Raw genomic sequence first — 72,089 nt, forward strand, 5'->3', positions numbered from 1 at the left:
TCATGGATAGAGAGATAACATGACTTGTATTGCTTCTACTAAAACTTGCTGAATCTGCTCCAAAATGCTTGAAAATAATAGTCTTCACGTCTTCAAAAACTCATTGGCACAATTCCTACTATGTGAAAAGATGTTCTGATGTCGAACATAGTAGGAAATTGTTGGCTTAGTGGCCATTAATGGATGCCACTAGTCAACACGAGAACTCTCACCATTGATGACAATGAGAGTCAAGATGCCCAAACACATCTTGCTAGGTACGAATGAATTTGCTGATGTCGAGTCACCTAGAAGATCTAACGAACAAGGGACATTAATGTATTCCCATTTTTTGTCAGCATGAGGACTTGCCATTAAGGCATGCAAGCCTCAAGGTGTTTTTACAAAGAAAATAGACTCAAAGGACTATGGACTCAATAATTTGCATTGAAGCAGGGCTTATTTGCGGAATGAAAATGACAAGGAATGGAAAATGAAAATGGAAAATGGCAATGGAGAGCAGAAATGACAATGGGCAATAAGCATGTGAATGAGCTTCTTGCTTTTATTTGTGGGTTATGAATGGACAAAAAGAGATGGAAAGTGTATGTGAATGTAAGTGGAAAGTATGGAGTGGAATAAGGTGAATGGTTTATTATGAAGTATGGATGTGATGGAGACAATAGTATCTGAAAGTTTTTCAAGTGTTTAGATCTGATTTTGCATCAGCATATTTCCTCTTTGTTGTTGATCATCCTCTTATGAAACAAATTGGTCTCTTAGAGAGACACCATTCTCTTTAGTCATTTGTCCTTCCTCCTGGAACCTGCAAAAAAAAACTAATACTTCTTCTGCAATGGAATGTAATATTATCAAAGGAGAGAGGTGATCAATCTCTCTACTTATGATATTTACACACAAAACTAAGAATTTGTATTAATGAAACAAGTTCTCAAAGAAAAAATCAAAATAATATATACCTGCTTTGAAATTGGTGCCCAAGTTGAATGTTTCTTTTTTTCAGCAATTTATTTCATTATTTTCCATTTCAAACTCTAATGATGGATTTCTCATTGTGTAGATCTTGTTGAGATCTTTCCAACGATACTTAAATCATCAAAATCTGATTTTGTATGAGAAAGATAGGCTAATTTGAATAATGAGGTTTTTCTGGCTGCGGAATTGGACTTTAGCTGCGGAATGTGCACAGTTCTGTAGCTAAAAATCTTGGATACAAATTTAGCCATTCATTTTTCATCATCAATCCAAAATTAATCAATACCTTCAGAAAAGTGAGAAAATAACTTGTTCATTTCATTGATTCAAAATTATTATTTTTTTCTTGACATGCAGCGACTCAGTGTGGCGACTCAGTGATAACACGCAATTTGACTTCCCTTTGACTGGGGTCTTTCTTATCAAATTTGATCGAATGAATAGGACACCATCCATGTACCAACATTCCCCCAGCTACCCATGTAACTTGTTTTGCTTGATGACACCTACAACCTAGAGTTTAACAAAACAGCTGCGGAAAGTGCAGTTTGAATTTTTTTTTTTTTTTATTGTCTGCAGAGCAAAATAGTTTTATTGATGAAAAAAAACAGTCTATAACCATTATCATGACTATTTGACCCTTTCATAGACTTAAGCCCTTCTGGTTCTGCCTTTAGTTCAGTTTGACCGTATTTGCCTCCTCGTTGACCACGGGTTTTGATGACTGGTTTAGATGAGCTGGAAGGACACACACCATGTCCTTGATCCCACAAACTTGCCCATGTGGCTCTTCTACCCGGAGGACACCTGGAACATAGCATTTAAGAAAACAGCTGCGGAATCTCGGGTTGGCTGCGGAAACTGGTGCGAGCTGCGGAAACTGGTGCGAGCTGCGGAAATAGTTTTCAGCTGCGGAAACGTTGTGTGACATTAATAGTTTATAGCATCAGCCAAAAGAAAGTTAAGGTGTAAATGAACTGATCTTCCATATGATAGCCTTTTCCATTCTCGTTGCCTATATCAGTTCATACACCTATGTTGTAAGGTCCATGATCACACTAACAATATCTCCACTAGCAGCTTTTAGAGGTTTAACTGCCTTAACTCTCGATACTCCAGCTTGGGTCATTACCAGTTTAATGTCTTTGGGCTCCACTCCAGTGTCATCTATGAAGGCATTAGGCTTTGAGATAACAAAGAGAATCTAAAGTTGAGACTCCCGCTTACTGGAATCATAACCTTGGTCCAGCGTCTCAGAGTTCTGGATGCCCTTCACCATCTCTGCAACCAAGCAAGCTAAGAATGTACACCGATATCGGGCTTTAGAATATGTTTTTAGATGAAAACCCAAACCCCATTCTATAATAGGTAGCGGGAGTTATGCAGTGGCAGCGACAGAGAGTCGTCTTCAATTGAAACTGTTGTTTAACGGGGAGTCGTGTTCAATTGAAACTGCTGTTTAACGGTTTTAAATGAATTGCAATGGGTGGCATATGGGCAGAGAACGTGGTAGAGGTGGCAGCATAGAACCAAATTTGAATTCCCCTTCTTCAGGCACGCCGAACACATCAAACTATCAGTTAACTCACGTTTTTCTTCACGCGGCGACAAAAAAGAGGCTCCAAAGAACTGAAAATTTCTCCCAGACCGCCACAAATTTCTTCGAACGGTTTCTGGGTTATCTAATTAACCCACCTGGAAAAAAAACCCATGTTTTAGTTTTTCTAAATTCGTCTCTGTTTGGTCAAATCGAATGTTTGAAGTTTGACATTTTTTCTGTGTTTACGTTTTTTCTGAGTTTTACTGTTCTCACTGTTTTGCCTTTTATGAATTTGCATTCTCATACATGTCAAGCTCTCATTATGTTTCCTGTAGCTTGTAAAAATATCTTATGGTAAGGCTTTTGACAATGGTGATTCTATCTGTTCTCCCATATGCCCACCAACACACCGCCTTGCAACCAGTTCTCGACAAGATGGATGATGAAATCCACAACTTCCATTAATTTCTTCAATAATCTATTTTTTTCTGGTTTCAATGCGAGTTCTCAACTGGAGGCAGTCTAAAACCATTGCACTTTTGTTTTCATTTGTGACCAGAAGGTAGGCCCCTCTTCATAAACTAGTTTGCAATTGAGGGAAAACTCCATGGTGACACCCATGTGGCTTGGACAGCACACTATTTGATTTTTTGTAGCAGTATTCTATAGCAATATGTCCTTAATTCTGCTGCAACTCTTTTGCTTGCACGAATTCCTGTAGCATATAAGGCTCCCCAAGCCTGGACATTGGGTAATTAGAGAAGGGCAGTGGGATTTCTTCTCATTGGTGAGGTCTATGCACATTCGAATGAAGAAAATAAAATTCTGTTTTGCAAACAAGTTATCAAATTTGACCTTACAACACTACTCTCAATTTTTTTCATTCTTTAAGAAGAAGAGCGAATTCCTCAAAAGAGTCCAAGTACTTGCCTGTTAAGCGCCTGTTGTTTACAAGAGACATGAAAACAACTAAAGGAGACGTAATGCTTTTGTAGGTTCGTTTTAAGGCCAAAGCTTGATCAGGGAGGCAGATTTTTTTATTGAAGCCATAGCGAAAACTAGGAATGGAGATAGCCATAGATTATGTTTTTTTTCTTTTTTTCTCTCTTTTTTTTTTTTCTTGAATCAATTGAAGTGATGAAGTTTATTTTGTCTCCTATTTTTTTCTTAACAATTCTTTTTCTGATCCTCCAGATCACACAAAGTGCAAGAGGAGAGCATACTCAAGAATTATTATTTTTCTTTTTTACTTAACAATCCTTTTTCTGATCCTCTAGATCACACAAAGTGCAAGAGGAGAGCATACTCAAGAATTATTAACCTTTTTTTTTTTTTTTTTTTCAGATGTAAGAAATAAAGTCTCCTAATTACACTTCCCCGGCAACGGCGCCAACATGTCTAGTCAATTTAATGTCTTAAATTGCTCTACATAAATTATCAATCCGGATATCGTAAACTGATGAAGTGTGGTGCACTATATGTGCTTAGTTAACCTTTCTCTTACTTCGTTGTTTTATAGTTTATGTTTGTTTTTGGGGTTTTGTTTTTGTTGGTTTTCTAAAGTGTTTAATGCAAATGGAAATCCTATTCTAAGGTCTTAAGAATACATTTAAAGGACAAGTATGGATAAATATTTCAAGACAAGGCCTTTGTCCCTAATGGTAACTTCCAAAACTTAGCACTTCAAAAGAACTTAAAACATATTATTGATGGAGTTAGTATTTAAACAAAAGTGTAAATATACAACTAGTTCAATCAAAATAAAATGCAATAATCAATTAATTAGAGAATGACAATGAGGCCCAGTATCCTTGCTGCTTCAGCAAAAGGACAAGATGATTCTATCATGTCATTAGTTCATTAAAAGGCTATGTGCATCACTAATCTACAATCAACTTGAAAGCAATTTATGTACAGCTAATATACATGGTGAAATAAAATGCAAAAATAAAATGACAACTATACAAGGCAGGGGCCCCCTACTACCTATGAAATCAAATGCTTAAAGGAAAATAAAGACATCAAATAAAGGACTAATGACATCGGCCCAGTATCTCTGCTGCTGATTAAAATGAAAATGAAAACTTAATCTAAGCAATATGAAATCTAAGTGTCACTACATAAAGGAGACAAATCACACTACTTTAACCTTTTCTTAACCTTTTTGCCTTTCAGCTAGATTTATCATGTGAGAACAGTTATGAACAAGTCAGCAATGTGAGTCTTAAAGAAAACTAAACCAAGCTGTGCTAAGTGATATTTTGGCTCCAATAAAGTTATTTGATTATGGAAAAAGAACCATCAATAGATGAACAACTTGATATCTAAGAGCAAAAGTAAAGTGCAAGTTAAAGAAATGATACTAATGAAAATCAAACTATAGAAAAATAAAGGTCAGCAACATAGACAAGATGATCACACATGCCACTAGTCATGAAATCAAAGCAAAATTAAACACACTTGCATGAATTAAATTGCATGAATGAAAAATCTAATCTACCTTACATTCTACAAAGCAATATTTACAAAATGAAATCTACTCTACCTTACATCCTAATATGCTCCATGACATCTACTTCACATCTCCTTCCATGTTGAGAACATCAAAGCTTTATTCAATTTCTTCAAAAGTCCAAAGTACAACAAAGTCCTCCAAAGCTTTCAAAAGCCATCAAGGAAGAACTACAAACTTGAGAACTAGAAACTAAAAGACTAGAAAGGACTAACAAATGAAGGAGAGAGATCTCCTATTTATACAAAAAGATGAGAGCCATCTCATTAATGATAGTCCATGAATCTCTCCCTCTACCTCTAGAGTCCTAATCAAAATAGGAACTGATAAGACACATGTCTTCTTAGAGTTACAATATAATTAGGAGATGTGACACATATCCTCATGATCCCATGATTCTTTCCAACCAAATTCGAATTTGGCCTTAGAGTGCCACATAAGGGTCTTCTAGAAGTCTCCTTTCAACCTACACATTTCAACAACCTCAACCCATTTGTTAGGTATAAGCATATGCACATTATTTTCTAATGTTTAACCACAAATTCACTTAACAGGCTTAGAAATAATAAAGATTGGAAAAACATAAAGGTGGCCCAATGATAATGAAAGTGGGATGAATGTAGTGACATAGTAGTGAAATGGAGGTGATATAATGGACATAATAGTGAAAGTATAATGCAAATGAATGACATTTTCAAGACTCAACAGAAACCAGAACTGAAGCAATGAGAATAATTGTAGCAACAATACAAAGCAAAACACATTTTCGTTTTTATTTCTCATCGTTGTTATTTACTTCTGATTCCTTGAACATGAGTTATTATTTTTCTATTTTAATGCCCGCTCTAATTAGATTCAATCAAACCAATGGTTTTGAGCATATGTGAATTTCATTAGAGTTGCAATTTCTTCACTTTTTAATTTTTGATGATAAGAAAGGATTGCTTATTTAAGCCTAGAATTTGGATAAAATCAAGACCTTTAAGATAAACCATAACCTTATTTTCAAAGGTAATATTTCATAAGCTTATGCTCATATTTTATTAGTTTTGATTCTAATTGTAGACTCAATTTTTTATTTTAGTTTTAGTTGAAATAAAGCTCTATTTTTACAAGTCTTCAATAATTGCTTTGAATATTTAGTACCCTTGCTAGCTGAAATTGGGAATTAGCTCTCCTCATTTTTCTTTTTTTCGCATTAGGAAAAGCACTTGTGATGTTGATCAAGTTGCACATAGGCTAAATTAGGGAGTCTCTCAACCTATATTTTTCTTTTATTTAATATATACATATGAGCCTCATATTTGTTAGATAACCGTTAAGATGTTTTCATGCAGGCTTAATTTTGAAACAAGAAAATTTGTAAGGCAAGGGACACCTTATTTGACTTCATTTTCTCTCATAATTGCTATCTAGTCTTTGTTTTAAAAGCTTAATTACCTATAACTCCGTGAGATACAATTATTCAATATTTCAACTTAAGAAAAATGTATATTCTTTCCTCGTATTTCTTCTTTTGTTAATTGTCTTGTTGAGGTTTTCTTTCAATTTTGGACTTTCATTCAACTTTTTCTTTTAGTTTGCATTTCCTTTCTTCTTTTGCAATTTTTGGAGTATGTCAATTTCATTTTTGCTTTGGATTGAATTTAGTGATATTACCAAGATTTATATGGAAGAATTTTTCTTAAACTTGTAGGTCTTTTCGGTTTTTCTCTTCTTGGTTTAAATGGGAGAATACTTTTAATGTTTTTGAGTTCTACTTAGCATAATTATTGCACAATCAGTTTATGCTCTATTATCCATAAATGTAATATTATCTTTAAGGAATATTTCTGCAAAGATGATGTCATTATGTTGACTTTCAAGTTTCCTAACTTGTGAAGTCCCTTATTTCATACAACTTATGATAGTTATGACACATTGTGCTTAAATTTTTCTATCATTATCTAAAGGACTACCTCTTAACCCCAATTCTAAGAAAGCAAAATATATTTATCCATAGTTTCTTTAAGGTAATTATCTCCTAGGAAACAAGGCTAATTGAGCAAATATTGGTTACCTACAACTTTTACATCATCCCGTTCTTTTAAGGAGTTGATCTGCCTCCCCATCTATTAAGTAGTCTCTTGGAGATTAATGATAGCCATATATGAACCTAAAAACAAAATAGTTAATTGGAGGATAGGAGGTCTCATCATAGGTTGACATACAATGATCATAGGCCCTAACATAGTGACATTACCATTATTTCTTACTTAGCTAGTGTAATGGATTCCGTCCACAAGGTTGAAGGACAAGAGATCTCATCATGAGCTAGCTTGTCACTTGTTTCCATGAATGGAATTGTCATTAGATAGTTACCAAGCCAGGGAAGTGATTTTCAGTGGACATCCAAATAAGATTTTGAAATGGTCTTGCAACTATGTATTTATTTCTAATAGATGGGAAACTAGCATCTAAAAGGGTTAAAAGGCATCCATGTTGAGGCTATAGATGCTTGCTAGATGCAATTGCCTGCCTATGGTATAGAAGTTACTTCAATACTATGATTTACTTGATTACCATGTTTTCTCAAAATTGATTGCCAATGAAATTTACTGTTGCATATACAAAGTTTGTTAGAAAACATGATTTATGGGGTGATATTTTAATAAGTTCATGTATGATGATGGATATGATTTATGTCTATTAACTCTACATGTCAGCGATGAAGTTGTTAGGATATATGAGAATTGACATTTTGTATCATCTAATCATCATTCCTTTATTTTTATAGGTTTCGTACCTTTAACTAGAGATAATTGTTTCGTCCAGTGTGTTGCCAATTGTCAGACCAGGAGGTAACTCCTCAAATGTAATCTTATTATTCATTCAAGTTGTTCATTATTATATACAAGAGGGAGTGACTATTCAGTTCATCTCCCAATGACTCTCCATTTTCTCTATTATTTATTTACACTAATTATAGTGGTTCACTCAATCCCTATGATTAAGTGTCAACATTCCCCCCCTTAATCTGAAGGGATGTTAGTGAGTCCAAGCATCGTTCTGAATCTTTCAAGTTTTTCTCTTCCAAGCACTTTGGTGAAGATGTTTTCAATCTGCTCATTAGTGGAACAATGGCGAAGATGGATTGTTTTGGCCTCAACATGATGTCGAATCAGATGATATTTTGTATTGATGTGCTTCGTTCAACCATGGAACTTTGGGTTCTTGGCCAACTTTATTCCCGAGGTATTGTCAATCATGAGTGGAGTCGATTGTACTTGTTTTACCTACAAATCTTCCAGAATTTTCCTGAGCCACAAAATTTATTTTGTTGCCTCAACTGCTGCCCCATATTCTGCCTCTATTATGGAATCTGCTAGAACTAATTGTTTGCGTGATCTCCAGGAGACAGATCTTGATCCAAGACTCATAGAATAACCTAAAGTAGATACCCCAGTTTCTTTATCTCCATCGAAGTTTGAATAAGAGTATCCAATCAAGCTAAATTCACCCACCTTTGTATACGTGATTCCAAAATCTTGAGTTCCCTTCAAGTACTTTAGAACTCTTTTTGCAGCAGACCAATGTCCCTCACAAGGCTTTTGAATAAACCTGGAGAGGATTCCAACAACAAACGAAATGTATGGTCTAGGAGTAGTTAGGTAGTTGAGATTTCCTACAAGTTGTCTATACTTTGTTGCATCCTCAAATTCTTTTCCTTCAATGGATGTGAGCTTTAAGTTTTGTTCCATTGGAGTAGTTAGAGGATTGCATTCAGTCATGCCAAACCTGTTCAAGAGATCTCCAATGTACTTATTTTGAGAAAGGAATACGAACTTTGGATGTTGAGTTGCTTCAATACCAAGATAGTAATGAAAATAGCCCAAATTAGTCATTTCAAAACCTTTCCTCAATTCCTTATTTATGGATGCAATGTAGCTCTCATTCTTCCCTGTCATCAAAAGATTATCTACATATACCACAAGATATACAATTGTTTTGCCAACCTTCTTGACAAACAAAGTTGCATCATCAAGATCATAATGTTTGAAATTGAGTTTTAGAAGATTCTCATGTTGTTGGGAAAAGTATCTACTCAGAACGCCCCTATCCCACTCTAAGGTGTGACAGTGCCTTAGCAACAAACAAGGAAAACTACGTATTCTTCTTTATGAAATGTAAATGAAGAGGAAGGATGAACTAACCTGTGTCTTGCGCTAGTTTGTTGATCCAATCGCTCTCCTCTTTGTTGGTTTTCAGCTACCTGCTCCCTTACCGGCCCAGCTTCACCAAGTTCCTGCAAGATCACAGAAGAGAGAAACTACACAAAGATATAGATTTACATTCATAAATAGCTTAGGATCAGATTAAGCTAAACATGCAAATATAACAAAACATCATTGATACACAAGCATGTAGGAGAAACTCAAATAGTTTTATTGATATGATAAAAAGATCCAGGAGGAGATACAACCAAGTGAGTCCTGATCCAACATCTACCTCCTAGCAAAGGAATCCCTTCTTCACCTCCAACAAAGCATAAATCACCCAATGCACTAATCTCAATCTCAAAACCAACAGCAATTCTCTGCAAAGTACAAAATTCCAGCCTCTGGATCTCTGGGATGAGGGATCCATATATAGATGTAAGCAGAGAGGATGAGTCAGCTTATGTTTTGACTTGTGGCTTCTCTCTGTCAGTTCTTGCTTCCACTTGGATGCTGAGAGCCTCTTACTCATCCTTGGTCGAACTCAGTGAGGCAAGTGTCATTGAGGAAGATTCTGGAAGCTTCCATTATCTCTCCACCTCGTTGAATGACTCTGCCACTTGTCATTTCCTGCTCAACGCACTTGGGTATCGCATTCAAGTGCGTTGAAATGCACCTAGCCAGTGTATTTGGGTGCTTTGCAACACAGCCCGCTAGTGGAGCATCTGAATTGATCCTGATTTGACTAGTTTTGAGCAGTTTCTGGTGGAGAACTTCTAGGAGAAGATGTCATTGGTTGACCTTGTTCCTCTAGGGGTAGGAACAACACTTTTAGGGACTTTGGATCCCTTGGATTATGGACATTTCATGCTTAGAGCTGTAAGGCACAAAAATGTCTATAACAGTTGCCCCCTAAAGTATGAGGTCGTTTATCGTGTGAAATGCTTTATTAGGAGGATCCGAAGTTCTTTCAATGCTGGGAGGAGACCTGTAATAAGATACAATACAATACATTATTTTCATACTGTTTTCATGATCTAGCTGAGGCGGGCATTCCCATGCTCATCTTTATAAATTCATTTTTATGTACATAGGACAGACAATCGTCTGATGGTAGACTGATGATTCTGATGAAGTCATCATCCTTTTGGTAGGATGATCATCTGTGCTGTAATGTTGTACATGTCAATGACTTTATTTTTCCTGAATATATATCGCAGCCCGGATGGATGAAACTAGATCCGGGGTCTTCAATCTCGTCTGATCTTCACTCGAAGTACAAGTCGATCCATGTGAAAAATGTTTTGAAGTCAAACATGGAAAGACAGCGCTTGATTACCATTCAATGATGTAAACTGTTAACAAGCGCGAGAGGAGTCACCAATAAGGATGATGACCCTCAAGGTACTGCAGTACAATTCACGTGGTGTGAATAAAGGACTTGGCATCAAACACCACGCAAAATCTTTCGGTCGAAGGTCATTGATGTATACCTATTGCCGGAAGTGAGAAACTTGCCATTGAGGCATGCAAGCTTCAAAGTACTGAATGGGGTGTCCCTAGATCAACTTCTTGGATAATGAGATGATGTCGACAAGAAGCAATCCGTCAAAGGAGGGCCTTGATGAATCCCACATCAATGACACGGAACGGAGCAAATGATTTTGATGGAGGTGAAAATGATCTGATGATACATGGTTCAGGGTGGCGGTCATGAAAGAATGAAGTATAATGTATGGTAGTGGATGGGACACGGGTGACTTCTCTGGATGACTTCTCTTGAACATGTCGGCGACACTTATGTGATGGATCGGTAGCATTTACCCCAAATGTGGATGGTATGGCGAGACCATGGTGATGTGACCGGTGAATGAAACAACCCAACCCGACTCAGGCACGGAGTGGAAGTGTCATGTTCAAGAGCGACTTGCTACCAATAAAGATTCTTTGAGTTTCTTCCCAATTTTTCCCCAGTCATTGCTGACCAGTACCTCTTTATTTTTGTCAATCTTGAGGAGGATAACATATGCTTGTTCTATAATTTGCCCTTCGGGCAAACCCATCGCTATGTTTTAACGAGCCTAGCGATAGTGAAACTCGTTCTCGTCTAAAGACAAGTTTGTCGCTATTAATGTTTTTAACGAGTTTAACGACAAGGATAACTCAGTCCTTTTCATTTTTAGAGAGTCTGAAAAGGTACGTAAAGTTAACTCCAGAATTCCTTTTTCGTCATCTAATCCCTTAAGTCCAAAAAAGTATAAAACAATACAGAAGGGATGAATTTTCGATAGTTTTAACGAGCCGAACAAAACAAGCGCTCGATCTTTTTGTGCAATAATCCCTCAGGTCCAAAAAGATTAAAATCTAGAGAAGGGATAGCACTTCCAGTCGCTTTAACGAGCTGGAAGGCCAAAACTCGGCAATCTTTTCATATTTTACGAGTCAGATGAAAAGAGCTTAAAGAAGACTCGTCTTTTGAGGAACGAGTGATAAAATGGGTAGCAGCTGATTCCAGGTAAGGGTTGGAATTTTCCAAGCACGGCAGTGTCACAAGGATGGCTAGTGAAATCACTCTCCGCAGCTGTTCCTCAAAATGGGTAAACAATCAAATGGAGGTGAATGATCGGCCAATGGAAAAGTGGAGGTGACGGTGCAAACACGACCAAGGCTTTAATGGCTGATAATGTTACATTCACGGTGGTTATTTACCGGAGGATAGTTCATTTTTTAACGAGCTTAAACGCGGATTGAAACACTTGCTCGGTCTTATGTTTATTTTTTAACGAGCATGAACTATGCGCTAAAACTGCTCGATTAATCCAGTCATATGATAAGAAAGTCTCATATAAGATGCCATTTTTTATGGAGCTTGCGCCTTACAAAGCTTTGCCCCACATCCTTTCTTTATGCAAGTTAGGTGACGACTAATCCTACGAGTTTAAAGGGTTAGCCTATAGGTTTAAAGGGAGGACCTAAAAATTTAAAAAATAAATAGTCACCCTTCGCTTGCACTCCAAAAGGTTTGCATGCCCCCAGGTATAAAACAGAGTTTCAAGGTTACCTCTACTTCTGTCCGCCAAAACAATTGTTTTACCGAGAGAGGCCTACCTCTTTCAGGTTACCAAAGATTGTCTCATTCGCACAGCAAACAAAACACTTCTCCGGCGATGTTTACCGAGATAAAAAAAGGTGAGTGACAAAGAGCGCCAAACACATAACTTTGACAAGAGAATCTTATTCTAGAATAACCCCTATCTCAATCACGGACAGGGTACAGACTAGTCATATTCTCCCGCGGAAACCTACCCTATACCCGAAGTTTTCCTGCCAAAACAGACCAGGATGCATGCCCCCTGGGTTCCAGTCATATCCCTCCGAATTACTCGCACTCATCGGGAGGACGGACCGTGGGTTGAGACATTTCTTGCGTGAAGAGACCATTTAGGGATGGTATATGACTATTGTGATGCGTGATCCGGGAAATGAAAGCTGGTCCATGAGCTTGACCACTCTTCCTTCGTGCGGAAAACACATTACTCTAAAGAGTGAGGAGATGATGGCTCCTATGCAATAAATATAGTCTCGTCCAAGGAGTAGGTTATAATCCAAGGGTCCTTGAACAACCATTACATTCATTTGAACGGTCTTCCCTTTCAATGTTATGGGCACATTGGGGAGGATCCCTAAAGGTCGACTGGTTCCTTTATCAAAGCCTGTCAAATTTCTCATCTCAGACAAAAGCGATGGCGAACCAAGCGCTTTCCAAGCAGTAGAGGAAAGGATACTCACAGAAGCCCCCTCATCTATGATGGTACCAGCCATGACCATTCTATATATTTGGACGATAATTCTGAATGGTATGCTTGCTGGTAAACGGGGTCTGCCTAGTTGATTCCAGTCGAAGGAGACAACTAGGTTGCTTGGTGGTGGGACCGAGTAGACAGCCGGGTACGGCTCTGACGAACTTCCTTCCTGCGATAAAGGAATGGGTAGGTTGCCCCCGTGTTCGTCGGAGTCTGTGTTGGTGAAGAGAATTTGGACGATGTCATCCTTGTTCTCTCCAGTGACTGTGTCATTCGAAGATAAAACCTCTGAAGGCAAGACCGGGTCAACTGCCGCCTCGACCTTTTGACTTTCGTCGGGTATGGATTCAGCCGGTTCATCTTCAATGATAGGCACTTCAGCTGACCACTTGAGTGGGCCAGCTGGATTCTCAACTAACGAAGGTCTCGGCAAGAGTTTTTTATATCCAGGAGGAAGTCGTAACGGTGAAACCGGACGATCATCCAAAACTCTTTTAGCTTCGTCTAAGAAGGGACAACGGTGGATGGCGTGATTTCCTTCGCACAGTTTATAGGGAGATCTAGCTCTCCCTTTTTGTCCTGGGACTTCACTTTCACTAGTTGACGGTGTGCTTCCAACATCGCTATCAGAGGTTGATGCCACCAGATTGTGCAAACGGGGAGACCAGTCCCTTAGTATCCGAGGGATGCAGGGACAATCTCTATGAAAGTGGTCTCCCTTGCAAATGACACATGGCGATTTAGGCCTGGTCAGTGCAGTGTGTGGATTTTCGTTAGACGACACTCGTTTTCCCCCATTCGCTTTTGGCTCCTTCTTCTTTTTCTCTTTCTTCTTCTTTTCTTTCTTCTCCTTAGGAACTTGACTTTTGGCTTTGCCAGCTCCATCAAGAGAAGAGGAAGGAGGAGAGGAAGAATTAGAGGAAGTAGAAGGTTGGTGGGTAACTCTGGACTGGTCTAACTACTGATTCGATTGTTCAGGAATAGTGGTGTTCTGAACGACATTGGTTGAGAAGAGCCAGACTGGCAAGCCAATTGTCAGTCCTGGAAGTGACAATGTGGCCATATGGGGTGCACCAACATCTCCCCAAGAGGAGAAGGGACTAGGATTTCCACCAAGGGGAATTCCTTGGTTGGTAGACTCCATTTTCTCAACCTAAGATCAACGTAGGAAAAGGGTATGAATATTCCATTTAAAATAAATTTTACGACACTTGGACACAACTTGTTTTTTTCAATTTTAAAGAGTCGAGAAAAAACAAAAGATGACTCTAGTCTCCTTCGATTTTTAATGGGCCTGAAGTGACAAGTGCTCAGATGGACCTTTTCCATTAAGGAGTCTAAAAAGGAACGAAAGGGACTTCTCTGGATATCTAGGTAGAGGGTGTGCCAAATCAATCACAAAACTGCAGAATACGTTTTACGGTACGACAGTCAATCTTCCCGAATGCTGTGTTCGGTGCATTGCGATCAGTAGGGCGGTCGACACGACTTCCTATGGATAAAAGGTTTTAAGCCTATAGGGGTCTCCCAATATATACTCGACGGTACGTGGGAGCACAATCCGTACTGGCACTTATCGTCTCACAGTGGAGGAATCACCCAACCATCAGTGAGGACAACAGTTACTAGGTTTTACGACGCCGGAACACGTCTCTAACCTAGACCTCTAAGTTGTGCGTTAAGTTCCAATGCGTTGTTAGATTCATTCAATTTATTTTAAGTTGATCTTTCTTAGAAGTTTTCCTTTTTGGATCACCACGAGATGTAGATGTAATTCCTAAATGCAATCTAGAGATGATAAGCAAGCATTTATCTCTTTTCAACAATGAAAATCCTAGCTACAAGGGGAAAGGAAAGACACAATATTTTCTCAAAGAGCAAAGAGCACACTGTAAATGCACTTTTCCTAAATCAAACCATACAAACTATCAATATGCAAATGCACAAATGCATGTATTTGTTTTCACTTTCTTAATATTGATGCCTAAAAAGAAAGTTGATGTACAAATTTGAATTCGCTTTCAAGTGAAAAACACAAACAAGCTTCTTTTTCAAAATAAAAAAGGTAGAGAAGATTACGACACTTTATGATTTTGAAATAAACACTCGTTTTGACACTAGAAAGAGACAAATTCAAACCAAAGCAAAAGTAAAAAGTGTAATCAACTGTCAACAGTAAAGAAACTTTCTCCTAAGATCAAAATCGACACTTATGACAGATCTAAATCTAAGGACGACAATATGACTATTCTACTTTTCAATGGAAAACTGTAAATGATGTAACAAATACACAAAGAACACCTACAGTCTTTTTTTACAAAGGAGGCGGAATTAAGGCAGAGAAAAGGGGTTTTCAGATAGGTACACACACTGATAACAGGCTGCAAAAATCAGAGATAAAACTGAACAAAATGAAGCAAAGAACCTCAGCTGCACAGGGCAAGGGCTGATCAGCGCACCTGTTGCACAGAGAAATTGAATTGCAGCGCAGGTAGCCCTCTCGGAACCTGCGTTGAAATGCAGAACCTCTTCACAGAGCCTACGCTGGGGCAGAAACGAGACTTCTATCCGGGTTCTGAGTCACGGTTTGCAGTTTAATTTATGGATTTTGGCCGAGTAAAAGCAATCAGTAAGGTACAATTAGAGGGATGATTTAAAGGAGGACTAAGAGCTATCACAAAGGGTAATTAGAGCATTTTTGGATCAACTGTTCAAATCATAAACAAATCCAATGGGTGGATTGAAGTAGCAGCTACTTTGCATTTGATAATGGCAAATGCAGTTTGATTGCTACTTCTGGGTTTATGAAGCAAACAACAAAAGAAACACAAACAAACTAACTAGACACGTTCCCCAGCAGAGTCGCCATTTTGTTGTTGGGAAAAGTATCTACTCAGAACGCCCCTATCCCACTTTAAGGTGTGACAGGGCATTAGCAACAAACAAGGAAAACTACTTGCGTATTCTTCTTTATGAAATGTAAATGAAGAGGAAGGATGAACTAACCTGTGTCTTCCGCTAGTTTGTTGATCCAATCGCTCTCCTCTTTGTTGATTTTCAGCTACCTGCTCCCTTACCGGCCCAGCTTCACCAAGTTCCTGCAAGATCATAGAAGATAGAAACTACACAAAGATATAGATTTACATTCATAAATAGCTTAGGATCAGATTAAGCTAAACATGCAAATATAACAAAACATCATTGATACACAAGCATGTAGGAGAAAATGAAATAGTTTTATTGATATGATAAAAAGATCCAGAGGAGATACAACCAAGTGAGTCCCGATCCAGCATCTACCTCCCAGCAAAGGAATCCCTTCTTCACCTCCAACAAAGCATAAATCACCCAATGCACTAATCTCAATCTCAAAACCAACAGCAATTCTCTGCAAAGTACAAAATTCCAGCCTCTGGATCTCTGGGATGGGGGATCTATATATAGATGTAAGCAGAGAGGATGAGTCAGCTTATGTTTTGACTTGTGGCTTCTCTCTGTCAATTCTTGCTTCCACTTGCAGGCTGAGAGCCTCTTACTCATCCTTGGTCGAACTCAGTGAGGCAAGTGTCATTGAGGAAGATTCTGGAAGCTTCCATTGTCTCTCCACCTCGTTGAATGACTCTGCCACTTGTCATTTCCCGCTCAATGCACTTGGGTAGTGCATTCAAGTGCATTGCAACGCACCTAGCCAGTGTATTTGGGTGCTTTGCAACGCAGCCAGCTAGTGGAGCATCTGAATTGATCCTGATTTGACTAGTTTTGAGCAGTTTCTGGTGGAGAACTTCTGGGAGAAGTTGTCATTGGTTGACCTTGTTCCTCTAGGGGTAGGAACAACACTTTTAGGGACTTTGGATCCCTTGGATTATGGACATTTCATGCTTAGAGATGTAAGGCACAAAAATGTCTATAATAGCTCAGTTAATTTTTCATACCAGGCTCGCGGTGCTTGTTTGAGGCCATACAAGGATTTCACAAGTTTTCATACTTTATGTTCATGTCCTTTTATAGCAAATCCTTCAGGCTGGGACATAAAAATGTTCTCTTTTATATCTCCATTAAAAACACAGCTTTTACATCCATTTGATGGAATTTCCAACCATTTACGAGTTGCTAGGGCAAAGAGTGTCCGGCTGGTACCCATTTTGCTATGGGGGAAAAAGTATCCTCATAATCAACCCCTTCCTTCTGTGCAAAACCTTTTTGCCACAAGCCTGGCTTTGTGCTTGTCAAGTGAGCCATCAGATTTATACTTGTTCTTGTAGACCCACTTGCAGCCAATTGGTTTCGTTCCCAATGGAGGATCAACCAGCTTCCAAGTGCCATTCTTTATCAAGGCATCATACTCCTTTTGCATTGCTTCTTTCCATTCACCATGAGAAGCAACTTATTTGAAGTAAGTTGGTTCAAAATCTATAGACAAATTCAATTCACAATCATAAGAAACATTCGTATCAACAAGTGAATTAGAGTCATCTATAGCACCTCCATTTTGCCAAGGTGAATTTCTAGTTCCTGTCTTTCCAACCTCATCAGGATGAACACTTTCAAGTGTCTTTGTCAGCCACTTTGGGGGACCTTTCTGAGATGGTCCAGGCTGCTTCATTGATTGAGTTGGGACTGAATCAAGATTGAGTTTCCCAAGTTTGTCAATCACATCACTCAAAGTATCATCCATTGTTGGAGTTTCATGCAAGGGAGAGAGTGCTTCAGAATAATATTCCACAGGTTTATCTAGTATAGGAATCCTCCCTTCAAGATGTGGAATCTGATTATCAAATTCTTGAAATGATTTTGCATTTGTGAATCTATCAAGTTGTCGCTCAACAACATTGTCAGTTTTGGATAATTCAAGAAAGATTACATCTCTAGATACAGCAAACTTTTTATTGACTTCATCATAGAGACAGTATTCTTTGGATGTGTTTGAATACCCCAGAAAGATACACTTACGACTTCTTGCACTAAGATTGTTTCTATGTACCTTTGGTATCAAGGCATAACATGTGGAACCAAAGACCCTGAGATGATTTACCGATGGAATGTACCCATACCATATTTCATAAGGAGTCTTGTTTCTAATAGCATTAGATGGACATCTATCCTTTTTATATATAGCACATAGAACTGCATCAACCCAGAACATCATTTTTACATTTTTTAAAAACATCATGGAGTGCACCATATTTAAGATTTTCCTATTCATTCTTTCAGCTACTCTGTTATGTTGGGGATTATAAGGCATAATTGTTTGATGTTTGATCCCATGTTGGCAAAGATAGTTTTCAAATTCATTTGAAGTGTATTATTTTCCATTATCAGTGTGAATAGAGCCAATATGAGATTGTGCATCATTTTCAATCCATGTATGAAAGTTCTTGAATGTTTGAAAAGCATCAGATTTGTTCTTCAATAAATAAACCCAGCACATTTTGGTGTAGTCATCAATAAATTCCATCATATATTTATTTCCATTTGTAGAAGGAACAGGCATTGGACCACATAAATCTGAATGAATGAGTTCAATTTTTCTGTGTGCTCTGGAATGTGAATCATGAAAACATTGTTTTCTATGCTTTCCTAGAATGCAAGCATCACATTGCTTAAGTTTCATAGGAATTGTAAGCAAACCAGTAACATCATTTTTCTTCAACAAGTGAAGGTTGTCATAGTTCAAGTTTCCAAATCTAGCATGCCATAATAAACTGGATGGAAATGTACCTTCTTCATAATGAGAATTGTATGAGAAATTTTATGCATGAGCAGAGGTACCCTGCAACTTGAGAAGCCTTTCGTATTCTATCCCCTTCATGGCAAGTGAGTGATCTGATGCTTTTATCACCTCAAGCTTGCCATCAAACATATGAATGGAGTGTCCTTGCTGGCAGATGTGGACCAAGGACATCAATTTTCTTCTCAGCTGTGGGAGATATAAAACATGGTGCAGAAGAAAGTCTGGGTGAACAGGCAATTTAAGCCTGATTGTACCAAGCCCTGATGGCTTGAGTTTTGATTTGTCTGCAAAGTATACTACTCCATCAAAATTGTCAGTAAATTCTTCAAAAAAATCAAGCAACCAATCATTTTTCCAAGAAGCAAGTGAAGCATTAAATAAGTCTTCATTTACTCCAATATTACAGTGTGCCACAACATAGTGAGCGGATTTAGGTGCTTTACCTTTCTCTTTGTCATTAGTTTTACCTTTGGGTTGGTTTCTTTCATGCTTAATTTTGTCCCAAGGCAACTTGCATGTGGATGCATCATGTGATCCATCTCTTTTGCAGTGTATGCAGTGCAAATCTGACTTTTCTCCTTAACAGTGTCTCCCCCCCTGCCTCTGAAATTTCTTCCTCTTCCTCTTCGACCACCTCTTCCTCTCGAAGAATCTTGAGCAAGATTCTTATCTCTATGTGCAAGGCACATAGCCTCTTTAGAAGATTGAGGAGTTGTCTTCTTCCCAAAATCTTTCTCTCTTTCAGCAATTTTTTTCACAAAGGAGTCAAAGGTAATATCTTTGAGGTTTCCATTTGCTTGGAATGACTCAAGATAATTTGAGTAAGTGGGATAAAGTGCCTTGAGAAAATCTATCAGAGGAATGCCTAGTTCAACATTAGTGACTTTGATATCATGCATAATAGATTTTACTTCTTATGCAAGAGAAAGAGGATCATCATTTTGTAATTCAAGGGTGAACAATTTAATCATGAGTTGAACAACTTCAAGTGCAGAGTGTGAGTCATAGAGTTCCTTTAGTTTTTGTAAGGTTTCAAAAGCATTGGAAAATGGAAAAATATGGTGACTCACCTCTTCATTTATTGATGCTATAATCAATGCATAAGCCTTGTTTTTCTTATTTTCCCAAATGGCGAATTCCTTGTCTAAGGTAGGTTGTTCTGGCTCTTTGTCTCCATCTCCAACACACACTCCTTTCCATAACTCATGATAAATGAGAGTGTGTTTGATTTTTTGCGACCATTCTAGATAGTTCTCCTTCCCAGTGAGAACCACTCCCACAATAGCTATCAATGAGTGTATTTAAAAAATGTACTGTGTAAAAAAAGATTGCTCTTCTGCTAGTAAAAAATTGACATAGGAGGTTGATGAAAATGAGATGGTAGTCTGTAATTTGACTGCTGGTTAACTTTGTAACCAATCAACTATGCTTAAATCTGGTTCTGTAGCTGGATTTTCCCCATGAGGGTCCCGTTTATCTGACCAATCATTGTCGGTCCCTCATTGACTTATCCTTTTATCAAGCGCTTCAATCCGCGTTGTTGATCTCACTTCTCAAGATCCAATGGATATTGCATCGTCTGCTCACCAACTAACCCAGATGATCTCCACTATCAATGGGACCCATTCAATCGAACGATTGTCGCGCAATCTCATAATGGAACCTAAAGGAATTAAAACCACAGTTCATAACCTTACCGCATCTGAAATTTAAATTAACTCACATGCATCTTCTGACATAATCACCGTCAGATCTAACCCATCTAATCGAACAACTATCCCATCACCCACTCGCCAACTAGCTTGTCCAATCTCCACCATCGATCAATCCCGCTTGATCCAACTATTATCGTGTAATCTTGTGTGAAATATTGCACGATGCATAACAAATTGAGAGCACGCGAGAAAAGTGGTTTTCTCATGCTACGTGTCAGCCGCTAAGGTTAATCGAGTGAAATTTAGGAATACCATTTCCAGCCTTTAGGGCGCACGAGATATCGCTTACCATTTTTCGAATACTACCCACGTTCTTAATTCATATTTTAATAAAGACAATTAAGAAAAGGTTTAGCGCTTAAACTCAGTATTAACACTTAACACTAATTGACTGTGATTTATAAATAAAATGTATGAATAAAGAAAAATACTCAATTAGGGTCCAAAACACCGATACATAGTCATAAGAGAATTTCATTCATCGCACCCGTGTTTAACACTATGAAACCAATAGAGTGATACCTCAATTGCACTTGTGGAGTAGTTGCCTCACATAACCAGCCGAACATCTGCAGCAATTGCCAGAGAGGGGCAACAGTTGCTAGAGAGGGGTAGCAGTTGCGAGAGAGGAGTTACAAAGTAGAGAGGGAAGCCAAAAATGGCACTGGCTCTAATACCATGTCAGACCAGGAGGTATCTCCTCAGATGTAATCTTATTATTCATTCAGGTTGTTCATTATTATATACAAGAGGGAGTGACTGTTCAGTTCATCTCTCGATGACTCTCCATTTTCTCTATTATTTATTTACACTAATTACAGTTGTTCACCCAATCCCTATGATTAGGTGTCAACACCAATTTTTGTGGCCACAACACCCCCATAATTTTTCAAACTTATTAAGGGGACCCTCCATGTAAATTTTGGTGAAATCACCTCTTTTATACTTTTAATTTTGTTAGTTTTGTGAGATTTTCACTTTTCTTAGTTTTCCGATTTGATCACTTCATTGTGTGTGGTTTCTCGCCAGCTTCCCAATGACTCTAATTTTGTTGAGTTTGGACTTATTGTTTGAAAATGACGCTTATTCAAAGTTTGATCGATTTTCACTACCTAGGCTTAAATTCTATGAATTTATTTTTTATTATCTTTGTAAATTTTAAATAAACTTCATTTTATTTTCATTAATTAGCTTGGTTTTAACTACTTAGATTAATTTATTAAGTTAATTAAATATAACTAAATTGTAAATATTAAATTATTAGTTTTTTTCCCAGAGAAAAATCGTAATTTTATTAATGAAAACAAAATTACATGTTGCATATGCTGAGGCGCATTACATTGGCAAGTCAATGACTGTTAATCAGAAGTTCAATAAAAACAAAATAATGTACAAATGGTGAGAAAAATCATGCTTTTCTCCCTTTATTTTCCTCTATCGTCCACCACTCCCCTTGTGACAACATCGTAGATACAAGTACAAGTAGATTGCAAGCATCAGGTCAAGAATTGTACTTATCAAAATCAAAGGTATCTGAAGTATGTAGTCGTTTTGATCCACTGGAATCCATTGCATCTGGAAACTTTGCCAAAATGGACTATGATTCCATTGGATCTTTTGGAATTATCTCTTGTATTTCTAGTTCTTTGGCCAACTGGTTGTTCTCATAGGGTATGGGTTCTTCCACTGCTTCTTCCTCCTCCACATCGAAGTCACGTGGGGCAAATTGCCAACCTTTAGGTTGTTTCCCCGTTTTCTTCTTTCTTTTGGTGTCATTTTTGGCTCCAGGGCACATATTTTGTAGAGCTCCTGTTTTCTGGAAAATTATGCATCTAAAGGTTGTGTTTTCATAATCTAATATATGTATCTAGCTCTGTTGTTTGTGAATCAGTTGTATGCGATTCGATAAGCCTTTGTTGAGATCTACTTCCACACAAATTCATGCGAATGTGAAAACTCTTTCCTTCAATATTTTTGTGTCCATTTTAATATATCTCCCAATGATGTTTCCAATACCAGCAAGGACCTGGTTGTCCCAAAAATGTAATGGGAGGTTGTGTAGATGAACCCATACTAGCATCCTGGAAACTACCATAGTATTTGCATCGAATTCTGGAAACCAAGGTGTGATGAAGAGGCCCGTGGATCCCCATAACCATGGTCCTTCATATAGTATAATGTCTCTTGCCTCTGATGATGGGAATTTTACAATGAAGAACCCCTTGGAATAGAGGTGAATTTCATAATGAACAATCCAGTTAGTGAAAATCCAATGAAAGAGCTCAATTGGTTTTGGCCAGAAATAGTTGAAACAAGAGATAATGGATTGTGATTCAAATGTAGCACAATGCTCATCTATTTCTGGAATATCTATATTTAGTTCTAGAGTATAATTTAGTTGCTCAACAATATATGGACTTGGGTCAATACCAGCTTGCTTTGATGGTGTTGTAGTTGCATTTTTTCCTTGTAGGATATTCTTGAAAGAAATTCCTCCATTTATATGCTTCTATTTTATTTCTGGGGTTTTTTGTTGTACTTCTCCCAATGCCTCCTCCTATATTTTTTGTTTTATTGGAGGTTGTGATGCCACCTCACAGCCTCAGGTTGAGTGTTATAGAAGAAGCTGATATGATATTGTAGTCCATTGGGGGCCTGGGGTCCTATAGTGCTCTGCCCCCAAAGATCAAATGTTGTAATCCGATAAGATATTCAATTTTTTGAGAGATGATATGCTTCAGATGCATCACACTGTCTGTTTCAAATAATCAAACCAAAAAATACATCCCCACAGTGGTTTTAATAAAAATTTGAAAGCGATATGAATTTACCAAATGTGGGGGATCCATATCTATCAGGGGGTTTCTTAGCTGTTTAGCTTCAAGTGTCCCACGATGCAATGGAGTCTATTTGGTATGATTAGTGGGTGCATGTCAAGAGGCAACCCCACAATCCCCTGTCTCGGCAGATGCTCTGGATCAGAAAATGGAGGATGTATAAAGGCATGGATCTTCAGGAATAGGGGGCTTTTGACTATTGCCATAATGTCTGACAGACCCAACACCGAAGTATGGAAATCCTGATCTGAGTCTTCTTGCAAGCATGTTTGTAGTAATCCCCCATCCTCCATTCCACTGACAATATGCCGGAAGTACTAAGCTTCTAGGAGTATCGAATGGTTTCTATTTGTGTTCACTCTGACCAGAGTGATTCTGTTGTAATAGCATAGGAGTATCAATATGCTATTATGGTGCGATGAATAGGCTAGATCCGCAATTACCCTAGCATACGCCACCTTTCTCAATGGCTCTAAACCCATCCAAAGGGGTTGTGTCATCCAAGTCCTTAGTTTGTTTACTTTGGTAGCTCCAATCATGATGGCCGTCGCTCGGTCCTATTCACCTTCCTCAGGATGCACCCAGTACCCTACATACCAAAATTTGGGTTGCCCTCCCATCATAGGCAACACAACAAAAGCCCATCCAAAGAATAGAAACTGCCAGGGGCCAGGCTCAACAACACTATATTCATCATTCACTCTTTCCTTGGGCCTGTTCATGGCCTCCATTCCAAATTCCACTAACCCTGCCTTTGAAATCCTAGCACATTCACATGCCATTTTCTCCCTTAGACTATTTACCTTATTAGTTATTAATTAATTGTAATTAATTAATTTAAGTTTAAATTAATTAATTTGTAAATACTGTTATTTAATTAATTAATTTAATTACAAAACCAAGTTAAAAACTTATGTATATATATTAAAACCATATTTTATTATTTAAAAATAATAATAATAATAATAAAACATACATATGCACATGATGTGCATGATGTAATGGCTGGGGCGGATGGCTTTCACACCGCCGAGCCGAGTTCGAATCCTACGGAGAGGTTGTAAAATGTTGTAAAGTGGGTCCTACCGAAGCTTACAAAAAAAAAAAAAAAAACATACATATATTACATCATCATGTCTCGGCTCCCCGCAAGTGTTAAATGAAATGAAATTTTTGGAGTGTCAGGTGTTGGAAATAATACTGAGAGGGGGGGGGGTGAATCAGTATTATTAATTCAATAATCTTTCATTTCCCAATCAGATTTATATACACTACTTCAGTGAAGTGAACTTGCATGTGCACGCTACTGTGATTAAAGAAACCAACGTATACCCAGAGAACTTATGATTTAGTTAATTTATCATGTGTTGATCTTTAATCAGTGCATTAGTATCTTATTATACAGTAACTATGTGCAGTAATAACATAATAAACCATCACACAAAAGCAACACACATGAACACCAAGATTTAAGGTGGAAACCCAATGCGGGAGAAAAACCACCTGCTGCTGTCGTCTCTGTCTTCTTAATATAAAGAAAATCAGTTTACAATCTTGTACTGATGTAGACTCATACCAATACACAGGCACCCCCCTGCAGAAGGCTACAACCTTCTCTTGTTTTCTAGCTTCTACTGGAAGGGAGCTACAACCCCCTATCTTTTGTACTAGTCGATATGTTTACTAGTATGTAGGCACCGACCTACAGAAGGCTACGACCTTCTTTCTTCCTCCAGGGACAACGTTTCATAAATTTTCAGACTAGATGCTCCTTGTACACAACAACATAATATGAAGGCCTCACTTCATCAAATTTTCACACTGGACCCATCAGAACTTTGAAGCTTAAACTGCATCAACTAACAATTAGTTAATCTGAATAGTCAGATCACTGTAACACTATGTTGAACCCATAAAACTGCATCATCATTCAGAACTAAATGCAACCTCAAAAATCATACATCAGAACGCATATGCTACTTTACTGAACCCAACATGCGTGTATACACTACCTCCTTTTATCAAACATGCGTATATATCCAAAACTACTGAATCATAAAATCTTTTGAATCAAATCTATACCAACTAGTAATATTCTGAACATCTATTGTCAATTTACGGAGATCTAGATAGTCAGTGGCAAATATAACCCTTCCCATTTAATCAATCAATCAATCAATCAAACACAAACTCCTTATACATTTAGTTTTACTTTCATATCTAAGAAGAATTCATTGACAGACAACAGTAAAACAACAGCACTGATCAAATAGATCAGTCATTTCTGAACAACAGGCTTTTCTTTTGCATACGCTACTTGGAAGAGTCAAACATGCGTGTATATGCACCTTTACCAAGGCGAACCAATGTATAGATCTGCAAATATTAACTTACAACTTCGCTGCTATTCCAGACTTCAGACATACCCAAATCATGACATTTAAAGAATAAAACATGTGTAAGAAATCAGATCTAGCCCAACCAATATCAGATCATACAATGAAAAGTCATTTCAGGTCTCATGATCCTAATCCAATATTGTATCCAAGGTGCACAAAATATTTCATAAAAATATCATAATCATAGCCCCTGCAACATAAAATATACTTCAGATAGAAGTATTCCAGAGGAACCATTTCACTTTCACACTTGGCCATTTGATCTTCTCTTCCTTATATAGTGTTTGGCCTTTGTCAATACCTCGGACCAAAACAACACTTAGAGCCTGTGGTATTCTTGGACGAGATCAAATAGTCGTTACTCCGCTCAATATTATGGGCTAATACCATGGTATTGACCCTTGGTATTATTTTTAATTGAATTTCCTTGATTTTCCAACCTATATGTGCTTTTCCTCTTGTGAAAGTGTGTGCATATGTATACGCTCTTTTCTCTTAACCCATGTGCATATGCTTATTTGTCAAAGTGAACCCGCGTACATGGAAAATTTTAAGAACCACCGTAAATTTATATGTATAATAAATGTGTGAATCTCCATGATACATAGGAAAAATGGGAGGTGATTTTATCACTAATATAATATGTATGTATGTATATATATCTATATATATATATATATATATATATATATATATTGGAGAATCTCTTAGCAGATTATATTATCTTGTAAAGTCATGGTGAATATTTCAATGAATTATAGAATCTTGTAAGATCTTGGAAAATCTTTCACTGAATAATAAAACATTGTTAAGTCTTGGTGAATGTTTTGTTAAAGCATGAAACCATATATGATAATAATAAAACATATTCATTAAACTGTAATATACTAACATACATGTTTGGAAAAAAGAAACATAATTTTCACTTCCTACAAACATTGTTGCAAGTTTTAGTGGTCATGTTTGTCATGGTAGGAGAGATTAATGTTTTCTCTACCACTTTTGTCAAGCTACCATTTTTCCAAGCTATCAAATTTATTTCTTATTCCATAGACTCCAACTACGAGATAAAAAAACACATCAAGTTTATTTACCCCAACATGCCAACAAGTAGCAAGCCCCAAACTATATAATATAATGAAGTAGTAGGTATCCTAAAGGCCTGAAGGGGATCTAATGGAAAGAAGTGAGCATTGTCAAAAGCCTTCCAATCAATATATAAATATATAAATGTATATTTATTATTATTTTAATTGGAAATCTTCAATTAAATAATAAAATTTAATTACGTCTCTCCCAATCTAAATTTCTTATTAGCATAATTCACACTTTCATACCATTTTTAACAACGTTGTAACATGTGGATTAATTTCCTTTTTGGTGCACAATCTCCACCTTTTAGGACAATATGGTGCAGTGACCCAACCTGTACAGATCATTACGACAAACTAAGAATAGCAGAGAAGATGAAAGGTTGTACAAACCAGCATATTTTTCAAACAACTAATCCAAGATCGGTACCTTAACTTTTTCATGAAGATATCATATTGAGAATGTTTGAAAAATGGTGGGAAATCTGGGTAGCAACTCTCTCTCTTCTGCCAGGGTGATGCAGAAAGAGTTAAGATTTCATTATTTTGAATTTTTTTTTGTTAAATCAGAAAAACCAATATTAATGGAGATATCGGTATTTTTTACTAAATTTTGTGAAGTGACTAGATGTAGCTTTAACCATTCACCTTAAGATTTTTTTTACAATATAATTTCCTAAGTCTATTTAATATCTTCATTATCATAAAAAGCAACCTATATCCATCTTAACTCCACATCTACCACTCTTAGAGGGATGAAATCTATTTATCCCTCCTAGCACTTGGTAGACCTAGAATTAAGATGGATCTAAGCTGGTAGAATTTCCCCTTTAAATAGTCTATGCTCACATGAATACCATGGTATTACCATGGGTTATCATAAACCTGGAGCTTAAAAACTACTATTAGTAATTTATAAAAATAAATAAAATAAATAATTGATTTTTATTTTATTTTTTTATTTTAACCAAGTTAAAATGTAAGTGACATTAAATTACAAGATCCATTTTTACTCTTGATCTACCAAGCCCCAAGAGGGATCAAATATTTTTCCACTCTACATTAGTTTGCATATCACGATATTTGATCCATAGTAAAGATGGATCTATGCTAGTTTAATCCCCCCCTTTAAATAGGTTGCATTCCATGTGAATACCATGGGTCAATACCATGTGCCATATTTATTTTTATTAATACTAATATTAGGGTTAATAATGTTTTTTTGCATGGTATTAATAATAATTTGGCCCATGGTATTTGGCCCATAGGCTTCACCTAAATATAACACATTTTTTGAGTGTTCGTAAATATAAGGTGGCTTATGGAGTAAATATAAAAAATGTTTTATTTATTTACCATACCTCTCGTTTATTTATATTTTTATTAATTTACCATACCTTTTTTATAAATATGGTATTTGGCCCATAGGATTCAATTAAATAAAACCTCTTTTTTGAGCCTTCTTAAATAGAAAGAGGGTTATGGACTAAATATAGAAAGAGGTTTTATTTATTTACCATACCTCCACTTTATTTATATTTTTATTTATTTACACATTTGCGTGTTCATAAATATAAGGTGACATATGGAGTAAATATAAAAAAAAAAAAAAATGTTTTATTTATTTACCATACCTCTCGTTTATTTATATTTTTATTAATTTACCATACCTCTTTTATAAATATGGTATTTGGCCCATAGGATTCACTTAAATGAAACCTTGTTTTTTAGCCTTCTTAAATAGAAAGAGGGTTATGGACTAAATATAAAAAGAGATTTTATTTATTTACCATACCTCTAGTTTATTTGTATTTTTATTTATTTACCATACCTTTGGAGTAAGTATAAAAAAAGCTTTTATTTATTTACCATACCTTCACTGTATTTATATTTTTATTTATAACTATCATAAATACATTTTCTTGAAAATGAGGGCAAATTGAAGACTGTAACTCCTAATTTCAAGGGCTAAATTTACTTTTTTTACCCTCTCCCTTAAAATAAGGTGGGCTAACCTCCATACCTAATTTTTTTATAAAATAAATTTGAGGCGATTTGTAACAATATACTATGATACAAAATATTCGCCCAATAAAAATATAAAACCCCTTAATTTAGCCCAAGGGTGAAAATTCGCCCCTAAAATTTTCCATGCCTGCGTATACAACTTACAACATCCTTTTCCTTCAACTTCTTGATTTTGACCAGTAGACCGTTGTTCCAACTTCCTATTCTTCTGTACCAATGTCCTGTTACCTCTGAATTGACCTGTTACAATGTGAGTTTCCTTTTATACAATCTAAACTGGCCTATGAGTGAGTTTCCATCAAGGACAACACTTGTATCATAATTCCAACAATCTCCCCCTTTGGACTTGATGGCAACCATATTGGTGTTGATTACTGCAAGTTATAGAAACTATTAGAGATTTCAAACAACGCAAAAATACTCTCTCCCTTTGACATCAAGGGCAAAGGGCAGACCAAGATATTCTCCATTTGAGATACACTATGTTGTCCATCCTCCCCCTGAGTACATGTAGAGTCTGCAGAGATATTTTTCAAAAGAATAACATGACTCTATAACTCAACTATGTGAGTATGACCTTCCTATCACTAATGAATCATACATACATCAATCACCCAACCAAGTGGGGATACACCAAATTTGACTCATCCACCCAACCAAGTGGGGTTATGCCAATTGTTTATACATGGCTAAAATATAACAATTAATACATCATCCTTCCCATACATAGTGGGGAAACAAATTACATCATATGTCCAATAAGACTCATTCGAAAATGGACTATGATAGAATGTGACATATTACACCCTAGATCTTTACATGACCTATGCAACAATGAATATCTAAAACCATAACTGAAATCAGCAACCATAATACCAACAATGCAGAATGTTTGTGAAGGCTAATTCTCCCCCCAAACCTGTGCTACCTGTGCATTGTCAAAAAACCATTCATCAAGGCATCTTCATCAGTCAGATAAAAATCAATGAACAAAGCATACCAACAGAGAGTAATCGTCAATATCAGACTGAGAACCCATATCAGATTCTGACTCACTATTTTTCTATAAGAAAAACATATACGCTTCTTCAGCCATAAAAACTTGTGTATATATGCGACTATACTTCATGAAACCTGCATATAGGAACCTTCTTCTGAAAACTGGATTTAATAGCAGGATGATGTAGAAACTACACCCAACTTTTGTTTGAGATATTCAAATGTTTCTCTGGGAAGTGATTTGGTAAATATATCAGCAACCTATTTTTTGGAGGGCACATACTCCAATTTAACCTTTTGTTCAAGCACTTGTTCTCGTAGAAAATGGTACTTAATGGTTATGTACTTGGTCTTGGAGTGCATGATAGGATTTTTCGAGATACTGATGGCACTTGTATTATCACATAAAATGGAGATGGGTGGAGAACATGTGATTTGAATGTCTTGTAATGTTTGCATCATCTAGATTAGTTGTATGCAGCAAGATGCAATAGCCACAGATTCTGCTTCAGCTATAGATAAGGTAATCAAACTTTGTTTCTTGCTGAACCAAGATACTAACTGTGATCCCATATAGAATGCACCTCCACTAGTGTTTTTCAATCATCAACATTTCTTGCCCAATCTAAATCTGTATATGCATGAAGAGTAAGATATGTATCTTTAGGATACCATAGACCAAAGTCTTGAGTTCCTTGAAGATATTTGAATATTCTTTTTATAGCCTGAATATGTGATTCCTTTAAATTTGTTTGAAACCTTCCAACAATTCCTACTGCATGCATGATATCAGGTCTAGTACCTATTATATAGAGCAGACTTCCAATCATAGATCTGTAGGCTAGTTGATTCACTATAGGTGATTCATCGTTAGAGCTGAGACTACATCGTGTTTCCATTGGAGTACATACTAGTTTAGAATCTTCCATTCCGTATTTCTTCAAAATTTGCTTGAGATATTTGGTTTGTGAAAGAAAAATACCATCTTTTGTTTTATGTACTTGTAGACCAAGAAAATAAGTAAGTTCAGCAGGTAAGTACATTTCATATTCTTTCTACATAACTGAAGCAAATCTCTAACTCATTGATTCTTCATTGTTTCCAAAGATGATATCATCAACATAAAGAACAATAATTAGTAGTTTATCATTCTCAATCTTGGTGTATAGGTTGTAGTTCGCAAATCCTTTTGTGAACACTTGTTGTTGAAGATATTTGTCAAGGTGATAATACCCAAGCCCTTGGAGCTTGTTTCAATCCATAAAGAGCCTTTTTGAGCTTACATACATGTTTTGCATCATTGCCTAGAATTAATCCTTCTGGTTGTTCAATGTAGACTTCTTCTTATAACTTTCCATTAAGGAATGCATATTTTACATCCATTTGATACACTTTGAATTTACAAAAACTTGAAAGAGAAAGAAACATTCTTATGGCTTCAAGTCTGGAAATAGGTGCAAATGTTTCTTCAAAGTCTATACCTTCTTGTTTAGCATACCCTTTACATACAAGTCTTTCTTTTTTTCTAATAACCTCTCCATTTTCATTCAATTTATTCTTGAATATCCATTTTGTTCCTATAACATTTTTATCAAGAGGTCTAGGAACTAGTTCCCAAGTATCATTCTTTTCAATTTGGTCAAGTTCTTCATTCATTTCCTTAACCAAACATTCATATTTTCTAGCTTCATTAACATTCTGTGATTCTATGGAGGATAGTAATGCTAGATAACTGGAATTTCCTGCAAGAGTTCTTCTTATCTATACTCCAAACCCTTTTCTCCTAGAATTTGAGATTCTGGATGATTCTTTTGAACATACCTAGATGGAGTCATTTCCCTATCAGTTGTATCTTCTTCTGATGCTTCATTGGTTTCTTCCTCTATATTAGTTTGATTTGATATAAGAAAGCATTCACCATATCCCTCATTGTCATCATCCTTTGTCTGTTTCGGGTTTCTGCATGCTTCATCAACTACTACATCAATGCATTCAACAATTTTCCAAAGTCTCTTGTTATAACATTTGTATCCTTTACTTTTGGATGACTAACCAAGAAGAATTCCTTTGTCTACTCTGGGTTCAAACTTACCAAGTTTTTCATCAGTCTTTTTGATGAAACATTTGCTTCGAAAACTCGAAAGTGTTTTAGAATAGGAGGCTTACCATGCCAAATTTCATATGGAGTTTGATCACTATTTACTCGAACACTAGCTTTGTTGAGAATAGTCACAACAGTCAATGAAACTTCACCCTAGAAAGTGGCAGGACTTCCAGAGTCATCAAGCATAGCACGAGCCATTTTTTGAATTTTTCTATTCATTCTTTCCAGTACGCCATTTTTTTTAGGAGTTTTGGCAACAAATAAATTCCTTTTTATTCCATGTTGTTCACTTAATGACGTCGCAGTCCTCGATACTGCGATTCCAATCGCAGAAAGGACTCATCGCAAGAATTCTCAAACCTAAACGGTAAACCCGAGATTGAGCGCGCACCTTAAGGGAAATTAATGATCGCATGCTTGAGTATCCAAGAATGATTGTATCGTGTTTTTCGAAGAGTCAAATCATGATGAGTGTCAGAATTACGCATTCATTAGAACTTAATGCTTTCATGTCAATCTTTTCGTCATTTCTCTTCTTCTTTGCGTAAACTGCAAGACATGTAACTGATATAAATCTATATGCAGGAAACATCTAAGGAAAAGAGGAAAGCGCCAATGGGGTAACAGAGAGAAGATGCCTCCGCAAATGGATGCCGCATGCAGCAGGACCGCGGATTCCAGAGTATCACCCAACAGGCGCTGATGAAAATAGATTATCTAAGACTCAGAGTCAAAGGCACACAAAAGCAGCGTGTTTGCAAAAGATCTTGAAGCTCAGACTAGGTAAAGCAAAAAGAGAAACGCAAAAGAAGGAGGACGCTCCAGAAAAGCCTGGAACAAAGAACGGAAGCAATTCTCGATACAGGGGATTATCCATACAACACGACTCCTAACTCATTGAGTCATTCGCACGACCGGAAACCGAAATAGCAACAGAAAAATCAGTTCGAAAGGAACCTGGGTTGTACTAAGTGTACGCACAGCGAATACACCCAGCTAGAGAAAGGTTTTCGAAAATATCTTCTAGTCTGTCAGAAAGAGGTGCCAGCTCTTGTTATTTCTAATTTTCAAGCTCGAACAAAAGGAAAGGACAACCATCCGACTCTTTCACGGCGAACAGTGCATTGCTTACAGCACTAAGGAGCAGATACATAAATGGTTAGAAATTAGATTTGATTTTTAGAAATAAATTTGCTTTTAGTAAAAGGGCGGTCATTTGAAGCCGTTCCCTAAATTTGTGTAAGTAAGATTAATTAGTTAGTAGTATTTAACCCTTCTCATGGAATTTGGAGAAGGGTCCGGAAATCTGTCAAAAAACTTGTCCTCAGAACATGCACTTTTGCACCCTCGGAGGGGGTTTTTGATGAATGGATGGATCGAGATTTATTTATGTTTGCATTTTAATGTCTGTTACTGATGTTGCACTTCTGTACTCTTAGCAGATATTAGAACAAGTAGAAATAAATTGTTATTGCTTGAAGTTTATTAGTGAAATCAGTCATAAATGGTACTTTTATCTCTTGACTAATTTCTGCTTATATTCCTAAAGTGATATGCAGCTGAGTTCTTTATATGTTAATGTATGAATGTGTGTATTACCATTTGGCACTTCTGTATGGTGGAGTCATTTATTTGTGCTTGACATATGAATAACTAATTATGCGATATGCTGTTCACAACTGTTTTGCCTAACTTTTTATGCAGAATGGTTTATCTTAATGGATTTCTATTCTTATGATAGCTGAATGATCTTTATTACCAGCTATTGTTCGAAATCTTTTTAGATCGCATAATAGAAGAAAACTACCCCGGGTTAGCGTAGATTAGATGTATTGTTTTTCATTAGATTACAATAGCATAGAGTTAGTTTAGAAGTTAGAATTAAATTAGCTTAAAATACCCCTAGATCAATACCATCAAACTCTACACACACACACACACCCCTCACATTGGGAGACTGGTCCCATTACCCCCAGTCGGACCGCTACTCCAAACGGGCAAGGAGCCGCCAACCAGGTTCCGGACCGGGTGGGTATCCCCCTTGTTATTGACCCGATTTCGGGGCCCTCAACATATTTGGCGCTAGAAGGAGGGCACGAGCTATGAATGGCGCATAAATCAAAATCTAAATACCATTCTGAGAGCAAATCACCCTCACCAACTCCCCCGACTTCTCCGGTACGATTAAACTCGGAGCTAGAAGTCACTCAGGCATCCACCGCTGCTACACACCCTAACTTAGAAAATCAGATAAAAACTGAGCTTAATAAGTTGTTGAGAGCCAGAATAATTTTCCCCGTCAGGCATTCCAAATGGGTATCCAATATGGTACCCGTTAGGAAGAAAAACGGAGACATTAGAATCTGTATCGATTTCCGAAATCTCAACAAAGCCTGTCAGAAAGATAAGTTTCCCCTCCCACCTATGGAACAAATATTACAGGCAGTAGCAGGCTCAGAATTAATGTCTTTCCTGGATGGATTTTCAGGATACAATCAAGTACTGGTGCATCCCGATGATCAGTTAAAGACTACATTCCGAACCAAATGGGGCACTTACGCATATCGGAAGATGCCATTTGGTCTGATCAATGCCGGAGCTACCTTTCAGAGAGCCATGGACATCGCGTTTAAAGGGTTAGTCAATAAATCAGTAGTGATTTACCTGGATGATATAACAGTGTACTCCAAAAAACGAAGCAACCATCTCAAAGATATGAAGCAAATCTTTCAAAGATGTTTGAGGTATGGGATTTCGCTCAACCCAAAGAAATCTTTCTTTGCATTAAGCGAAGGGAAATTGCTCGGATTCATAGTGTCGAAATTTGGTATTCACATAGAACCCGACAGAATCAAGGAAATTTCCGAAATATCCATACCCCATAACAAGAAAGCCATGCAATCCTTCCTTGGACAGATCAATTTTGTCAAAAGATTTGTCCCGGATTTTTCACGTATTATTTCTCCCTTACAAAATATGATAAAAAAGAATTCAAATTTCAAATGGGGTCTAGATGAGCACGAAGCATTCAACTTAATCAAACAAGCTATCATCAACGCTCCATCTTTAGCAACCCCAAATTTTTCAGAACCTTTTATCTTATACACGTTTGCCTCAGAGAAATCTTATGCTGCGATTTTAACTCAAGCGAATCAAGAAAAGGCAGAAGCTCCAATCGCATTTTTTAGCTCGAACTTACAAGGTGCTGAACTCAATTATTCAGATGTGGAGAAACAGGCATATGCTGTTTTCAAAGCAATCAAATATTTCAGACCTTTCTTGCTAAAAGCCCATACCAAAGTCATAGTACCATTCCCAGCGGTAAGAAACCTCCTGATACAGAAGGACGTGGGCGAAAAGAGAGCGAATTGGATCACCGCCTTACAAGAATACGATCTTGAGATCAAGCTAGCACACATCGTGAGAGGTCAAGGCTTCTGCAAGATGTTAGCTGGAGCATCGCAAATTCCTGAGAACTCGTCTGAAGAGGTACACACGTATGAGGTAAGCCTAAACGATGCAGAATCATTATATGCTGACACCATTTATTTTCTTAAGAACGGGTATGCTCCATTTCACCTGGATCACACCAAGAAGAGGGCCCTGAGATTGAAAGCTAAACAATACCAGCTCATAAATGATGTTCTGTTTAAAAGAAATTACGATTCTGTGCTTCTTAGATGTCTTGAGAAAACTGAAGCCGAAAAGGTTTTGCAGGAACTTCATGATGGACCAGCAGGTGGACACTATGCTGGAGAAGCCACCGCCCATAAAATCTTGCGTGCAGGATATTACTAGCCCACACTGTTCAAAGACTCATACAACTACGTAAGGAAATGCCAAGTCCGCCAGACTGCTGCAGGGAAACAAAAGAAGTCATCCATGCCACTGCAGTCGGTTAACATTGAGAAACCGTACAGTCAATGGGGCCTGGACATAATAGGTGAGATCGTTCCTTACTCTTCTAAACAGCATAGGTATATCCTCACGGCAACTGACTATTTTACCAAATGGGTAGAAGCAGTTCCTCTCAAGAAAGCTAATTCTGAAAACATTATTGAATTCATAGATCAGTTTATCATCACTAGGTTTGGATTGCCAACGGCCTTAATGTTTGATAATGCATCATATTTTTCTGGAAATGCAATGACTGAGTTTGCGCTCAAAAGAGGGTTCAAACTGAAGTATTCTGCCAACTACTATCCGCAAGGTAACGGGTTGGCCGAATCAACAAACAAGAACCTAATCAGGATTATTAAAAAGACAGTCGACCAAAACCAAAAGAATTGGCACAAAGCGCTGGTAAATGCCTTATGGGCAGATAGAATTACAAAGAAAGCTTCTATCGGCACTTCTCCCTTTGATTTAGTTTATGGGAGAGAAGTGGTTCTTCCGACTCACCTAGTCATTCCCTCTTTGTCTTTAGTGCAATATATCGATGAAGTATCTACTTCCTCTTTACGATTAAGACAAATGGAAATAATAAAACTAGAAGAGCAAAGAGAACAAGCTAGGAAAACCCATGCTCATCACCAAGCGCTAATAAAATCTTCTTTTGACTCAAGCATCATGACCAGAAAAAACTTTCAGATGGGTGATTTAGTTTTAAAATGGGATAAGGCTCATGAAGAAAAGGGCAAACATACGAAATTCCAGAAGCTGTGGCTTGGTCCTTTTCAGATTGTAGAGGTCATAGGCCCATCGACTTTTGTGTTGCAGGATTTAACAGGCAGGAGAGATTCTCTGCCTGTGAATGGACAAATTCTCAAAATGTATTTTCCGTAGAAGAGAATTCTTCTAATTTTTGTAGGATAGATTTAATTTTTAGTTTTTATTTTGTTTTGTTTTTCTCTTTTTATGAATAAAACCCGTTGTAAATGATCATTTAAAAAGGATTCATGAAAGAGCACGCCAATTCTCTATCAGATTCTGATTTCGCTTGTACAAATAGCAAAATTTTTTGAAAATCTGAATCTTATTATTGACAAATAGAGTTAACTTCACCTTGATTACGATGCTAGTTTCAACCTCTAAAAAAAAATTTGACAAAAGCAACCTTTGGTAAAGAATTGTTTTGTATCAGCACAATGAAAGGTATCATCAACAATAAAATAAGTATTCTCTGCAAAACTGTTGTTTTCAAAAACTCTATTATTGTCGTCCAGAGCTTTCTTAAGGAAAAACAATGACTTCCTCCCTGCTAAAAGGAAATTGCAGCATTCAGAGAAACAATCCAAAGAAAACACTATATCTCAAAGAATAAGAGGTCTCATCACGAGCCGGCTTATCATGATCACAGATATTATAACTTGCTGACTTTGCCAATACTGTCTATCAAAACAGGGCAACGACTTAAGATTGTTGCAATCAAAAGACAAGAGGTCTCATCACGAGCCGGCTTGTTCAGCAAAAGTGTAAATCAAGTGAATGACTGTGTCATAATTTGGCCACCAAACCAAGACATTGTTCTTTAGAGAATTAAAAAAGGAAAAGTGTGTCAAAAAAGGATTTTTTCTCTGGAATGTTACGAGTAACCTCAAGCAGGAAAAAGGATCATTGCTGGATAACATGGTAACCCTGTCGAGGCTATGGACGCTTGCGGGCAGCAGAGGCTCTACCTACGACAAATGAGCATACTTTTAAGCCAGTACACAGAGAAGACCTTATTTTATCTTTAATCAAGACCAAGTAATGTCTAGTGCGAATGCAAGAAAAAGCCTGAGGAAGCAAGCAATTGGGATATAAAAAAGGTTGAGACAAAGTATCGTTGACGAGGTGAGGGGTAATCTACTCTATCTGTCCATAACAAAATTTAGACATATAAAAATTTTGCTGTTTCGGAAGTGAACGGTCAATAGAAAAGCAGAGATAACTGGTTCTTCACAGTGAATCGCCATTGTTGTGGTCACCAACAACCCCCCTCTTTGTTTGATATTAGTAATAACATCAAGCAAAGGGGGACCCTTAACCAAAAATCCAAAAAAATATTTTGTTTAAAAAATCTTTTGTATTAACTCCCTAAGAGCTATATCGCGTCGCAAAGGTAGAGAGAAGCGTTTTCCCAAAGCGCATAAATACACTGAAAAAGAGCGACGCGAGAACCCATCGCATCGCATGCATTAAAAGCGCTCAAAAAGGGAAAACCTAAGGAATCGCCGACGGCCGATATGTGACGTCGCACGTCGCAATGTCGCATAAGCAGCACAGAGTGATAAAGCGAAAATCTTGCGATCTTGCGATCTTGCGATCTGCGATCTGCGATCATACAAAACTACGATCTACGATATTGGCAATTTGCGATAACACTTAATGACGTCGCAGTCCTCGATACTGCGATTCCAATCGCAGAAAGGACTCATCGCAAGAATTCTCCGACATAAACGGTAAACCCGAGATTGAGCGCGCACCTTAAGGGAAATTAATGATCGCATGCTTGAGTATCCAAGAATGATTGTATCGCGTTTTTCGAAGAGTCAAATCATGATGAGTGTCAGAATTACGCATTCATTAGAACTTAATGCTTTCATGTCAATCTTTTCGTCATTTCTCTTCTTCTTTGCGTAAACTGCAAGACATGTAACTGATATAAATCTATATGCAGGAAACATCTAAGGAAAAGAGGAAAGCGCCAATGGGGTAACAGAGAGAAGATGCCTCTGCAAATGGATGCCGCATGCAGCAGGACCGCGGATTCCAGAGTATCACCCAACAGGCGCTGATGAAAATAGATTATCTAAGACTCAGATTCAAAGGCACACAAAAGCAGCGTGTTTGCAAAAGATCTTGAAGCTCAGACTGGGTAAAGCAAAAAGAGAAACGCAAAAGAAGGAGGACGCTCCAGAAAAGCCTGGAACAAAGAATGGAAGCAATTCTCGATACAGGGGATTGTCCATACAATGTGACTCCTAACTCATTGAGTCATTCGCACGACCGGAAACCGAAATAGCAACAGCAAAATCAGTTCGAAAGGAACCTGGGTTGTACTAAGTGTACGCACAGCGAATACACCCAGCTAGAGAAAGGTTTTCGAAAATATCTTCTAGTCTGTCAGAAAGAGGTGCCAGCTCTTGTTATTTCTAATTTTCAAGCTCGAACAAAAGGAAAGGACAACCAGCCGACTCTTTCACGGCGAACAGCACATTGCTTACAGCACTAAGGAGCAGATACAGAAATGGTTAGAAATTAGATTTGATTTTTAGAAATAAATTTGCTTTTAGTAAAAGGGCGGTCATTTGAAGTCGTTCCCTAAATTTGTGTAATTAAGATTAATTAGTTAGTAGTATTTAACCCTTCTCATGGCATTTGGAGAAGGGTCCGGAAATCTGTCAAAAAACTTGTCCTCAGAACATGCACTTTTGCACCCTCGGAGGGGGTTTTTGATGAATGGATGGATCAAGATTTATTTATGTTTGCATTTTAATGTCTGTTACTGATGTTGCACTTCTGTACTCTTAGCAGATATTAGAACAAGTATAAATAAATCGTTATTGCTTGAAGTTTATTAGTGAAATCAGTCATAAATGGTACTTTTATCTCTTGACTAATTTCTGCTTATATTCCTAAAGTGATATGCAGCTAAGTTCTTTATATGTTAATGTATGAATGTGTGTATTACCATTTGGCACTTCTGTACGGTGGAGTCATTTATTTGTGCTTGACATATGAATAACTAATTATGTGATATGCTGTTCACAACTGTTTTGCCTAACTTTTTATGCAGAATGGTTTATCTTAATGGATTTCTATTCTTATGATAGCTGAATGATCTTTATTACCAGCTATTGTTCGAAATCTTTTTAGATCGCATAATAGAATAAAAATACCCCGGGTTAGCGTAGATTAGATGTATTGTTTTTCATTAGATTACAATAGCATAGAGTTAGTTTAGAATTTAGAATTAAATTAGCTTAAAATACCCCTAGATCAATACCATCAAACTCTACACACACACACACCCCTCACATTAGGAAACTGGTCCCATTACCCCCAGTCGGACCCGCTACTCCAAACGGGCAAGGAGCCGCCAACCAGGTTCCGGACCGGGTGGGTATCCCCCTTGTTGTTGACCCGATTTCGGGGCCCTCAACAGGTCCATAAAAATCAGTATGGATGAGTTCAAGAGGCCTACTTTCTGATCCTTCTTTTTCACTAAAATGAACTCTGGTTTGCTTACCGACTTGACATGGTTTGCATATGGTATTTTATGGGATGCTAATATCTGGAAGATCACAAACTACCTTGAGCCTGCATGCTTTTCTTATTTGAGAAAAGCTTAGATGCCCCAGTCTTTTGTACCATAACCAGTTTTCATTTATTTTTCTTAGATAGCATTGTTTTTGTCCTCGTTTCATTATGTATAGATTGTTTGGAGTTCTTGTACCTTTGATTATGGTCTTTCCTGTATCAAGCTCATGAACCACACATCTATTTGATCGAAACACAAATTCATTTCCTTGATCACACATTTGACTAGTACTCAACAAGTTATGTTTTAAACCATCAACATACATGACATTTCCAACTTTAACCTTTTCTTTCAAATAAACAAAACCTTTACCTTTAATGACAGTTGGTGTGTCATTTCCAAAGGAGACATTCTTTTCTTTTTCTAAAGAATTATATGAATGAAGTTTCTCTTTATCACCTGTCATGTGTTTAGAGCATCCATTGTCAATGTACCACTGATTTTCTTGTCCTTCTGCAAACAGAGCTATGCCACATCTTTCTAATTGAAATTCCTTCTTTCTCCATACCTTGGAATTTGATGATGTTTGCTCCTTTTGAAGTGTTGGCCAAAATTTTCTCCTGCATTCAGATTCTTCATGACCAAAGTTATTACAAAATGAACATTCAATTTCATCTTCAAGAGGAGAAAAGTTATTATAAGAACTTTTCTTGATTCTTGTTATGCTCCTTTGATTTCATGCTTCTCTAGTCATGATAGTTTTGTAAGCAACACAATGAGAAGCCTTATACCCAAAGTTATGGCATGAAAAACTTTGTCCATTAAAGAAGTTTCTGTGATCATAGAATCTTTTGGTATTGTTTACCTTTTGGTTGATGCTTATATTGATGTTCATCCTTGGAGTAAATTGAGCATGATTTACCTAATGAGTACTTTTAGGATTTTGTGGACGATTGACATATTGTTCACTAGTCTTTGCTGCATCAAGATAGCTTCTAGTGGAGGCTGATGGCTTTTGTGATTGGGATGATTCTTCAATATATCCAAGCCTTGTCTTTATAAGAGGAGAACGTTGAACCTTGATTATTTCATTTAAATATTCTAATCCTTTAGAAAATCTAAGATTAAAATATTTTTTCTTCTCAAGTTCTTTTCTTAGACCTACAACTTCACATTCTAATTTTTCATTGTGCTTTTCTCTTTTAGTGAGTTGATGTGCCAACGTGTCTATGATCATATTCTTTTCTTCCAAATAGATTTTGAGTTTAGTTATTTCTTCAAGAAAGTCTTCCTCTTCTAAGGCATCCAAAAAGTCATCATTGTCATAAGCCATGAGTAGTTTATAATTTTGTTTAGTTTCATCTTCATCACTATTGGATAATCCATCACTATCTTCATGAGTATAGTAACTTCTTCTATTAACAACCTGTTTTCTATAGCCTTTTTCATATTCCTTTCCTTTTTCATGATTATCTTTACGAGGACATTTTACAACATAATGACCAACTCTACCACAAGCAAAGCATTTGAATGGTAGCTTACTTATGAATCTTTCGGAGCCTCGTTGAAGCTTCTTGACAAAGTTTACCTCATCTTCTTCTTCTGAAATATATCCTGATTCATTGTGCTCTTCATTTTCTTTTCCTTTAGCTAAAGCTTTGAAAGCAGCTTCTCTCATATTTGATGGACCTCCTTTCCTCATTTCAAAGGAAGTTAGAATTCAACGAAGTTGAACCACAAAAAAAAATAGAAGATCCTGCTTTTCTAATATGGCAGATACTTTTGACTCAAATTTAGAAGACAAGGATCTCAAAATTTTATCTACTAAAGTAGCCTCCTTTATCTCTTCACCCAAATTCTTCATACAATTAACAATCTCATCTACACGCAAAAGTTAACTAGCAATACTTTCATCACTATGCATCTTAAGAGTTTCATACTGAATTCTGAGAGTTTGGAGTTTAATATGTTTTACATTGGAGTCTCCTTCGTAGCTCTGAATGATTTTGTCCCATATCTCTTTGGTTTTCTTGAGTTACATGACTTTGAGGAATTCTGATTCTAACAGTCTTCCCAATAAAATATTCACTACTTTGCCATTCGTTTCATATAACTTCTTACCTCTTTTATCTGTAGGTATTGTTGCTGGAAATTGGTATCCTCCTTCCACAATTTCCCAAACATCGGCTCCAAGTTACTGAAGATAGGCTTTGGTTCTTATTTTCCAATATACCAAGTTGTTCCCATTGAAGATTGGTGGTCTGATAGATAACATGCCTTCGTGATTATTCATCTTGAAAGATATCCCTTCAAGCGATCCAACTTCTTCTGAAGGACCTGCTCTGAAATCAATTGTTGGAAATAATACTGAGGGGGTTGAATCAATATTATTAATTCAATAATCTTTCATTTCCCAATCATATTTATGTATGCTACTTCAGTGAAGTGAACTTGCGTGTGCACGCTATTGAGATTAAAGAAATGATCTGAAATGGGGCACTAAAGGCTTCTTCACAGCTTACAAGAACCTCTCCCACTCCAATGCTTATATATATATATATATATATATATATATATATATATATTCCCACGATCTATGCTTATGATTGATAATTTTCATAATTAAAGGTCTTGAAAGAGGTGTATGTTTGTGTTTGTTTTTAAACTGTTCAAGTGCTTATGTATATTTACTTATGCTGATATTTAAACACACATAACAATAAATAAAGCAGCAAATCAACAAACACACAATACAATAATATAATTAGGAGTTCACCCAAACCTCTTGGGCTACATCTTCGTGAGCTCTAGTCAACTCGACTAGGCTCTCTAGGATTATGGTAATATTTCTTTTACAAGTTCCACACTCAACTCCATTGGTTTACAACTGAACCTATGGGTTTAGAATACTATCTTATCCCTGGTTTTCCATACTCTGTAGATAGATCTAGGCTTCTCTAGACTACACTCCTTCAATCAGCGCTTTGAGCTATCTTGAGTTCTAGCTTGCACCAACTCCCTTAGAATTCTCTTACTATCTCTGGAATTCCTTCTTTTGTCTTCAGCGCACTTTTGACATCAGCAATAGCTTAATCATTTGATCTCTTTACCGTTCTGAAACTTCATTACTACTCGATAGCTCTTAGAAGTCTTCAGGATTTTCTGAACTCCATCTCAATGGATTCAGTGGTCCCCTACAGTCACCTCGACTATTAGAACCTTGAGAATGAACGCTGGCTCTATTCTTTGCAACTGCCTCCAACCTCTGGTGGCCTCTGCTTCTGCTCTCAGCTCTGGCTCTCAACTCTGGTTCTCATGAGCTTCTGGGTTTGATCGACCTCCAAGCGACTCCCGTCAATTTAGCTCTCTGCTTTCGCTCGACCTCCAAGAAATTCCAAGCTCCCTCTTTCAATTGTGCTCTCTGGATTTTGTGAGGCACCCTTCCAACTCTGCAACTTCTTGTCCATTTCTCTATGTGTAATCATTCCTCTACCTCTATGTTTCTTCGACTGGCCCTCTGGCTCTCTGGCTCTCTGGCTCTGTGACTGGCCATCTGGCTCACTAGCTTTGTGGCTCTGCGTATTACATAACGCATCATTGTTACAGAAATGCCCCATTACAATGTGGAACCAAACGCTGTAGGAATAGGGATCATTTCACAATGAAAAGAAACAAGTGACCTTTCTTCATACAAATTCCTAAAAATGGGAACAAAATTCCAATGCACAGAGATAATGCAAAAATACATTGAAAATCCGAAAATCCAGATTTCAAAATTTATAAAATCGCGTTTATAATATTTATCGGGTTTGTGCCTTGATCGCTAATCACAATCGCACTGCCCAAGTGTCATGGTCCATTCCCCATGCCTTTTTGCAATGTGATCAACTATCGCCGATTGCCTTATTGGCATATCGCAATCGCTTTATTGGTGCTATCGCAAGTCGCTCTATCGCATACGTGACGACCCTTTATATTGTTGCAATCCACCGATCGTGGATCGCCGATCACCGATATCGGTGCATCACAAATTGCTATCGCAACAGCCCTGGGGGTCTTCCTTTTGACTGTGTCAATCGCCGATCTGTCAATCACAATCGCTCTATCAGCTGCCCAAGTTCCGATATCGCATGGTAGCCCACCTCCGATGCGATATGTCAGAGATTGCAATTGGGGGTCCTTAAGGCCTTTGGTCTAAGTCCTCCCTTTGAGCCTTCCAATGTGATTTTTCCATAGAAATCCTTTATTTCTCTTAAGTCCCATTTAATAAGAAAATGCCTCCTTTTCAAAGGACAATGGGAAATTTTCTTTTTACAATATCTCCTCTATCCGAAGTATGTTTTAGCCCATTCAAATTGATTTAGATTCAAAATGAAGAGATCTATGCAATAAGACTATTCCCAAGAGCATCCTTTGACTTTCATTTTCCTACGTGAGGAATATTTTTAGACTTAGAAGTCTATTACTAGATCCATTTTGGATCATGCCTTCCCACTAAAAAGCTTTTGGACTCCAAAAGACTGATATACTAATCTGAACAGTAAATGAGAGTACCTCACCCTCTTCTTTCAACCTCCATACACTTGACTTGCATAGTTCCTCTCAACCAAATCCTTTTGAACACTTTCCTTCCTGGATGTGCTTGTCCTCTTGTGAAGCACTGTCTTCTTCCTTGACTTCCTACAAAACTCCTGCTGAGAAGGTCAAGAAGGTAGTTTGAACTTCTCTGCCTTGATCATTGATCCAAGGTGGCTCAAACCAATGTGAATTTACATTTTCTTCACAAAATTTTCATTTGTACCTGTTTGACATACCGTCAACAAAAACTGTTAACAACAATAATATTATAGACAACAACTGGATGGCCTAAACTCTTCCTTCATCAAAAGAAACAGATTTCAAACCTTGTGAACACCTCCATGTCTTTACATCTGCATACAAATGATTGACTAGATAACAAGCCAATAAAACATGCCTTTAAAACAATTGACCCTTCAAGTCAAGCATGTAGAAAAAGATGACCGTAAAGTTATTTTTCAAATATGAAACACTTCATCATCATCTCCATCTTGGAGACCAAAACAACTTTTCTCAAGTCAATATTGCATTACATGCATGTTTAAAAACAATGTAATCAACCCTTCACATTAATCACACATACATGTTTAAATACAAGGAAATCATCAACAGCCCTGTGTTCATACACATCATGCTTATGCATGCATTTCATCCTTCAACTTTCGCTTAAGTACATTGTACTTTTGAAGCTGAAATGAACATAATGTTGTATCAATAAAGTGAGTCTCCTACTCAAATTTTCCATTCACCTTCTTGGTAAAACCTTGCAACTTGCATTCCATTAACAAAGAAATGCAAATAGTTGCATTATATCAATAGACATGCAATCTTAATTGGATAATAATTCTAACCATTTCTTACCAATACATTTCAAAGGTCCTTCCTTTGTCTACACATCACCATCAACATGTGAATCATCTTGAAACACATCATTCATGGAATATTTCTTTCCATTCCTGCCATTCTCTCTTTCCACCTTCTTCAAGTTTTGTGGAAGCATTGTTGGATTCAGAGCCCAACATTTTGCAACAATATTTCCTTGCTTATGGCAATAAGTGTAACACATGTGCATCCTCTTGACAACATGATTTGCCTTGTACAATGGACCTTTGGCTTCTTGCTTCCTTCCCTTCAAAAGTTTCCTGTATGTGGCCATTCTCTTCCAACATCTAGAAACATTATGGTTATCCAAACCACAAAAGGAACATGCAATTATTTTCCAATGCCTATATGGAAATTTATCATGCTTAACATAATCAAAAGGAATATGATTAGAACCAGATTTATACCTTTCTTTTTCACCTTTAATACCTTCATGAGGTGGTGAATCAAATGAAGAAGTGGCTCCCTTTGGAACACCATCAATCTCTTCAAGGCTTTCAAAGTTTCCACAACTCTCTGGTTCAAGTGTATGCTTATGAACACCTTATTCCTAAAAATGGTTTCAAGCAATTGCATTCCCCATGAATACAATCTTTACACTTTTGAGGTAGAAGACCTGAAATTAAACTTCTTCTTGGAATTATTTCAATTGTCTTCATGGCAGCTTTGGAACTTTCTCCATAAGATTGCTCATAGCAAAGACCCAAATACTTAGGCCTTCCCTCAACTATTACTGGCTCAACAATACCCTGTGCATGCTTGCCCAAGCCTTTTCCTTCATAGCCCATCTTGGACATTAACTTGGAACCTATGCCTCTAGTATGTTTTTCAAAAGAACCAATATAATCATTCTTAGCGGAAATTGAAGACAAAATGGAATTATTTACCTCTTCTTCAAGCTGATACTTGACTAATGCTTCTTTGGCAACAAAGAGTTGTGTCTCCAACTCATGCATCCTTTCCATGTTCATATTTGCAATATGAAGTTGTCTCTTCATTTCCTGCAATTTGTCAAAAAGCAACTGCTTCTCTTCCTTCATGGAATTCAACTACTCTCTAAGTATGATGCTCTTCCTTCCATCCTCATACATTTCTCTCACCATATCCATCATGATGAACAAGTCTTGCTTATTTTCTTCATCAAAGACTCTTGTGAAGAAATAAGAATTTGAGGACTCACTTGTAGAAGTAGTCATTATCAAAATGAACAAAATAACTTCAAACAAGATTAACAAAGAGCTTATTCAAGAAACCTTTTACAAAAAACCTCTTGTGCTTCAAGGATTGCTTTGAGGTCCTTTGGGATAAGAAGAATGCCTTCAACCCTTCTTCCTTCTTGTCCTCTCCTAGACTTAGCTATCAATAGCTTTCCCTTCACCTCTACAAACTCAAACAACAGTCAGTTTTCAAACAATCAAACAGCAAAATTCTTGCTACTGTTTGAACACCTTTCAAGCTAAACAAGCATATAGATTGCTCTGTCAATCAAGCATCCTTGTCTGGTGTCACTAGCATCATGATATAACCTGCTTTGGTATAACTTAACTATGATATCACCTTCTTTGAAGGTGGGGTTAATTAACTTGATGCTCTAATATAACTAGCTCGGATATGCCCAGCTCTAATACCACCTGATTTGAAATGGGGCACTAAAGGCTTCTTATCAGCTTACAAGAACCTCTCCCACTCCAAATTTATATATATATATATATATATATATATATATATATATATTCCCACGATCTATGCTTATGATTGATAATTGTGGAATTAAAGGTCTTGAAAGAGGTGTATGTTTGTGTTTGTTTTTAACTGTTCAAGTGCTTATGTATATTTTCTTATGCTGATATTTAAACACACATAACAGTAAATAAAGCAGCAAATCAGCAAACACATAAGACAACAATATAATTAGGATTTCACCCAAACCTCTTGGGCTACATCTCTGTGAGCTCTAGTCAACTCGACTAGGCTCTCTGGGATTATGGTAATCTTTATTTTACAAGTTCCACACTCAACTCCATTGGTCTACAACTAAACCTATGGGTTTATAATACCATCTTATCCCTGGTTTTCCATACTCTGGAGACAGATCTAGGCTTCTCTAGACTAGACTCCTTCAATCAGCGCTCTGAGATATCTTGAGCTCTAGCTTGCACCAACTCCCTCAAAATTCTTTTACTGTCTCTAGAATTCCTTCTTCTGTCTTTAGCACACTTTGGACATCAGAAATAGATTGATCATTTGATCTCTTTGTTGTTTTGAAACTTCATTACCGCTCCATGGCTCTTAGAAGTCTTCAGGATTTTCTGAACTCCATCTCAATGGGTTCAGTAGTCCCCTACAGTCACCTCGACTATTGGAACCTGGAGAATGAATGCTAGCTCTATTCTTTGCAACTGCCTCCAACCTCTGGCAGCCTCTGCTTCTACTCTCGGCTCTAGCTCTTGGCTCTGGCTCTCAGCTCTGGCTCTCACAAGCTTTTGGGTTCGCTCGACCTCCAAGTGACTCCCATAAATTGAGCTCTATGGTTTTTCTCAACCTCCAAGCGACTCCAAGCTCCCTCTTTCAATTATGATCTCTGGCTTTTGTGAGGCATCCTTTCGGCTCTGTGACTTCTTGTCCATTTCTCTGTGTGTAATCATTCCTATGCCTCTGTGTTTCTTTGACTGGCCCTCTGGCTCTCTGGCTCTGTGGCTCTGCGACTGGACATTTGGCTCACTGGCTCTGTGGCTCTGCGTATTACATAATGCATCATTGTTACAGAAATGCCCCATTACAATGTGGAACCAAACGTTGTAGGAATAGGAACCGTTTCACAATGAAAAGAAACAAGCGGCCTTTCTTTGGACAAATTCTCGAAAGTGGAACAAAATTCCAATACACAGAGATAACGCAAAAATACATTGAAAATCTGAAAATCCAAATTTCAAAATTTATAAAATCGCATTTATAATCTTTATCGGATCTGTGCCTTGATTGCTAATTGCAATTGCGCTACCCAAGAGTCATGGTCTATCCCCCATGCCTTTTTGCGATGCGATCAACTATCGTTGATTGCTTTATCGGCATATCACAATCGCTTTATCGGTGTTATTGCAAGTTGCTCTATCACATATGTGATGACCCTTTATATTGTTGCAATCCACCGATCACTGATCGTCGATATTTGCGCATCGCATATCGCTATCGCAATGGCCCCGGGGGTCTTCCCTTTGACTGTGCCGATCGTTGATCCGCCGATCGCAATCACTCTATCGGCTCGTCTGGGTTCTGATATCGCATGGTAGCCTACCTCCGATGCAATATGTCGGAGATTGAAATCGGGGGGTCCTTACGGCCTTTGATCTAAGTCCTCCCTTTGATCCTTCTAATGTGATTTTTCCATAGAAAGCCTTTATTTCTCTTAAGTCCCATTTAATAAGAAAATGCCTCCTTTTCAAAGGACAATGGGCAATTTTGTTTTTACAATATCTCCTTCATCCAAAGTCTGTTTTAGCCCATTCAAATTGTGTTAGATTCAGAATGAAGAGATCTATGCAATGAGACTATTCCCAAGAGCATCCTTTGACTTTCATTTTCCTCTATGAGGAATATTTTTAGACTTATAATTCTATTACTAGATCCATTTTGGAGCAAGAAACCAGCATATACCAAGAGAACTTATGATTTACTCAATTTATCATGTGTTGATCTTTAATGAGTGCATGAATATCTTATTATACGGTAACTATGTGCAGTAATAACAGAATAAACCATCACACAAAAGAAACACACATAAACACCAAGAGGTGGAAACCCAATGCAAGAGAAAAACCACTTGTTGCTATCGTCTCTGTCTTCTTAATATAAAGAAAATCTATTTACAATCTTGTACTAGTGCAAACTCATACCAGTACGCAGACACCCACCTGCAGAATTCTACAACCTTCTCTCATTTTCCAACTTCTACTGGCAGGGAGCTACAACCCCCTAGCTTTTGTACTATCCGATATCTTTACTAGTACGTAGGCACCGACCTACAAAAGGCTACAACCTTCTCTCTTTCTCCAGGGACCACGTTTCATAAATTTTCAGACTGGATGCTCCTAGTACACAACAACATAATATGAAGGCCTCGTTTCATCAAATTTTCACACTGGACCCATTGGAACATTGAAGCTCAAACTGCATCAACCAACTATTAGTTAATCTGAATAGTTAGATAACTGTCACCAGAACATTGTGCTGAACCCAGAAACCTACAACATCATTCAGAACCAGCTGCAACCTCAAAAATCATACATCAGAATGCATACGTTACTTTATTGAACCCAACTTTCGTGTATATACTACTTCCTTTGATCAAACCTACGCATACCTCCAAAACTACTGAATCATAAAAACTACTGAATCATATATGTACCAACCAATAATATTCTGAACATCTATTGTCAATTTACAAAGATCTAGACAGTTAGTAGCAAATATAACCCTTCTTGTTTAATCAATCAATCAATCAGACACAAACTCCTTATGCATTCAGTTTTACTTTCAAATATAAGAAGACTTCATTAAGAGACAACAACAAAACAACAAAACTGATCAGATAGATCAATCATTTCTGAACAACAGAATTTTCTTTTTCATACGCTAATTGGAAGAGTCGAACCTGCATGTATATGTGCCTTTACCAAGGCGAACCAACATATAGATCTACAAATATTAACTTACAACTTCGTTGCTATTCCAGACTTCAAACATACCCAAATCATGACATTTAAAGAATAAAACATGTGTAAGAAATTAGATCTAGCCCAACCAATATCAGATCATACAATGATAAGTCATTTCAAGTCTCATGATCCTGATCCAATATTGTATCCAAGGCACACAAAATATTTCATGTCGTATCATAATCATAGCCCCTGTAAAATAAAATATACTTCAGATAGAGGTATTCCAGAGAAACCCTTTCACTTGCACACTTGGCCCTTTGATCTTCTCTTCCTTATATAGTTTTTGGCCTTTTTCAATACCTCGGACCAAAACAACACTTAGAGCCTGTGGTATTCTTGGACGAGATCAAATAGTCATTAATTCGCTCAATATTGTGGGCTAATACCATGGTATTGACCCTTGATATTCTTTAAACTTGAATTCCTTGATTTTCCAGCCTATACGTGCTTTTCCTCTTGTGAAAGTGTGTGCATATGTATACGCTCTTTTTAGTCTATTAACCCGCATGTATACTCTTCTTTGTCAAAGTGAACCTACGTATATATCTTACAGCATCCTTTTCCTTCAACTTCTTGATTCTAATCAGTAGACCTTTGTTCCAACTTCCTGTTCTTCTGTGCCAATGTCCTGTTGCCTCTAAGTTGACCTGTTACAATGTGAGTTACCTTTTATCAAATATGAACTAACCTACGAGTGAGTTGCCATCAAGGACAACACTTGTATCATAATACCTGTTAGCCCTGAGATGCAGTGCTAATTTTTTGAAGGATGAAGGAAAGGCTCGGTCTGCTTCGCTGTTCTTAAAGGGGTCCCACATGGGCCATCATTCCCCTTCTTCTTTTATCCCACTCTCACTTTACCTTTCCCGCTTCCTTTGTTAACCTCCTAATCCTGAAAAAACACCCATTTGGCCTTAGGCCCAAGCGCAGAAGCCAAAAATACCCATATGTCTTACGCGTTTATAACACATTCCATGAAGACATCTCATACCTTCGTCGCATCTCCGTCGTTGGATCATCCCTGCCAGATCTAACGGTCAGCACCCATATCATGCAGACAACAAGCACGAAAAGTAACCGCCCGATGAGGACGGTTTTCCTCTTTCCCCGCTGCTACGTGTCATCCACTGAATGGCATCGAGCGAGTTCTGAAATTTTCCACTTACTGCCCGATGCTCGCCCGATAAAACCATTACCACTCAAATCAAACCACCCCGCGCGTTATCACCCGCACATCTCCTCCACCCGACAACCATCCGATCTGCCAGCCGGAAGTTCCAACGGCCTGGACATGTTCCACTCCTGCCACAACCGTTAGCCTCCAAAAAGCAATCCCCACCACACATCTCCCTTGAACTGAAAACCACCATCCACGATCACTCACAACCGTTCATCTGCCCATGCACTCCATACCCCACATCCTGTCTGTTACGCAAAGAAGAAGATGGCCGACTCTATTAGTCTGGTGATAGTCTGACCATGAAACTGAATTAAAAGAAGAGCATGGTCGAAGGAGAAAAGGACACAGCACGACTCAGCAACCGAATTAAACATTCATGGAACTCCATTTCCATGATCAATTTGACCACCTGGAGGATAGCACAGTACCAGAACTGATCAGGTTTTCATAGTGGAGAAAGAAACTCCATTCAAAGACGCTATCAGACAGTTAATGGTAGTTGGTGGTCAATTAAGACCCCTCCATCCCTAAATGGCTAAGGGCCATTGTAATGATATAATATAAATAGCCAGAAGAAATATGTAATGAGGGTTGGCAATTGTGTTTCAGTTCAACTTCTGGAGACTATAGATATTCTGTAACTTGCAGCGTCTCATCTTCATTTTCAGCAATGCAAGCTTCTTTTGCTATTAATTTCTCATGCCCATTTCTCCTCTGTTCTAAGCTTGTGCCTAAAGTGTTGTATTCATGATTCCTTCTACATCTAATACTAGATAACTGTCATCTTATCTCTGAATTAGACAATTAAATGTATCAATGAGTGGGTCACTCAGGTTTCTTCTGTATCTAATGCAAGATAACTATCATCTTATTTCTACATTGATAGATTAGATTTGCAAGTTTCTTTACTAGTTACAACTGGCCATCATACATTATGTATGCATCTGCTGGTGTGGTTAGTATTCTTTGTCTATTCACCTAGTTCCCAAATTGTTGAGCATTGGTGGTCTAAAGCCTTGTAGTCTGAGGGTGTTCATGCATGTTTGGAGTGTAAACAGAGTAGAAGTGGTTATCTGGATTGAACCAAAGCATCACCCATCCCAATAAGTTCCTGGAACCTTATTGAATATTATATGTTACTAGGCATCTCTGAGCTACAACCTAGGAGAGTTTCCTGGAGCCCTAACATAATTGGTGCCGCTGCAGGGAGAAGAGATTGAAGCTCAGCTTCCCTGGGAGACGACACAGATCCAGCTTTGATGATAGACAAATTCTAGACACATTTTTGGTTGTAATCATCTATCTAGAAACTCTACTAGAGGCCGAACCTCTTGGCGACTTCACATCACAGTTCTGGCTCAGTTTGTGAGGCACACTCGGAGAAATCCTCAAAAATCACCAGCTGACCCAGTACCTAACCCTGAGAAGATTATCAAGGAAAGAAAGACATCACAAAAGGGAGCATTAGGATCAGGTAAACCTAAATAGTCTTATGCATCTCTACAATAAAGGCTTGTAACATAGCACCTACATGTTGAGAATATAGCCTTTAGCACTAGCAGTGAAGGAAAATTTTCAGAGATTCATAAAGCTCCTTATTCTTTAGGTCCTCCTTTAGATTTCAGCCCAAAGGAAACCTCCCCTCCTATCCATCATATTCCTTTAGCCATGTCAGTCACCCCTCAGCTTTCTACCTTTCAGACTACCATCACTCTTTCATCTACCCCAGCCATGGCAGGCCCACAAGAACCCACCAAAATGGAAAGAATCATAGCTGCTAGGTATGGGCCCTTGGTATTGCCTACTCCTTTGAATTCCATGCATGTAGGATAATATTAGAAGTACATGCTAAGTTCATTGGGACAGAAGGAATTCCAGCTGAAGAACACCTTGAGTCCTTTTATAGCTATGCAGATAATCTAGACATTAGTGAAGATGATGTGTGGATGAGAGTTTTTGTCCAAAGCCTAGATGGAGAGGCTAGAAAATGGTTCATAGAACAGACCCCTACATCTATAACAAACATTGAGGCATTAGATGACGTGTTCCTAAAGCATTTTGGGGATAAGAAAGATCTGCTCTATTAACATACTGAGTTTGGCAACCTAAAAAGGGAAAATGGGGAGTCATTGTATGATTTCAATAAAAGGTTCAATCGCATGTACAACAAGATACCTGCTGAAGTGAAACCTACTCCCACCTCCACCAAGCTCACCTATGCCAATGCCTTTGATTATGACTTCTGCTTGCTATTGAGAGAAAGAAGATGTGCTTCTTTGGCTGAAATGCAAGATGCAACCTTGGAGGTAGAATCCAATATCATGGCTGCAGAGAAACTCAAAGGATATGCTGATCGAAGGAGAAAGAGGGGTGAATCTTCTTCATCTTCAGACCCCAAGATAAACAAAATGACCAAGATGATAGATTCATTGGCCTCTGAAATCTCCAAGCTGAAGTTTGAGCAGCATTCAGGGAAAGGAAGGGGTCCTAATACATTTTCTCCTAGAAACCCAAATCCATATAGGAGAGAAAATGAATGATTACAGATCATGCAAAGGGGAAAAGAGACCAATGAAGAACAGAAGGTGAAGACTCCTTTCTAGAATGTAGTCATGGAGGAGGAGCAGTTTAATGAAGAGGATGAGATCCACTGCATGAAAGACGAAGGTAGTGCTTCGTTTTTTACTTTAGCTGCCTATGAGGAGTCATTACTCAAGGACCAGCCCAGCCAAGAGTGGGACAGAGAAGTTGTTCTGCAAATTGAAGATCAGCAGAGATATAACCTGAGGTCAAGGATGAGTAATGGAAAAGAAAGCCCTGTCCTAAGAGATGTTGTCTCCACAGAGCAGTAGATTAGCAAGCAGAGGTGACCAATAGCTGATCCCAACATCCTCAAAGCACCAGCTCAAGAGGTAAGAGGTCCTGACAAGTCCCCTTCCCCTTTCAGTTTTGAATCAGAAGTCTAGAAGTTGAAAATATATGTACCTCTGATAGAACTAGTAAAGAATGAGGCCTTTAAGAAACCCATCCTTGATGCTCCTGAGCTCAAAGCCACACAAGCATCAAATGACTATGTGAATTTGCAAGATGATAAACCCCCTATTGTTCTTGGTACGATGACTGAACCTGGTGATGACAATTCCCCATCATTTTATGTCTCCTTGACCATTCATGACAAAATCCTTCACAATTGCCTACTGGACACAGGCGCTAGTCATAATCTAATGCCCAAGGCTGTCATGGATGAGTTAGGCCTTGATATCACCAGACCTTATCATGACTTGTTCTCTTTTGATTCCAGAAAAGTGAAATGTCTAGGGTTGATCAAAGACTTGGCCATCACCTTATCTCAGCTACCCATGAAGAGCATGACGATGGATATTGTAGTAGTAGATGTCCCCCCTAAGTTTGGCATGCTACTTTCCAAAGGATGGATTAAGAGGTTGGGTGGGACATTGCAAAATGACATGTCCTATGCCACTATCCTGGTTTTTAGGGGAGAAAGCAGAAGGTTATACAGGGAAGCCCAGCTGTCATATATCATCAGTGATGAAAAGAATCCCACTAATCATCCCATTTATGCCATGGACACTAATTTTGGAGCATGTATTCTCCAAATTGAAGAATCCCATCTAGCCTCAATGCAGCTCAAGAAACTAGTATGCCAAGTCATGGAGAAGGAAGGGCCACAGATTTGGGATATGTTCTTTGATGGAGCTTACTCTAGGGAGCCAAAGGAGCAGGTGTAGTGCTGGTATCCCCAACATAAGAATGCATACATCTGTCTTTCAATCTGACTTTTCAGGTCACCAATAATATAGCAGAGTATGAGGCTTTGATATTGGGCTTAAATTCCACTAAAGAAATGGGAATCAGAGACATAAAGGTGTTTGGAGATGTCGATCTCATCATTCAACAAGTGAACAAAATGTTCCAAGAAAAGTACCCAAAGTTGAAAGCATAGAGAGATGAGGTATGGAGGCTCAAAGATTCTTTTAGTAGCTTTTGTATCTCATATATTCCCAGAGTCAAAAATCAGCTTGCTAATTCCCTTGTTGTGTCTGCTAGCATGTTCATTCCTCCCATGCCCCCTAAATTGGCTTATGAAGTTCAAGTAAAATATAGACCATCTCTACCTGATAATGTCAAATGCTGGAAAGTTTTTGAAGATGATGATGAAGTCAATAGGTTTCTGCAAGTCATTGATGAATTCTCTGAAATGCAAATTGATCAAGAGAATGAAGCCATGGAGGAATGTCACCAATCTCAGCTAAGAAACAAAATTGGTCAAGACAGCGTTGTTCAATTGCCTAGTAACCATATACCTAAAAGGTTGGTGCCTCTAGAGAAGCTGTTTGACCATAATGATGTACCCTATAAGACTACCCAAAAAGAAAATAAGTCTGTAGTCCATAGGCATAACATAGGGAGCCCAGATCATCCAAAGTATATAAATCTGTCCACCCACTTGTCTACTGCCCAAAGTTCTGAATACTGCACCCTAATGAAGCAATTTGCCAATGTCTTTTCCTGGGAATACAGTGACCTTAAGACTTATGACAAAAACATCATTCAGCATAAGATCCCATTGGAAAAAGACACCATCCCTTTCAAGTAGAAGCTGAGACCCATAAACCCTCTGCTACTCCCTTTGATTGAAAAGGAAATTAAGAAATTGTTGGCTGCCAAGATCATAGTTCCCCTGAGGTATTCGAAGTGGGTAGCCAACTTGGTAGTTGTGAGGAAGAAAAGTGGGGAAATCAGGCTATGTGTTGACTTCAGGAACCTAAACAAATTCTTTAAGAAAGACAACTATCCCCTGCCTAAGATGGAACATTTTCTACAAAAGGTTTCAGGGGCTAGAGTCATGTCTTTCTTGGATGGATTTTCAGGGTACAACCAAGTTGCTGTACATCCAGAGGACCAAGAAAAGACTTCCTTCACCACTCCTTGGGGCACTTTTATGTACTCCAAGATGCCCTTTGTACTGATGAATGCTGAGGCCACCTTTTTGAGGGCCATGGATATAGCTTTTGTAGGAGAGAAGGACAAGTTTGTCCTAGTTTACCAGGATGATATAACAGTTTACTCCAACAGTCATCAGGATCATCTGCAGCATTTGAAGAAAGTGTTTTTGAAGTGCAGAAGGTTTGGGATTTGAATAAATTCCAAGAAGTCACAATTCGCTTTAGAAGAAGGCAAACTTTTAGGACACATTGTTTCTACTATAGGTGTCAGGATCGACCTAGAAAGAGTTAAAGCAATAAAAACATTGTCTGTCCCAAGGTCAAAAAAGGACATTCAATCCTTTTTGGGTAAGGTCAACTTTGTGAGGAGGTTTATTCCCGATTTTGCAGAACTAGTGAAACATATCACCTCCATGCTAAAAAGGGGATCGGAGATTAAATGGACCGAGGCAGCAAGAAAATCTTTTGAAGCCATCAAAAGAGCTATTATGGAAGCTCCCAATTTAATCAGCCCAGACTATAACAAAGAGTTCCATATCTTCTCTTTTGCTTCCTGTGACACCCTTACAGTAGTCTTGTTGCAGAGGGATGATGAAGGTACGGAGCACCCAGTGACCTTCTTCAGTAAAACCTTAAGGTATGTTGAAATAAGATATGACATTATTGAAAAATAGGCTTATGCTATCATTAAGTCTTTAATAGCATTCTGAATCTACATTTTGCACTCCAAGGTGATTTCCTATGTACCTTCTACCTCAGTAAAGGATGTCCTGACGCAGCCAGATGTTGACGGAAGAAGGGCTAAATGGATTGCAAAGCTCATTGAGTTCAACATAGAGTTGAAGCCCACCAGGCTTGTCAAAGGCCAGGGCCTTGCTCAGCTGATGGCTAAAGAAAATTGCAGAATGCTAGACATAAATTGCATGGGTACAAATTTAGATGTTGGACAGACAGGGGAAGGAATAGTGGAGCAAGGGCAAAACCAGTCTTTGGCTAAAAATTTGGCTTCTTGTGAATGGTATTCTAGAATAGGTCACTTCCTGTTGAAGCTAGAAGTTCCTCCAGGCCTTAGTTCAAGCCAAGCTAGGACCATTAAGCTCAAAGCAACCAATTTTTGCATCAATAAGAACCTGCTTTATTGGAGGGACCCATCTGAAATCCTCTTAAGATGTCTAGACAAAGAGCAATCTATGGAAGTCATGCACTAGTTCCATTCTAGCATTTGTGGAGGACATCATTATTGGAAAACCATAGCCCACAAGATCCTGAGAGCTGGGTATTATTGGCCCACTCTATTCTCTGATGTGTTTTCATTTGTGAAATATTGTGACAAGCGCCAGAGGTTTGTAGGAAGGCAACAACTAAAATCTTTGCCCCTGAAGCCAATACATACCAGTGGCCCTTTCAAGAAGTGGGGTTTAGATTTCATAGGGGAGATTAATCCACATTCCAGTGGCCAACATAGATGGATTTTAGTAGCCACTAATTATTTTACTAAATGGATTGAGGCCATCCCCACTAAGAAATTTGATCACCAGGTTGTCATGAAATTCTTGACAGAAAACATTTTCACCAGGTTTGGCTGCCCAAACAAATTTGTTATAGACAATGCAGCAGCTTTTAGGGTGAAAGAATTGGTGGAAATGTGTGACTCAATGGGCATTAAACTAGTGCATTCCACCTCATATAATCCTTAAGGTAATGGCCTAGCAGAATCATCCAATAAAAGCCTAGTAAGGATAATCAAAATGCCGCTGGAAGACAACAAATAAAGTTGGGATTCCAAGCTGAAGTTTGCATTGTAGGCTGATAGGGTTATCACCAAAAATTCCACAGGAAATTCTCCATTCAAGTTGGTATATGGCACTGAGGTTGTTTTCCCAATCCAATTGATCCTCCCTGTGGCCAAATTCTTGCAAGAAGAGCAGAACGAGGAAAGTGACATGGAAAGGAGGATGAGTGACTTGGCTGAAGTTCATCAGATCAGAGATCAACTAATTGAGAGGTCTACAATACATCAAAGGAAAATCAAGGAAGCTTTTGACAGAAAGGCAAAGATGGACAATCTTCAGGTTGGTGACTGGGTCCTCAAATGGGATGCACTGAAGGAAAAGAAAGGCAATCATGGTAAATTTGATGCTCTATGGACAGGACCATTTGTCATCTCTCAGGTCCAGGGAAACAATACTTTCATGCTGCAAAGTTTGGAGGGAGAAACTGTTTTTGATGGCCCAGTCAATGGGTAGTTTTTGAAAGTTTATTTTGTTTAAGGCTTTCATGCCTCAGTATTGTAAATATGTTATTTTTCAAAGTTTTAGCGTAGGCTTAGATAGACTCCATGCCTAATGGAATACTAGGTAATATTTCTAATCTTGTTTCCCATGTAAAAGGCAGTGGTCTACGGTACTTGAAACCTCACAGGGAGGATTTCATCCCCAAAAGGAGCCAGTGTTAGCCCTGAGATGCAGTGCTAATTTTTTGAAGAATGAAGGAAAGGCTCTGTCTACTTCGCTGTTCTTAAAGGGGTCCCACATGGGCCATCATTCCCCTTCTTCTTTTATCCCACTCACACTTTACCTTTCCTGCTTCCTTTATTAACCTCCTAATCCTGAAAAAACACCCCTTTAGCCTTAGCCCCAAGCGCAGAAGCCAAAAATACCCATAAAACCTTACCCATATGTCTTATGCATTTATAACACATTCCCCGAAGACATCTTTTACCTTCGCCGCATCTCTACCGTTGGATCAACCCCGCCAGATCTAACGGTCAGCGCCTATATCGCGTAGACAACAAGCGCAAAAAGTAACCACCCAGTGAGGGTGGTTTTCCTCTTTCCCTGCCGCTACATGTCATCCACAGAATGGCATCAGGCGAGTTCTGACATTTTCCGCTTACCGCCCGATGCCTGCCCGATAAAAACCATTACCACTCAAATCAAACCACCCTGCACATTATCACTCGTACATCTCCACTAACCGATAACTGTCCGATCTGCCGGCCGGAAGATCCAATGGAATGGACATGTTCCACTCCTGCCACGACCATTAGCCTCCAAAAAGAGATCCCCACCACACATCTCCCTTGATCTAATGGCCACTATTCGCAATCACTCACAACCATTCATCTACCCATGCACTCCATACCCCACGTCCTGTCTGTTATGCGAAGAAGAAGATGGCCGACTCTGTTAGTCTGGTGAGAGTCTAACCATGAAACTGAATTAAAAGAAGAGCATGGCCAGAGGAGAAAAGGACATAGCATGACTCAACAACCGAATTAAACAGTCATGGAACTCCACTGCCATGATCATTATAACCACCTAGAGGACAGCATGGTACCAGAACTGATCAGGTTTTCATTGTTGGGTTGTGTTATATTGTTTCCACGACTAGCCCATGTAGTTACCTGGGGGTTAGAAGGGGGGAGGTCACAGGGGGTTTTAGGGGTACCCATAACCCCACTTTATGGGGTCTAAGGCAGCGCCCCAGAATATTTTGGTTTTGGACCCTATGTTAGGTTGGGCGGACCCACCTATGGTTTTGTGCATGATTTTCGCACATGTTTTTTGGACGCGATGGTTTTTGGTCCATGGTATTAGATGTTTTGGCATGTATAAATATGTATTATAACATTGAAAGGAATATAATGAAAAATCAAGCTGGTAGTCCCAGTTTTGGGATCCGGGGGAAAATCTCTATGTATATGTGTTTTATGTGTTACGCTCTCGCATTGTTTATTTTTTGTGTTCTAGAATTCGTATGCTGGTAATTTCTGTATGGGGTTAAAACCTACATTTGGTATCAGAGCAGTTTTGGCTTCAAGGGGACGCCTTTGTTGCTGAGGGGTTTCGCTCGGGCCTGTGGTAGACCCTCTTCAATGGGAGATCTATGAGATCGATTCTGGTGGTGAAAGAAGATGGCGAGCAGTGGAAAGATAGAGATCAAGAAATTTAATGGTAAGAGTTTTGAGTTGTGGAAACTCAAGATGGAGGATATGTTGGTGGATAAAGATCAGTGGATCGTAGTAGATATGGGTACTAAACCAATGGGAGTGTCTGATGAAGAATGGAAGAAGTTGGATCGAAAGGCAAAGAACACAATACGATTATGTGTCTCAGATTCAGTATTGCTGAATATATTAGGAGAAGATACGGTGAAGGCTTTGTGGGACAAGTTAGGGACTTTGTACCAATTTAAGTCTCTGGTGAATAAACTGTTCATGCGGAAAAAACTATATAACCTGAGGATGAAAGATGGAGACTCGGTGACAGAGCATCTGATCACATTTAATATTGTGGTAAGTCCTTTAGCATTTGTTGATATTAAAATTTTAGATGAAGATAAGTGCATCAGTTTGTTGTGTTCTCTACTAGATTCATGGGATAGTCTAGTTATTACAATAGGTAGCAATGCAACTGCCTTGCAGTTTGATTAAATAGTCTCATCCTTGCTGATGGAGGAGATGAGACGGAAAAATATGGAGAGCCAGAATGGTGATGCCTTGTCTGTACGAAGATGGTCCCAAAACATAATAAAAAATAAGTCATCGAGTGGGAGATCTAAATCTAGAGGGAGATCTAAATCTCTAGGAAAACCTGTAAAGGTGGTGTGCTGGAATGAAGAAAGGAAGGGCACTAGAAAAGGGACTGTAAATCTAAAGCTCCTGATAAAGGAAAGGGATCTGATGATGGTCCTTCTGCAAAGGCAAAAACCACCTCAGATGAAGGTGGGGATGTGTACTTGGCTTCTTCAAGTACACATATAGATCATGAGGCATGGTTGATTGACTCAGGTGCATCCTTTCACTTCACTCTGCATAAAGAGTGGTTCTGTGAGTATGAGAAATACGATGGTGGTGATGTCTTCTTAGGGGATGATAGGAAGGCTAGAATGATTGGTCGCGGAAAAGTAAAATGGAAGTTGCATGGTGGAAGGGTTAGAACACTTTCTGGTGTTCTGCATATTCCTGCATTGGCCAAAGATCTGATTTCTGTAAGCAATTTGGATGATGCAGGTGTCAAAATAGTGTTCGAGAAGGATACCGACAAGATGGTTTGGGGAGCACTGGTATTGATGTGGGGAGTTCAGATTGGAACTCTGTACAAGCTGCAAGGTAGCACTGATGTTGATGGGTGCAATAGTTTCGTGGTTCCTGAAAGTGGAGCAGAAAATCTAGTGGTCTCTGGAGAGAAGACCATGTTGTGGCATCAAAGGCTTGGACATATTGGAGAGAATGGTCTTCAAATACTTCATGGTAAAGGTATGGTAGAAGGTATGAGTAATAGCTCTCTAGATTTTGATTTCTGTGAAAATTGTATTTACGGGAAGTAGAATCAGGTGAGTTTCCCCTCTAGTACTAAGAGGGCAAAACATATATTAAAGCTTGTGCACAATGATGTGTTTGGACCTGTGAAGGTTCCATCACTAGGTAAGTCTGTGTACTATGTATCATTTATAGATGACTTCTCAAGGAATACATGGATATATTTCCTTAAGAAGAAATCTGAAGTCTTTGACAGGTTTAATAAATTTAAGGCTCTGGTGGAAAACCAGACAGAGAAGAAGATAAAGGTACTGAAGACAGATAATGGTGGAGAGTTTTGCAGCAAGTAATTTGAAGAATTCTGTAAGAAGTGTGGTATAGCATGGTAGAAGACTACTCCATATACACCTCAGCAAAATGGAGTTACAGAAAGAATGAAAAATACGTTGATGGAAGGGCAAGAAGCATTCTCAGTGGTGCCGGGTTAGGACAGAAATTCTAGCTAGAGGCAGTGCATACTACATGTTACCTGGTCAACGGATCACCTTCATCAGTGTTGGAGGATAAAACTACACAAGAGTTATGCACTGGTAAGAAACCATCTCTTTCACATTTGAGGGTATTTGGAAGTGATGCATATGTACATGTTCCAAAGGAGAAACAAACCAAGTTGGATAGTAAAACTGAAAAGTGCATCTTTATTGGGTATAAGGATGGTTTAAAGGGTTATAAGCTTTGGAACCCTGTAACAAGGAAGGTTGTGTACAGTTGAGATGTGGTGTTCATAGAGGTAAAAGATGTTATCAAACATGAAATCCAACCAAAGGAACCTGTTGAGGGCCCTGAAATCGGGTCAACAACAAGGGGGATACCCACCCGGTCGGGAACCTGGTTGGCGGCTCCGTGCCCGTTTGATGTAGTGGGTCCGACTGGGGATAATGGGACCAGCTTCCCGATCTAAGGGGGTGTGTGTGTGTGTAGGGTTTGATTATGTTGTTTCTTGAGAACTTTTGAGAGCTAATTTAAATCTAACTCATGATTTGACTATAAGCTGCTGAAATCTAATGAAAACAACATGTGCAATCTATGCTAACCCGGGGTATATCTTTTCCATCATGCGATCTAAAAAGATTTCATATAATAACTGGTAATGAAGATTATTCAGCTACTATAAGAATATAAACCATTTAAGATAAACCATTCTGCATAAGAAGTTAAACAGGACAGTTGTGGACTGCATATCGCATGATAAATCATTCATATGTCAAGCATGAACAAATGACTCCATCGTACAAAAGTGCCAAATGGTAACCACACATTTATACATTAACATATAAATAACATCAGTTGTATATCACTTTAAGCAAATAAGTAGAAATTCATCAAGAGATAAAAGTACCATTTATGACTGATTTTTACTCACAAACTTCAAGCAATAATGATTTACTTCTACTTACTTCTAACACCTACTAAGAGTACAGAAATGCAACATCAGTAGCAGACATTAAGATGCAAATATAAATAAATCCGATCCTTCCATTCATCAAAACCTCCTCTGAGGTGCAGAAATGCATGTTCTGAGGACAAGTTTTTGACAAATTTCTGGACCCTTCTCCAATGCAACGAGAAGGGTTAAATACTACTAACCGGCTAATTTTAATTACACAAATTTAGGGAACGGCTTCAAATGACCCCCTTTTACTAAAACAAATTTATTTCTAAAAACTGAATCTAATTTCTAACCATTTCTGTATCTGCTCCTTAGTGCTGTAAGCGATGCGTTGTTCGCCGTGAAAGAGTCGGTTGCTTGTCCTTTCCTTTTGTTCGAGCTTGAAAATTAGAAATAACAAGAGCTGGCGCCTCTTTCTGACAAACTAGAAGATATTTTTGAAAGTGTTCTTCTGGAGGAGTGTCTTCACGGCGTGTATACTTAGTACAACTCAGATTTCTTTCAAACTGATTATGCTGTTGCTATTTCGGTTTTCGGCCGTGCGAATGACTCAATGAGCTGGGGATTTTGTTGCCTGAACGATTTTCTCAATTGAAACTTGTTTCCATTCTTTGTTCCAGGCTTTTTTGAGACGTCTTTCCCCTTAAGCGTTCTTCTTTTTGCTTTACCCAATTTGGGACTCAGGATCTTTCATAAACACTTTGCTTTTGTGCGCCTTTGACTCTGAGTCCTAGATAGCCTATTTCCATCAGCATTTTTTGAGTGATACTCTGGAATCCGCGGCCCTGCTGTATGCGGTATCCATCTGCGAAGTCATCTCCTCTCTGTTCTTCTAGCTCTGGCGCTTTTCCTTAGATGTTTCCTGCATATAGATTTATATCAGTTGCTGACTTATAGTTCACGTAAATGAAAAGAGATAGAAGAAAAGATTGACATGAAAGCAATTAAGTTCCAATGAATGCGTAATCATGTCACCCATTATGACTTCACTCTTCGAAAAACGCAACATAATCATCTTTGGATACACAGGCGTACAATCATTAATTTCCCGTAAGGTGCGCGCCTAATTTTGGGCTCACAGATCATGACGAGGAATGCCTGCGACGAATGGCTTCTGCGATTTTCATCACAGCGTCGAAGATTGCGATGTAAATAAGTGGTATCGCAGCAATTGATGGTCTCATTCGTCGCAAACCATAGATCGCAGGTCGCAGCTTTGCATGGTCGCAAATCGCATATCGCAAGATCGCAAGGTCGCAAGGTTTTCGCTTTGTCACTTTGTGCTGCTTATGCGACATTGCGACGTGCGACGTCACATATCGGCCGTCGGTGGTTCTTTAGGTTTTCCCTTTTTGAGCGCTTTTAATGCATGCGGTGCGATGAGTTCTCGCGTCGCTCCCTTTCAGTGTATTTATGCGCTTTGGGAGAGCGCTTCTTTTTTCCTTTGCGACGCGATATAGCTCTTAGGGAGTTAATACAAAAGATTTTTGAAACAAAAATATTTTTTGGATTTTTGGTTAAGGGTCCCCCTTTGCTTGATGTTATTACTAATATTAAACAAAGAGGGGGGGTGTTGGTGACCACAACAATGGCGATTCACTGTGAAGAACCAGTTATCTCTGCATTTCTATTGACGCTTTTAAAAACTTCTGAAAAATTTAAAAAATTTGAACTTTATTATAAAAAGATAAGACAAATGAGACTTCAAACTGCCTATGATGTTTCGTTTCAAACTCTTTCCATTTTAATTATTTGTACACCCAGTTCGTCTTTGCATTTAAATCAACTGTTACTTGGTCTTTGTAAAACATAAAATAAAGTCTTCTCTATTTATCAGTCCTTTAGTATGCTCCTTAGTTGCAGGTAGAGCCTCTGCTGCCAGCAGGCGTCCATAGCCTCGACAGGGTTACCTTTTAACCAGCAATGATCCTTTATCCTGCTTTAGGTTACTCGCAACATTCCAGAGAAAAATCCTTTTTGACACACTTTTCCTTTTTTAATTCTCTAAAGAACAATGTCTTGGTTTGGTGGCCAAATTATGACACAGTCATTCACTTGATTTACACTTTTGCTGAACAAGCCGGCTCGTGATGAGACCTCTTGTCTTTTGATTGCAACAATCTTAAGTCGTTGCCCTATTTTGATAGACAGTATTGGCAAAGTCAGCAAGTTATAATATCTGTGATCATGATAAGCCGGCTCGTGATGCGACCTCTTATTCTTTGAGATATAGTGTTTTCCTTGGGTTGTTTCTCTGAATGCTGTAATTTCCTTTTAGCAGGGAGGAAGTCATTGTTTTTCCTTAAGAAAGTTCTGGACGACAATGATAGGGCCGATTTTTTTAATAAAGGCTGTTTTGACAGAGAATACTTATCTTAAAATTGATACCTTTCATTGTGCTGACTTAAAACAAATCCTACACTGAGAGAGCTTTCTTTAAAATTTTGGAGTTTGAAACTATCATCATATATGGGTTGAAGTTCTAATGATAATAAAGATCAAGTTTTTTTTTAAAAGATTCGCTGTTGATAGTAGCAGAAGTTCCAAATTTTCAACAGAGACAAGGTATCTTCAGTAAAATTCAAATGTCATTGAACCAGAACAAACATTATTATGGAGGAAATTAAAAAGGAATGATAGGCAAATATTTTCTGAGGTTATGGAGAGAATATGTATAGCTTTGCCTATCAGTTATTAAAAACAAAAACCTAACTAAATTACTCCTACTCCTACTCCTACTCTAACCATATACAGGAAACAACTATGTGAAATGATATTTCCAATGGAACCATCTATTCATTTTTATCCCTAGCCGAATGAATCTTCCAAGCATTAATGAAAAGAATCGAATTTTTCTTGGATCATAATTGTTGGCTAAGAAATAAAAACACAGAACCTCAATTGGAATTCTGGCTGATTTTCTTTTCTTATGCAAAGTTGTTTCCAACTGGGTACCTATTGGATCATAAAAATCAGAATGAATTTTAGTTGTGAATTGATGATGTTGCAATAGGAAGGATAACAAGTCAAATTGTGGACAAGATTTTTTGATTTCAATGACTTGTAACCTTTTATCTGTTAATTTCGAGTTTTTTGTGATTTTGTTCGAAAAGAAAATTCTCATATGTAAGTCGCTAAAACATAATCTATCAAAAGTTTGAAGATTTGAAAAGAAATCCGATTTTGTACATAATGAGTTTGAGTGAGAAAGGAATGATTGGGAATCTATACAAATAGTGTTACAGCACGACTGGGTTTTACTTGTAACATCTTGTTTTTCACAAAAACTGGCCAGGTTTTGTGAATAGGGAACTAGGTCATGATTACAAACAGGGATGGAGCTTTCTTCATGATACGAATCATAGATCGGGGTATTACCTGGGATAGTAAAATCATTTAAGTGATCTTCTACTTCGAGATGAGGGTGGACTGGCATGATTTCTGATTTAAGATGTCCTTTATCTTCTGACCCTAGTTGAGTTATCTGAGAAAACTCAACAACATCATCATTGTCAAAGTAACTATCACAAAAGACTCTACAGATTTCCCCAGGTTCCTCCTTTTCATTGTATGTTTTCTGACAAGGGAGGTCAGGCAATTCCTTTTTGTCATTGATCGAAAGCTGTGTTAATGCGATCTCTTTAACTTGAAAACCTAATGATGAGTCATTTAAATAACCCTCTGTAGTTTTTGAGATATCTTGAATATTAAGAGGGGAAAGATTGTCATCACTAAAAACATCAGGATAAAGAGAAAAATGTAAATCTGGAACAATGCATTTAAAAACATCATAAAAGAAACTTTTTTCATCAGATCCATCATAAATGTCGGGCTTTAGATCATACCTTTTTGCGCTGATACTTTTTGAAAGAGAAACAGTTGATTGATCTAACCTTGGCATGTGCATTCGTTGACTTGAAATGATATTGTCAGAGTCATCCTCTGTTTCCAAGGTAATTTTCTTTTTAGCATCCTTCTCTCTCTTTTCTGGTAGTAGAGCATGCATGACTCCCAGGCTTTGTAGATTTTCTTCATTATGGATGCTTTGTGTATTTGACTTGGAATGATCATTCATATTAGAAGAAAAGATAGCAAAGGTAGAATTAATTTCTGATTGGTCAAACACAGGAGGTAGGAAATACTCATCGTAATCTGAAGATTCTTCGTCTGTGAGTTCATTCTCGAGATCATACTGTAGGCATTTAAGATGAAATCGCATATTGAAATCCCTTACGGGTTCATCTTGTTCTCTAAGATAATCAATTTCATCATATACCTGGTCGTAATCATAACAATCAAATTCCAAGATGAAAATCTTAATGAACTGGTCCCAGCTGTGAATTGATGCAACTGGGAGGGTTCTGCACCATTTTGTAGCTTCTGCTGTGAAGGTAAGAGTAAAAATCCTGCACAAAACGCCTTCATCAATCTTCTGAGTATCAGAAGTTGAAACTTTTTGTATGAACTGAAGGGCGGGATTGAATGCGGAAGAGTTTTTCTTACCATTGAACTTTACCTGAGACAATAGCCTTACCACGTCCGGTGAAATGTTGGAAGAGGTATGAACATAGATGCAACTCCAAATAGGAATTTCATGAGTAGTCATCATGTTTCAAGATTTATAATTCGAAAAACATTCCAACAGGTATTATGCTCAGGCCCTCCTTCTAGCGCCAAATATGTTGAGGGCCCTGAAATCGGGTCAACAACAAGGGGGATACCCACCCGGTCGGGAGCCTGGTTGGCGGCTCCGTGCCCGTTTGGTGTAGCGGGTCCGACTGGGGATAACGGGACCAGCTTGCCGATCTAAGGGGGTGTGTGTGTGTGTGTAGGGTTTGATTATGCTGTTTCTTGAGAACTTTTGAGAGCTAATTTAAATCTAACTCATGATTTGACTATAAGCTGCTGAAATCTAATGAAAACAACATGTGCAATCTATGCTAACCCGGGGTATATCTTTTCCATCATGCGATCTAAAAAGATTTCATATAATAACTGGTAATGAAGATTATTCAGCTACTATAAGAATATAAACCATTTAAGATAAACCATTCTGCATAAGAAGTTAAACAGGACAGTCGTGGACTGCATATCGCATGATAAATCATTCATATGTCAAGAATGAACAAATGACTCCATCGTACAAAAGTGCCAAATGGTAACCACACATTTATACATTAACATATAAATAACATCAGTTGTATATCACTTTAAGCAAATAAGTAGAAATTCATCAAGAGATAAAAGTACCATTTATGACTGATTTTTACTCACAAACTTCAAGCAATAATGATTTACTTCTACTTACTTCTAACACCTACTAAGAGTACAGAAATGCAACATCAGTGGCAGACATTAAGATGCAAATATAAATAAATATGATCCTTCCATTCATCAAAACCTCCTCTGAGGTGCAGAAATGCATGTTCTGAGGACAAGTTTTTGACAAATTTCTGGACCCTTCTCCAATGCAACGAGAAGGGTTAAATACTACTAACCGGATAATTTTAATTACACAAATTTAGGGAACGGCTTCAAATGACCGCCCTTTTACTAAAACAAATTTATTTCTAAAAACTGAATCTAATTTCTAACCATTTCTGTATCTGCTCCTTAGTGCTGTAAGCGATGCGTTGTTCGCCGTGAAAGAGTCGGCTGCTTGTCCTTTCCTTTTGTTCGAGCTTGAAAATTAGAAATAACAAGAGCTGGCACCTCTTTCTGACAAGCTAGAAGATATTTTTGAAAGTGTTCTTCTGGAGGAGTGTCTTCACGGCGTGTATACTTAGTACAACTCAGATTTCTTTCAAACTGATTGTGTTGTTGCTATTTCGGTTTTCGGCCGTGCGAATGACTCAATGAGTTGGGGATTTTGTTGCCTGAACGATTTTCTCAATTGAAACTTGTTTCCATTCTTTGTTCCAGGCTTTTTTGAGACGTCTTTCCCCTTAAGCGTTCTTCTTTTTGCTTTACCCAATTTGAGACTCAGGATCTTTCATAAACGCTTTGCTTTTGTGCGCCTTTGACTCTGAGTCCTGGATAGCCTATTTCCATCAGAATTTGTTGAGTGATACTCTGGAATCCGCGGCCCTGCTGTATGCGGTATCCATCTGCGAAGTCATCTCCTCTCTATTCTTCTAGCTCTGGCGCTTTTCCTTAGATGTTTCCTGCATATAGATTTATATCAGTTGCTGACTTATAGTTCACGTAAATGAAAAGAGATAGAAGAAAAGATTGACATGAAAGCAATTAAGTTCCAATGAATGCGTAATCATGTCACCCATAATCATCTTTGGATACACAGGCGTACAATCATTAATTTCCCGTAAGGTGCGCGCCTAATTTTGGGCTCACAGATCATGCCGAGGAATGCCTGCGACGAATGGCTTCTGCGATTTTCATCGTAGCGTCGAAGATTGCGATGTAAATAAGTGGTATTGCAGCAATTGATGGTCTCATTCGTCGCAAACCATAGATCGCAGATCGCAGCTTTGCATGGTCGCAAATCGCATATCGCAAGATCGCAAGGTCGCAAGGTTTTCGCTTTGTCACTTTGTGCTGCTTATGCGACATTGCGACGTGCGACGTCGCATATCGGCCGTCGGCGGTTCTTTAGGTTTTCCCTTTTTGAGCGCTTTTAATGCATGCGGTGCGATGAGTTCTCGCGTCGCTCCCTTTCAGTGTATTTATGCGCTTTGGGAGAGCGCTTATTTTTTCCTTTGCGACGCGATATAGCTCTTAGGGAGTTAATACAAAAGATTTTTGAAACAAAAATATTTTTTGGATTTTTGGTTAAGGGTCCCCCTTTGCTTGATGTTATTTCTAATATTAAACAAAGAGGGGGGGTGTTGGTGACCACAACAGAACCTGAGAAGATAGAGTTTGAGCTAAAGGAGGAAGAATCAGACTCTATAGTAGAGGAGGAATCAAAAGATGAAGAGCCACAAACTCCAAGTCTAAGAAGATTAGTTCAAGAAAGAAGGCAGCTAGAAAGGTATAGTCCATCTACTTTCTGTTCAAATTTTGCTTTGTCTATTACTGATGATGATCCCAGAACTGTGAAGGAAGTAGTGGATTCAGAGGATGGAAAACTCTCAAAAGAGGCCATGGTTGATGAAATGGCATCTTTGCACAAAAATGAGGCTTGGGATCTGGTGGAGTGGCCGGCTGGAAGGAAACCCATTGGCAGCAAATGGGTGTTCAAGAAGAAGACAAATGCAAAAGGAAAGGTGGAGAAATACAAAGCTCGGTTGGTAGCAAAAGGTTATTCCCGGGTGTCAGGAATTGATTTTGGTGATATTTTTTCTCCTGTTGCCAAGGTAGCTTCTATTAGATTTTTATTATCTGTTGTTGCTACTTTTGATTATAAGGTAGAACATATGGATGTGAAGACAACATTTCTTCATGGGGATCTAGAAGAGGAGATCTACATGAAGCAACCTGAAGGTTTTGTAGTGAAGGGTAAGAAAGAACTGGTATGCAAGTTAAACAAGTCTCTGTATGGGTTAAAATAGTCACCTAGGATGTGGTATCAAAAATTTGATACATTTATATGGGGACTTGGCTTCACCATAAGCAAAGCAGAACACTGTGTGTATTTTAAATTAATTGGTGACCATGTTATTTATCTGGTCTTGTATGTGGATGATATGTTGCTGGTTGGAAATGACAAAGAAATTATCCAGGATTTGAAGACCCATTTGTCCTCCAAATTCAACATGAAAGATCTTGGTGTTGCAAACTATATTTTGGGCATGGAAATTAAAAGAGATTGGACAAAGAGGAAGCTCTGGTTAAACCAGAGGAAGTATGTCGAGACAATATTGCAGAGATTTAATATGCAGGATAGTAAACCGATGAAGGTTCCTATTCTTATAGGTGTAAAGTTATCTGTTGAACAATGTCCCAAGGCACAAGAAGAGGAAGAGAACATGTCCCGTGTTCCATATGCAAGTGCAGTCGATAGCCTGATGTATGCAATGGTCTATACTAGACCATACATTGCACATGCAATGGGAGTATTGAGCAGGTTTATGTCAAAACCAGGAAAGGAGCATTGGACAGCAGTGAAGCGGATTTTCAGATATTTGCATGGCACTAGTGATTATGGCTTGTGCTACCAAGGAAGACCAGGATTGGACAAAGTGTTGGATATTCATGGCTTTGTTGATGCAGATTAGGCTGGAGATCTAGATCAGAGAAGATCTACAAGTGGGTATGTGTTTAACCTATTTGGAGGTGTAGTCAATTGGATGAGTAAGAAAAAATCTGTAGTGGCACTATCAACTACAGAGGCAGAATGCATGGCAGCCACTCATGCAAGCAATGAAGCATTTTGGTTGCAGAGACTGTGTTCAAGTATGGGGTTAGTACAGGAAGCTATAAGGATAGACTGTGACAGCCAAAGTGTAATTTTCTTGGCAAAGAACCCTGCATATCATTCAAAGACAAAGCACATTGATGTTCAATATCACTTTGTGAGGGATATGATAGAAGACAAAAAGGTGTTGCTGGTAAAGGTGGACACTTTGAAGAATACTACAGATGCATTGACAAAATCTGTGAGCTCTGAGAAGTTCTCTTCGTGTAGAGAAACAATGGGCGTTGCAGGGCTAGATAAATGACTAAGCTCTCTTGTGGCCCCCTATGGAAAGAAAACAACAAATGGAAGAATGTTGGGTTGTGTTATATTCTTTCCACGATTAGCCCATGTAGTTACCTAGGGGTTAAAAGGGGGGAGGTCACAGGGGGTTTGAGGGGTACCTATAACCCCACTTTATGGGGTCGAAGGCAGCACCTCGGAAAATTTTGGTTTTGGACCCTATGTTAGGTTGGGCGGACCCATCTATGGTTTTGTGCATGATTTTCGCACATGTTTTTTGGACATGATGGTTTTCGGTCCATGGTATTGGATGCTTCAGCATGTATAAATATGTATT

Source organism: Pinus tabuliformis, chromosome X (genome assembly GCF_031772625.1).
Source record: "Pinus tabuliformis cultivar Carrire ecotype Pingquan chromosome X, CPIR1, whole genome shotgun sequence".
Taxonomy (NCBI): Eukaryota; Viridiplantae; Streptophyta; class Pinopsida; order Pinales; family Pinaceae; genus Pinus; species Pinus tabuliformis.